The 72,089-nt window shown below is 37.4% G+C and overlaps 2 protein-coding genes and 1 long non-coding RNA gene across 3 annotated transcripts; all 3 read left to right on the top strand.

The window, feature by feature from the left end:
• Positions 1–33,028: 33,028 nt before the first annotated feature.
• Positions 33,029–37,275, top strand: LOC131032350 (uncharacterized). The gene is made up of 2 exons (XR_009103429.2): positions 33,029–33,225; positions 37,033–37,275. It is a non-coding gene; the product is annotated as an uncharacterized LOC131032350 (long non-coding RNA).
• A 14,490-nt stretch (positions 37,276–51,765) lies between these two features.
• On the top strand, positions 51,766–52,374 carry LOC131032342 (cullin-1-like). Its single transcript, XM_057963287.2, has one exon. It carries the CDS (start codon positions 51,766–51,768, stop codon positions 52,372–52,374), a length of 609 nt encoding a protein of 202 aa, XP_057819270.2.
• Positions 52,375–52,709: 335 nt separating this feature from the next.
• LOC131032343 (cullin-1-like) lies at positions 52,710–53,822 on the top strand. Its single transcript, XM_057963288.1, has one exon. The coding sequence runs from the start codon at positions 52,710–52,712 to the stop codon at positions 53,820–53,822; it is 1,113 nt and encodes a 370-aa protein (XP_057819271.1).
• Positions 53,823–72,089: the final 18,267 nt, after the last annotated feature.

Here is a 72,089-nt window from a genome sequence, read left to right as displayed (position 1 = left end):
ATTCCTGAGGGTCAGAGAGAACCTAGTTTTAGTACTTTCATGGGAAGAAGATCGAGTCGGTCTACTTCTCGATAAGCTAGTAGTGGGGGAGTGATGTGTTCACCTAGAGCGTCGTCGAGACAGGCTGGAGCTAGTCGAGATGCACCTACTGATAGAGGCAGTATAGGTTGAGAGATTGGATATTGATTTTGATGTTTTAGATACGATGTATTTTGACACATTTTTATATGATATATATGATATGTGCTCTCGATGAGCTTTTGATGGTGAACTTCATGGTCCAATGTATTTTTTTTTATTGTGATAATGAATGCAATATGAATGTGATATCATGCAGTGATTTGATGTTGTGATGCATAATGGTTGATGAAAACTTTATTATGATTATAAACATGTGATGTGATGATGCTTATTATTATTTTTGTGTGTCAAAATACATGTTGAAGATCTTAGAAGAATTGTTAGTTGTTAGACGTAGAAAATGATAGAAGATAATCAATCAACTGAATCAATCTTTGTAAGCCACATTTTGATGTGATAATTGATGATATGGTAGAAATTTTGATGAGAAAGTCTTCATTGCTTTATTTGTAGTGCAATACATTATCATCATTGAGCCTTATTATATAACAATGGAGCTTATTACACTAGGGTATGAGGAACCAAGATGTATAGATATCTCATTGCAAAGAAACAAACATGTAACAGACAAAGAATGAACCCTCCATTCTAGGAATTACACTAGGGGTCAAGGTATGTGTGGCATTCACAAGCTAAATGCTCCTATCATAGACACCCACTAGAGAAATTGCCCGAGAACTTCATCGGTTCAAACCACAAACAACAAACAAAGAAAAGGATTATGCCCGTCATGGCTTCTCTAGTCACTTTTTGGACATCCTTGAGTAGCTAAAAGCAATGATCTTCGCCAATTTGATAAAAAGAGTTAACCAAAATAGACAAAACTTAGCAGTTAGACTGACTATGCCTTTTCTTTGATATGTTTGGTGTGATTTTGTTAATGTCTGGTTTCAGATATTTTGGACCTCATATAAGACCGATCTGTCTAGTTTCGAGTGTACTGATTCTGTTTAAGACAAGATGTTGATCACGTTGATAGTTTGATAAATCGATAGATTAGACAATTGATCAATGTGATTGTAGACGTTTTGACAAGCTAGTTGTATCCTTTGTTTAACTTTGTGCAAAGTGTTTGTTGGACATCTGTTGGGGTGTTTGATTCTTGCGAGACAAATTATTGCAAGTTTTAAATTGGTATTTGAATGTTTTTGGTATTTTTCAGGATTGTTTTTTCAATTGTTTTTTATTTATTTTTCTGAATCATTTTTCGAGTGTTTTTGAGTTTTCTAGGATCATTTTTCGAATGTTTAGGATTTTTTTTAGGACTGTTTTTCGATTTGTTTAGGATCATTTTTCGAATATTTTGGATTTTTTTAGGATCATTTTCGAATGTTTTGGGATTTTTGTCAGGATCATTTTTTGAATGTTTACGTATTTTTTAAGGATCGTTTTTTGATTGTTTTTTGATTTTTTCAGGATCGTTTTTCAAATGTTTAGGATTGATTTTTTCATGATCGTTTTTCGAATGTTTAGGATTGATTTTTTCATGATCGTTTTTCGAATGTTTAGGATTGATTTTTTAATGACTTTTTATGATTTTTAGAATTTTTTTAGTTATGCCCCCAAGTATGCAAACCTAACATGATGATGCATAATGTGATGGGGACAATGAATTTTTTATAAGAGTTGTGCTAATGCAGGATGCATGACAAAAATGCAATTCCTTTTCGAACAAGAATGAGTGTGTGTGTCTTTCATTCTGAAATGCACTAATTAGATTAAATGTGTGAAACGTTTCAGAGTTAGGAGTTCAATCCATTCTCAAAAGACTTTGACCATCCAACCTAACACACTATGTAACCAAGATTTATGAATGGAGGTGCGGAAAAATTCTCCATCAATTCTTGAAATTTTGATCTTCTTTTGCCTATGTGTGTGGAATTGAGTTTATTCTGACTCTTATAACCATCAAAGACCCTTGGAATCCTATGTGGCTAGCTATGTGAGTTATTCTGACTTCAAAAACAACCTAGATAGAGCCTCGCTGCCAGCAAGATTTTAGAGCTCCGATGAGGTTATGAACTGTAATCTCTCAAACATTGCTTCATTGCCAGCAGACGTCCATAGCCCTGATGGAGTTACTTGCATGTTCCCATAGTCAAGCTTTCTCTTTTTTGTCTCACTTGCATGCGTGATATTTCAATATAATTTTTTTGTTTTGCCTTGAGATTGACATAACACGTTTTTCTTTTATTTTCTTGCCTTGACTTGTAAGTAATGAAACCTACTTGGGTATGACAATTACAACAGTGTTGAAGCAGAATATTGGATTTTTCACTAGTCACATGATCAACTAGGTATCTGTAATGACTTAGAGATTTTGATTAATGTGTAAGATATAGCAATTGATAGATTTTTGGTAACAAGACTTGATAAGGAAATTTCTACCCAACCAAGGATAAAGCATAATCACAATGTGACATTGAAGATGAATGACTAAAGACCTCTGAAAGAATTCATGAACAAGTATCTAGGAAATGAGACAATTTTTGTTCCTTTTAGTGCATACAGGTGAATGACTCGAATAATCACCTTGTTTTATTGATGCAACTATATGAGAGAAAGGGTAATGCAATGCGGTAAATAAATATGTAAATACAGTACTAAAAATAAACCCACCCTTAGATGTAATATCTTTTTAGGTGCATGTTGTTGATGGGATCAGGGAGTGAACCTCCCTCCATTGTTTGCAAATGATAAGTGACATTTTCAATTACTTTCGTTATGACAAACTGACCTAACCAGTTAGGTTCAAACTTTCCTTGTTTTTCACGTTCAACAAGGTTTCTCTTATTTTCTTTAAGAATGGTATCTCCTATTTAGAAGAAACATGGGTTGACTCGTTTGTTGTAGTTTCTTCTCATTCTATTTTGGTAGCCTTGTAAATGGTTTAGAGCGCTTTTGTGAGACTCTATGGTTTTCTTCTAAGATATTTTTTTTAGAGAGACTCTTAGGGATGGCAATTCTACTTCAATAGGTAAAATGGATTCTACACCATAAACCAAAGAGAATGGTGTTGTACCACTTGTCGTACGTATACTAGTTCGATAAGCCCATAGAGCTGGATTTAGTTGGATATTCCAATCTCATCTACTGTCATTGACGACTTTTTTTAAGATTTTCAAAATAGTTTTGTTTGTTGCCTCAACTTGACCATTGCTTTGGAGATAGTAAGGTGTTGCAAGACGTTGCTGGATTTTAAATTATTCACAAAGCTCACTCACTTCTTGATTTTTAAAGGGTCATCCATTATAACCGTAAAAACCATCCTTGAGTGATAGAATTTCATTTTCAGTTGTTAAGTCTACTATGATGTCTATATTAGGGAGCGAAAAGTCATCTTTGGGACAAGCCTTGTTACAATCTCTAAAGTCGGTGCAGATCCTGATACCTCTAGTAAGCTTTGATATTGGGACTAGATTTGAAATCCATTCAGCATAATCTATAGGCCTAATGAAACCCACATCTAATAATTTTTGTAATTCATTTTTGACTAACAAGGCTATGTGAGGGTGCATTTTCCTGAGCTTTTGTTTGTATGGCTTTACCTCTGGAAGTAAAGGCAAGTGATGTAAGACTAACTCTGGGTCTAATCCAAGCATATCTGCATAAGACCATGCAAAATTGATGGGTCTTTGCTTAAAGAATTTGATAAATTTCTCTTTTTCCACTGGATCGAGGGATTTTGCCAAGTGAATGTTACAAATCTTCTCAACATCAATGATGTTGATTTCCTCAGTTTCTTCTTCCAGTAACGTTGACCGTTCTTTACCAACAGGTAGGGAAGCTATTATGTGTCTGGCTTTATCATCACTATCGTGATTAAGAGAAGAGCTTGATTCTCCAAAATATGCAGTTTTATCTAGGTCTACTGCATAGCCAACTTTGTGATCATTGTAAGGTAATCCATCCCTTGCACCTAAGAATTATGCTATAGCTTCATCATTTTGGAAACAATCTAATTGTGTCTCTCCTTCTTGCCCCCAGTCAATCAGACACAGATGCATGAGGAGCAAGTATTTGTCTCTTGTTATTTTAGATGATCCAGATATAATGCATACTTGATTATGATATGTTGTTTCTTCATCATATATTGGTGACGAGTTGTCTTCATTGTTAGATGAAAATTCATACTCATGAGAATCTGTGATGCTTTCTATGTACATTTCACTTTTTGTTTTTGTATCACTTATCTGCTCTTGTTCTGGTAACTGAGTTTGTTGTAAATGAGTAGGCCTCCTTTGTATTGTGGATACCCTTCTTAAGCTTGGTATTAGTCTTTGCAGTCTTTCTTCATCTGATTCAAATGGAGGTGTTGAAGTTGTTTCTCTTAGCAAGAGTATTGACAATAACAAAGGATTTGGTTCATCTACTGGTGTTAAGCTTGTGTAGATGATTCAGGTACTGTACTGTTGGTTTTCTCTATGTTCGGTTCTTGCAGAAGTTGCCTCTGTGTTTTTGTAACATCTTGAAGTTGTTTCCATATTGATGTAAAGGTATCCTAGGTACTACCATGTCATCGTCCTCTCTATATATCCAATGATTAATATCTTAATTTAGAGATTCTTCTTGTAGATCTCCCCATCTAATGAAGGAACAAGAATCAGAATATTTTACTATTTCTTTGCCTTTATCTTGCTTCATTGTTGTGTTATGAGGCTTCCCAAAGGACCTGGGAGAAAATGATGATTGTTTGTCCTCTGATGTGCTTGAAATGGAATATTATCCACAACCAACTTCTTTAATATGCAAAAAAGATGTAGTTGATGTATTTTTCTCTATTTCTTTAATTGATACTGATCCCATTTGTAGGTGAATAGTAGCTTCTTGATTGTTTGGTACCTCATTGTTTGAGCTTTCCCTTAAATGATTACAATGTTGGAAAGGGTTCGGGTCACCATGGACAATGATCTCTATACCATTGTATGGGAACTTTAAACATTGGTGAAAAGTTGATGGTACTGCTTGCATTGTATGTATCCATGGGTGACCTAATAACATATTGTACCCCAATTCTCTGTCTAGTACTTGGAAGGCGATATTTGTTGTAGCCAGTCCCACTTGTACTAGTAAAGTTACCATACCTTTGGAAGGGCGTTCATCATCATCATAGGCTTTTATATTGATTCTCTTAGTAGAGTAAATGTTATGCTCAGAATATCCCAAAACTTTGATCAAATGTAGAATGCATATGTTGAGGCTCACACCACCATCTATTAGTACTCTTCGAACCTTTTTTCGGTCAATGAAAGCTTGTAAGTACAATGGGTAATTATGCATGAGTCAGTTTGCAAGAACATCATGTTCTGTGAATGTGACCTTTGAGGCTGACAAGTTTCCCACCATTGATTGAAATGTGTTCTCATCAATGTCCCTAGCAACAATTGAATCTTGTAAGGCTTTATCCAGGACTGCTTTATGGGTTGGTGATATGCGCAACAACTCAAATAATGAAATTTGGGCTGGAGTTTTCTTCAATTGATCCACCATATTATAGTTGATATTTATTGAAGGCTGGTTCAGAGGTACTCCTTGTAATGTGACTTTCGATCTTCTTGTAATGACAACACAATCTCTGCTTCTAGGATTCATTGTGATTGTAGCTACCATTTCATGTCCTTCACTTAGTGTGTTAATGACATAGTCAAATGCTTCATTGGTATAATTGGTAGTATTGTCTTGTGTATTAGAACTGGAAGCCTTTCCCTTGTCATGTTTGACAAAAGGATCTTTGAAAATGGTATGATTTATATTTGGTTCTTTATTATCCATTGTAATCTCACCTTGATCTATGAGATCTTGGATGAGGTTCTTCAATTTGTAGCAGGTTGTTGTCTTGTGACCCTTATTACGGTGATACTCGCAGAAGTCATTGTCATTCCACTAAGTAGGCTTAAATGGTCCTGGTTCATATGGCCTAGCTTCCGGTAAGGTTATAGCATTGCTCTGTATCAACTTCTTCAGTGTCGATTCAATAGGTTCTCCAAGGGGTGTGAAGTTCCTTCTAGGTGTGCCTATCCTTGGAGGCCTTGGATTATTTGACTATAGTAGATTGGTGTCATTTGTCTAAGACTGGTTCTTATCAGTTGGTCCTTGTAAAGATATTGTTGGTTGAGCTCTATTCACAATACGTGCGTCAATGACTCCGTCGTTTGTGACATTTTTGTTTCTAGACCAAAATTTTGGTATTTCATTGCTTATGCTAGTGGTTGGTCCACTGTCCTTGTGGTGTCTCAATATCCCTCGTTCTAATAGGCCTTTCTCACATTTGATGCCTTTTTCTGTTATGTCTTTGAAATTATTCAAGCTTTGCATTTTTAATGGATATTTAATGGGAGGCACCAAGATTTTCATTAAAGATGTCTACTTGTTCCGCTTCAAGGATGTGACTGAGGCATCTACGATATAGGCCTCTCCATCTTTGTAAGAATGTAGCAAAAGTCTCACCTTCTTTTTGTTTCGTTGCACATAAATCCATTAATGTGATTGGATTATCTATGTTGAAGGCAAAGTTGGAGATAAATAACTCAGGTAATTCTCCCTATGAAGTAATTTTTGGCGGAAGGTGTGAAAACCATTCTAGTGTTGTCCCTCCCAGGCTCTTTGAAAATAATCTCATCAAGTATGTATCATTGTGAGCTACTTCAATGCATGTTGTGAAGAATTCTCTTATATGATCTCAAGGATCTCCTTTCCCTCTATATTTGTCAAATTTTGGCATTTCAAAATGTGGGGAAAAGGTGCCATGTATATTTTTTTGTCAAAAGGATATAGACAAAGATCTTCCATGGTATAGCTCTTTTTATCATTCCCCGCTTGTATATTGGCCATTTGCTTTTGAAGGTTCTCCATTTGTTGAGTCAAAAGTTTTGTTTGGGTTATTGGTGTGTTGACTTGATGAATGGTCCCTACAAAAGGAATCGTATTTGGGTACCTTTAAGCTTGTTGAAATGTAGATAGACCAGGTAACTGTGTCCCATAAGTCCCAGCAGGCGGTGTGAAGTATGTAAATTACAGAGTAGCATTTGGTTGAGCCAAGCTTGTTGTCCTTGTCTTCATATTTTGACTATTGTAGGTGGAACTAACCGAGACCGTTGGTTGAGTTATATTTGCCAAGGTAGCACGGTGTGAGATATTGGAGCTTGTAGTGTCATATTTAGCATTGCCCATGTTGTAAGATTTGCACTTGGTGGTGTCATTGTTGACTGTATTGAGGTTGTAGCCATATTTACATTTTGAGATATACCTTGTGTTGTTGTAGAAATTGTTGCTCGTGTCTACATTGTAACGAGTATTTGAGGTATATTCTGGTTTAATGCCATACCTTGTGGCAGTATTGTTAAAATATCTACCCCGGTGATAGTTTGGCCCCATTTTGTACTAAGAGAGCGAGATACCTATCTCTGTCACTATTAATGAGAGCATTGAGGATCATTAATGTTGCGTGATCTTGTTGGGCTACTTCGAGCTCTTCCTTTGTTAAATTATGTCGTATTTTATCAAGGGAAGGTATCTTGTTTATGTTTGTTGACATTATTGCGGGTACGTAACCGTGTGTTTGTTGTTGGGTGGATAGATCCATATTCCATGTTGGGTTGACCAAGGGGTCGTTATTAGGATCCATTTGATTTTTTGCCTTTTGAGCATGCGTTAATGGCATGAATATTACTTCAAAGTGATCTTGACTCTCTAAGATGTGTATGCAAGAATTGCTTAAATGCAACTAAATATGCTTCTCTAACACCCTAAAAATGCAGACAACGTGGTCTATGAAGATGACTTGCTATCTAGGATTTCAAAATTTGAACACAATATTTTTAGCGTATTGCCAGAAAGCTTCAAACTCTGTGTCTTCTTTAATTCGGTTTTCTACGTCTATGTCTATCTGTACTGATTTTTGAACTTCTTCATCTATGACAGCCTAGACTATGTCATATTGGTTTTGATCAATTATTAATTCGTCAGCAAGGGTATTTCAACCATCAATTATTTCTAATTGAATGTTGTTTGCCCCAAGATTTGGTTGTTCAAATAGGAATTGATCATTTCCTTTTAGACCCATGCATTGAAGATTACTATGCAGACAATGCAGACTCTAAGAATGAATGAATGATACCTAAAATGATGGACACTTTTTCTTTTTTCTAACACAGTTTGAGGAATGTTGCTATGGTCTTCTCTACCAATTGTCTAATGGCTTCTTTTTGAGCTGCTCTTTGTATCTTTCTCCTTAGTTTCTCATCAAGGCGAACAAACTTTCGGATTTCATCATCTATGATGACCTCATCTGTGTCATATTGGGCATGATTGACTCTTAATTCCCAAGCGAGGTTATCTAAACCATCAATTATTTGTAATTGGTCAGTGTTTGGTCCAAGATTTGGTTGTTCAAATGGGAATTCTCCATCTCCTCTAATACCCATGGACTTAGGTATGATTCCTATAATCTGACGCGGCACTAGTTTTAAGGTATTTTGGTGAAATGACTTGTGTGAAGACTTTATGTGATGATTCTAATGGAACTTCTACATGAATTGAGTACCTAGGACCTATGATCACTTGAAAGTAACATTTTCATCAATTTTAAATTTGTCCAAAAGGTTTGGTTCTGACGTTGGTTTTGTTGTCGGCACTTGTTTTTCTTGTTGAAGTTTTGATCTTGTTTTTGATTAGGAGAAAAGCAACTTTTGAGGGGACCCGAAACCCCATACAACAGGTTTTGGAGGGACCCAAAACCCAATAGATTTTACTGGGATCTAGAACCCAACAAAGCAGGCTGCTAAAAGAAATAAATAATGAAAAAGCACAGCCAAAATCCAGCAAAGATGACTAAAACTAGCAACAACCAGCATAGTCACACCACACCCAACAAAGCTACAACTCCAAACTATAGCATGAAAGAGTAATAATTGAGGGTATAACAAGCACCCTCAGCCAACTTTCATGGTTTTGAAAGGTACCCCTAACCTTCAATAACGACACCAGATTAAACAACAAATATTCATACAATTTAAATCTGGCCAGTAGGGGTTTTGAAAGGCTCCCTCAACCTTCAAACTGGGTTTTAAAATGGAACTCAAAACCAGCAACCAGGGGTTTTTCCAAGCATCCTCAGCCTTAAATAATGAGCTCAGAACACCAGACACAAGATTTTCCCCAAACCAAAGACAACAGAAACACCGACTGGGCCCTTTAAAACTAGTAGCAACCAGCTTGCCTGTGGGATAAACCAGGAACCCACCACTAGAAAAAGGGGGAATAAAGACCCCAAAAACCAGAAGGAAGGAGGCCAACCAAGAAACAACAACAAGGAACCAGTCCAGGAGACAAGTTGGGAGTCTTGGAAAAAGAGCTTCCAGGCCCACCCAAGGAGACACCTTTGAGAGAAGAAACATGCATCCATAGCCAATAGCAAGAGGAGCACCAAAAGTTGAAAATCCTCAACATTCCATCTCTCCAACTCAATAGGAAAGATCTCCACCTCTACAGGATGAAGAATGAAACAGAAAGACAACAACCAACACTCTCCAACAACAAGCATAAACCAACCCTTTCCCCTCCACCAAATATCCACCTCCATAGGAAATATAGTCACCTCTAATAGACAAGGAGGGGAAAAGAACAAGAGCCAAGAAACCCCTCTCAAAGGTTCACACCAAAGACAACTATCCACCTCAATAGGAGAGTATCCCAACAAAGAAGAACCAAAAAAAGAATCTCTTTCGAAGAAACAGAGCACCAAAGGCCAGAACAACCAAAAATCCTCAGCACATAGGAAAGGAGAGAACACAAAGAGCATCTCCGCAAGAGATCCACTAGGGTCCCAGATCTTCCCAAAAACCATCCCAGACACAGGTAGGAGAACACCACCCACCAAAGAAAGAGCAAAAAAAAGGCCATTGACAAGAACCATCGCACACCCCTGAAGACAAAAAACAGAGGCCACAAAAAACCCATGCCAAAACGCTTCCATCGTTGCCACAACCTCCACTCCTTCCTCTACACCAAACTCTTCCACCCACCAATCCAACAAAGAAGAGCCACGAAGAGCCCCATCAAACAGTCGCGACATGGAAGGTGAAAGGAGGAGAGGGAGGAAATCATCCTCATCTGCAACACCATTTTCCCCATCTTCTGCAACTCCTTCGCATGAAACCCCTCCCGCTCCCACTCCCGCTCTCCATTTAAAATGTTATCTTATTTTCTTTAGTTATTTTTTAAAGTTTTGATCTTTGTTGAACACTAAAACTTTTGACTTTGTTTTGATTTGAATCTTGCAATGTTTTGAATTTGTTTAAGTATAGCAAAGGGCACAATAATCACATCAAAAAGAATAAAGCCATGAATATAGCAATTGTTTAGGAAAGTTTTTCAGATTTCCATGAATGTTGGAATCTTTTTCAAGACCCCATTTTGTTTTTGTTGTATTTGGGCAATTCAATATCAGACAAACTCTCCTAATGTCAAAAGGTCACAAGTATTATCACAACCCACATCTTGATACTTCATCAGCTCAAACAGTTGTGTCACACCCTAGGGTGTGCCTGTTTTTTTGCCTTTTTTCTGAAAATTAGACCAAAGAAGATTGCTCCTCAATTGGCCCGTTATTCCGGGAGATTTATGGTGAGTGTCTTGGGGGCAGATTCTTCCCCACCCTTGCATTGTGATAAAGAAAGTGTCTGGTTACTGACTCAGCTTGGCTTCTAATTTCTATGGTGTTCAGATAGGGTTTTGTTTGAGTGGTCACAATCAACAACATTTTACACTCCGTTGAGGAAGGTCTCCTAGTTTGTAGAGGTTATACTCTACATATTTTAACACACCATATAGGCACTGAGGGAGGTATTACGCTATTGTGACAACATGTAATACTCGTCGTACATGATTTTCATCACATGCATTTGATTATAGTGGCTTGGATTACTTGGATTTAGTCATTGGCCACTTAGGTTGTTCCCCTCTCACCGACCTTAATGGTGTCCTAAGGGAAACTTAGGAGGGCATGCCTTCTAAAGGATTTAATTGCAAAAAATAAAGGAAATCATGAAGGAAGAGAGTCTAGTTTTTTGATCACCCATTGAAGGGGAGAGCATAATACCTATCTCCTCAAAGACACAAAAAACAAAGTTCTTTTTTAACCTTCCATTGCAATGATTTTCTATTCTAAGTGGAGATGTTTCTCCACACAGACATGGTGTTCATTTTAACCAGCATAGCAATGATGAAATTTGTTTTGTTCTTTTATTAAAGCACCAAAAAGAAGTGTTTCTAAGCTCCCCTACAAAAAAATAATGTTAGTCAACACACGGTGGGCTATCCAGCCTAATCTTCAGGTTACAGAGTTTTGTCTTTTTATAGACAGAAAGGTATTCTGGTAAAAACCAGAACTGTAATAAAACTGAAACTGAAAAACTAAATCTATCAAATGTGACTAAACTACTAATCAAATGTGAATTGGTATAATGTCAAATGCGAAATGATAAACCATCAATTGTGAATTACTGTGTAAGAAATTGCGACACGATGATTGATCAATTGCAATATGATGTGATAGCAATTGAGACTTCTTTTCTCTCTTTTTTGAATTTTTTTTTTATTTTAGATTTTTTGAATTTTTAACAGAAAAACAGAAGAAAAAGGCAAAAGATAGAAGAGTTATTCTGCAATGATATTATTCCACACTACGCGAGCCAACACATCGATTTTGTCAAAGAATTTGTATTTGATTAAAAAGCGATGGATGGTTCAGTGATACTGAGCGATCTCCTCTCTTTCTTCGATCTCACGGAGCTCCCTTTCATCCTTTGATAAGCTTTTTGTTGTATCCTATGCTATTTTGCCTTTCTTGCACTTGAAATTCGGAATGTCACCATTCCTGCCATTGAAATAGATACATTTTATATGCAAAAATGAATTTTTCCAAAATTTAATAAAATTTTAGGGTTACATGTGCAAGACAAAATAATGCAAAAATGACAATTTTTTTTGAATTTGCAATCCTTAAGAACAATTGCGATCTGTTTAAGCAATTGCGATATCCTATCTAATCAATTGTGATATGATATAAGGGCAATTGCGATATGATATTAGCAATTGCGAATTTCTGCGTATGTAATTGCGATATCCAATTTCTTGTGCACGTACGGATCTGCAAATTTTGTCAAAACAAAAATGAAGGTTAGAGTGATTTCACGTTGGGTTCACCAAATGTATTCAGACAATAAATAAGCATAAATTGCATCAATCAGATTATCAAAGAGTGAATCACAACTCTAAATCTAATTATTACTCCTAAATAACAATGAAATAAAGCTAATTATCAATTGAATTGAAATGATCTATCTAAGACTCCCTCAATTGACATAGCAAGGCTTTCATTGCTCTTCTCCATTGTTGTTGATGTAGGTGGCTCTCAGGTAGTGCACTTGATTTCCTGCATAAGATAAGCAATAATATTGAAGACTGTGATTCTATGATTTTAAAAAAGCTAGCTTGAATTGATGAAAAGAAGTTGAATTTATAGATTTTCAACACAAAGGGGGTGAGAAATAGAACTCAAGTGTTGATTGAGAGATAACTTAAATTGATTGATCAGTGAACTCAATTGATTGATTTGTTAACTGAATTGATTGATTTGTTAACTGAATTGATTGAGTAGTCAACTGGATTGATTGAAGAGTGAATTGAATAGATGGATTAGTCAACTCACTTGATTGATTAGTGAACTGAATATATGGATTAGATGTCTAAATTGATTGAGAGTTAAAAAGGATGATTGATGAGTTAACTAATTAAACAACTGATTTGGTCAATCAATTCTGATTTTAGCATGTGTTGTAGGAATTTGAAATTGAATTTGATTTTCACTTTCAATTTGGATTTGAATTTGGTCATTCGAATGCTGAAATGCACATGAAATTAATTGAAATTCAAATTTGGGGAAAATGTGAATTTGGAAATATGAAATTAGATGAAATGAAGTGAAATTCGAATTTGGGGAAATATGAAATGAAATTAGTTGGAATTATAATTTGGGGAAATGGAGGAATTTAATTAATTAATTTAAATGAAATTATTTAAACTTAGGAGATTTAATTAATCAAATAATAAAGATTATTTAACTAAGGAATAAAACGCAATTAATTAAATAATTGATATTTAATTAATAATTGAGATACGGTTAACTGATTAAAATGATTAATAGAAATAGAATAATTAGAAATGTTGAAAGGCGGTGTTTTAGAAGAAATAGTTAATTTAATCAAATAATTAAAGAACTACTTAATTAAATAGACGAATAATTAGTGTTGAATTAATGAGACATTTTTAGGTGCCTGCAATGTTAATATATAATTATACTATTGTATTATTAAGCTTGGGGTTAGAGTTAGGGTTTACGGTTACGATTATTGTTAGGGTTAAGGTCTACATGATGATTAGGGCTACAGTTAGGGATTATGATTATGATTATGGTTTACATCATGGTTGGGGATATGATTAGGCTTAGGGTTTTAGGGTCCTAATTGGGATTATGGCTAGGGTTAGGGTTTACATGATGGTTAGGGTTAGGGTTAGGGTTATGATAATGGTTGTGGTTTATATCATGGTTAGGGTTAGGGTTTAGGGTTAAGATTAAAATTATGATTAGGTTTAGGGTTAGGATTATGGTTACAATTACAACATAGGGTATGTGTTAGGATTAAGGTTAGGGTTAGAGTTTAGGGTTATGATTATGGTTAGGTTTTATAGTTAGGGTTAGGATTTACATCACGAGTATTGTTAATATTCAATTAGTGTTAGGGTTAGTGTTTAATTAAGTTGTATAACAAATAAATTAGGATTCATTTAGGGCTATAAATAGTGCTACGATTGGGTTAGGTTTTAAGGATAAAGCATGTTTTTAGGGTTAGGGTTATAGTTAAAATTATTATTATGGTTATGGTTTACATCATTGTTGGGGCTATGATTAGACATAGGGTTTAGGGTTCTAGTTAGGATTATGGCTAGAGTTGGGGTTTACATGATGGTTAGGGATAGGGTTAGGTCTAATGTTAGGGTTAGGGGTTAGTGTTATGATTATGGTTAGGTATATGTTGAGGGTTAGGAATCACATTATGGTTATAAATAATATTTAATTAGGATTAGGATTAGTCTTTACTTATGTTGTGCTACAATTCAATTAGGATCCAATTAGGGTTATAAATAGTGTTAGAATTTGAATAGGGTTAGGGTTAGGGTTCTTCAATAAATGTTGATTTTATGATTAGGTTAATATTTAATTAGGCTTAACTTATGGGTTACATTAGCGTAAAGGTTAATTAGGGTTGGGGTCAATGTCAGGTTGACTTAAGGTTTAAGACCATGTTAGGGTTCATGTTGTTGTTTATGATAGGTTTTAATAAAGGTTAGGGATCAATTAGGATTAGTGTTATGATTAGGGCTAATGTTTAATTAGGGTTATAATTAGTGTTAGGATTCAAATAGGATTAGAGTTTAGGATTAAGTCATGGTCTTAGGGTTAGGGTTCTATAATAAAGCTTACCTTTAAAGTTAGAGTTAATATTTAATTAAGATTAGGGTTAATTTATGGGTTAGCTTGGCATTGGGGTTCAATTAAAATTAGGGTTTGATTAGAAGTAATGCGAGGGTTAGGGTTACTGTTCAATTAAGCTAGATTAAAATTCAATCAAGGTTCAATTGAGGTTATAAATAGTGTTAGGATTCAAATAGGCTTAGGGTTTGAGGATAAAATATGTTGTTGGCATTAGGGATTTATAATAAAGCTCGAGTTTAAGGTTAGGGTTCATATTTAATTAGTGTTAGGGATACCATTTAATTAGGGTTAGGGTCAAGTTATGGGTTACATTAGCATAAAGGTTAAATTAGGATTAGGGTCAATGTTAAGACGAGTTTAGGGTTAAGACTACCTTAGGGTTTTGGTTGTTGTTAGGGTTAGGGTTTAGGTTTAAGGTTAGGATTATGGTTAGGCTTAGGATTATGGTTTAGGGTTATGGTTAAGTTTAGTATTTACATCATGAATATGGTTAGGGTTAGAGTTATGATTATGGTTAGTGTTAAGGTTACAATTTAGGGTTAAATTTAGGGTTATGATTATGATTAGGGCAAGGGTTTACGACATGGTTTGGATTAGGGTTTTGATGCATAATGTATAGTTGTATGTAGTTGTATTCTTTCCCTATGTGGTAAGAAAATTTGAGAAAGTGGGTGAGGTAAAATTTAAGGCCCAAACCAAAGACACATACTTAAATATAAAATATTAAAATTAGGGGCTTAGGATTATGGTTAGGGTTAGGGCTTAGTATTATGGTTAGTGATATGATTAGGTTTATGTTTATATCATGCTTAAGTTAGGGATTAAGTTTAGAGTTAGATGTAGGGTTATGGTTTAGGTTTTAGGATTAAGACTAAGGATTATTGCTAGGGTTAGGGTTAGGATTATGATTAGGTTTAGGCTTTAGGGTTATGGTTAGGATTATGGTTATAGTTGTAGTTTATATCATGGTTGAAGTTACATTTAGGTTTAGTATTATGGTTAGTAGGCTAAGGGTTTAGGGTTATGGTTTAGATTGTAGATAGGGTTAGGGTTTCAACATGGTTAGGCATAGGGTTAGGGTTAAAGATTAGGGTTAAGATTATGGCTAGGGTTTAAGGATAAGATTAGGGTTAGGGTTAAAGCTTAGGGTTAGCATTATGGTTGGGGTTTGGGTATAGGGTTAGGGTTATGATTAAGGTTGGGATTTATATCATGTTTAGGTTTATGGCTGAGGATTATGGTTTGGGATATGGTTATGGTTAATGTTAAAATTTACATCTTATTTTGAGTTAGGGTTAAGATTATGGTTAGGCTTAGGCTTTAAAGTTATGGTTTAAGATTATGGCTAGGATTAGGGTTTATATCATGATTAGTTTTAGGGTTATGGTTGGAATTATGTTTAGGATTAGATTAGGGTTTAGGATTATGATTAATGTTAGGTTTAGTTTAATTGAGGGTTAGGTTTATGGTTGTGCTTCAATTTGGTGGTTATAGTTTTCAATTAAAAAATAGGTTATTATTGATAAATTCATTTGCTACAGGTTGACTTTTGACTGTATTTTTTCATTGTGATTGTCCTCTTTAGTAGTGAGTTTCCATTTGAATGTTGCACCTATAGACACTACTGATACTGGTTCCTCATTCTTACTTTTGTATCATTATTTGTATGATGCTTCATTGATTGTGATTGTGCAATGATTGTTGACTGATGAATAAGGTTGGTACTCCATCCATGTTGTCATTAAATTATCTTTAACAGTGTTGCTTCTATGATTTCTAAATCACGGTTTCTTATTGTATACTATAGTGAACAAATTTTGTATAAAAGGCTTTGGTACAAACTATATTTTATATTTGAAATTAATCACTATCTACATTTTAGACAAGAAGATTATTCATATTGTTAATGTTAGGTCACTGTGATGCTTCTTGACAGTGATTGCTTCTTGTGTGATCTTTTGAGCTAATGTAGGCACTGTTTTGAAATTACACTCCACTTCTAAAATATAGATGATCTGAATGCTAATGATTTTCTGTCACTATCATACTGTCTCAGACTTGTGCTCTTTGCAACTCATAGTGCACCACTTTCTTGAGACTTTGACCTATACATGTGTACTGTACTATGACACCTCATGACTGATTTTTGTTCATAGAGGACTGTATACTTGCCTTTTTCTTTGTTAGATGCATTAATACATGATGACCTTAGTAGTGAAGTCACAGTCTTCTCATTTTGATAGTTCATCCTACTGTATATTGATTGTCATACAACCTTTCCTTTTTTATTGTCTATTGACATGTGGGTAGCCAATCTTTGTCTGATGTTTTGATACTATTTCCATTGTGCTATGGACATCTATTTGAGCCTTCTAATTTCTTTTATTGGTCTCTAGGAATCAATAGCCATTTATGCGAGTTCTTACTAAGTCGATATTTTTCTTTTATATTTTATGAAAAATAAGGAAATCCCAGCCCTATTGTGACCTCACATACTGCCCTTATTCACATGATGACGCTATTCAATTTTTGATTCGTGAGTGTTATCAAGTTCATGTTGTATATACTATCATTGGATGACAATTTGTATAGTCATTGAATGACAATATGTGGGATCATGGCTTGATGTACTCATTATTTGATAACTGGTTAGTGTCACCTTGTGGGTAATGACATGTTTGTTGAACTCAACTGCTTTGGGAACCCATTTTAACCCACATACATGATATTTCTGAAATGGAAGTTGTATCTGCACGTGAAACAAACACGTTAGATAAGAACATGGTTCTTGTCGATATCTCATGGCATCTTTTCTGCATTGATCTTCTCTGTTCTGAAAATGATATTGTAGTGTAGGCACTCTAGGAGTAGCATAGTGTATGTGTTAGGATTCCCAAAGATACTGAGAGGGGGGGTGAATCAGTATCTGACCGGTTGAAGAATTTACTTGATTTAAAACATGTAAATCATATCAATACTGTATACTGGTAAACCAAAAATAATGCAGTAAACAAAGCTAACAACAACCACATGAAAAGCACACCATAACACAGTAGTTTAAAGAGGAAACCCAGTGTGGGAAAAACCTCTGTGGGATTTGTGACCCACAATATTCACTTACTGGCCAATAAGTGAATATTACTCTTACAATAGGGGCCTGCACATGCAGGAAGGCCAAGTGCCTAGAGCTCACTGCTCAAATACAAAATAAGAAGTCACACTGACTTACAAAATGGATTATACAAATCCAATGTCTTGTACTGCTTCAAAATAGCATCTGCTATGCCAGATCCAGTACTGGTTTTAGCTTTGCTGCATACATAAACCCTTAACCTAAAATTCGCATATTAGGTCTGCATAATTTTGCCTATCTTCTTCTTCTTCTTACAAAATGTTCTACAATGATCTCATACATATATGAGTCATATTACAACTTGCCATGTCAGCTTACAATGATTTTACAATTAATTACAAAATATATTATAAACAAAATTCTTGTCGGCCAGGGTGTCGGTATCCTTCCTTTGTCAGTCGGTGTCCTGTGTGCCGGTGTAGAGTCTGTTGTTGTCAGTGCTTGTATATTGTCTTGTCGGTATCATATGATTGCAAGATTGCCATCAATGACAAAACCTACAATCACCTACAATTTCTCATTGGAGTGTGCATTTGCCAACAATCTCCCCCTTTGGCATTGATGGCAACACTCATGAGAAAAATCCAAAAAGTGAGTCTGCCAGAATTGTCTTACCAAAAAAATATGAGCTCCCCCTGAGCTGATGAGCCATTTGCTGATCATTTTTCTCATAGCCTCTACTCCCCCTTTGACATCAATGACAAAGGTTGTCATTCGTTGTCAGTGGAGTTCTGCCTGGTTTCTTGTAATTGGTGGGTTACACTTTGAAAAATATCTGTCAAAATTGAATTTATGTCGTTGTTGAATATTTTACTGTCTTTTATAGCCTCATGGGTTCTCTGCACTGTACTGGTGAGTATGTGCTTTTTCTCTTCTAGTGTCTTTAGTCCGAGAACTGGAGCCTCAGATATTTCTTTTTTGAAAGAAATAAGATACTCTAATCTTGGACCAAGTCGGCATGTCCTTTGCTTTGTCCTTTATTCTTTGTTTTTCATTTTCCAGTTTCCTGATTTTCTCTTCTTGCTTTGCAATTTTCTTTTCTAATTCCAAAAATGAATCTGATGTCCCAATCAGATTGTCAGCAATATTGTTAATCTTATCCTATATCTTTCTGATTTCTTTGTCAAGATCTTCTGTTAATACATATGTTTTGCATGTATCCCTGTATAGTTTTTTGAAGTCAAAAATGATTTCATTGAGTTCCGGTAAAAGAGTGTCCATCTCTCCCTTGTTCTTCTTAACTATATCCTCAAAGAATTTTTCTTTTTCCTTTATCAATCTCTCCTTAAATGTATCCTCATTTATTTTGTCTAGTATTATTAGGTTACCGGTTATATACTTAGACAATGTGTCTAATTGGTTCAAAGAATCTTTGTTGTCCATGTTACACTTTGGAGCTATCATCTTCAAAATTGGTATGGTGTCATCAATAGCTTTATATGCTAGTGCATTACAATCTGTTATTTTCTTAATTGAATCTAGCAGTACATTTGTCACATTTGTTGGTCTGAATTCAAACATGGAGGTTCTGGATGTCTGTCCAACTGACTTCACAATTTGTAATCCGTTGGTGGTGATAATAGCATTGCTTTCCTCTTTTACTGGAGGATCAGTTTGTGTCTCCATTTCAGCTACCAAAGGTTAAGGTTTTTCAGTTGTAGCTGGTGGCACTGTCTCTGAATGTACTTGTGAATGAACCTATTGTTCTTCCTGTTTCTTTGTGCTCTCTACTAATGGTTTCCCTGATGGTGCCTCTGATGATTTTTCAGTGGTATCCACTGCCGGTTTTTCTGCTTGTGATTGTATTTTCTACCAGTTTCTCTGTGCTTGCCCCTGAAATGTTTTCAGTCGGTTGCTCAATACCAGTGCTATCTATTTTTCTTGTATCCGTTGTCTGTTCAGTTTGTTGCTCACTCCCAATTTCAATGTCTCCAACTGTATCTTCAACATTTGTCTCAATTGTTGTGTCTTCTACCGGTGGCTCAGTTGCCACAACTCTTTTCTCATTTGTTTCCTTATCAACCACAATGTTGACTTCCTGTGTGTCGATATTCATTGTGTACAACACCTCAGAATAAGGATTTGTGTCCTCATGTGTTGTCTTCATACTCTTTGTTGCCGGTTGATTTTCAGTAGTGTCTACCGGTGGAGTATCTAAAGGCTGTGGGGGTAAGTTGTCTGTTATCTTTATACTGGGATGTCCACCAACCTTGCCTTTTCCTTTGTCCCTATCCTTTTGATATACCTTGAAGGTTTTAGATTTTTGAGACTCTTCCTGTTTTTCTTTTTCTACCAGGAATATATCCCATGCATCTATTGTTTCCTTCGTTATCTGATTCACTCTCCCTACCATTAGTGCTGCATGCCAGTGAGCAATTGAAAATACTAACCAGTTAGCCTCAGAGATCAATTGATCTATCTTATTAGGTGAGTTAACAGGATGTACAACAAGTAATTTTTCAATCTTTATTTTCTTATCAAGCTCAATAATAGCTACTCTTCTAGCTTCTAGTCTGTTGTATAGATCTATCGGTATTTCATCAACAACTTGCATCAAAAATTTCTTGAAAATATCTAAGTGTAATATTACACTGTTCTCTACTTTCTCTTTATCATCAACAAATAGTGTGTTATACAATTTGCTGATATTCTTCAACTTGCCATCCTCAGTAATTTCATCCAGTAATTTATCAATAGAAGCTATAGTTTGTTTTGACTTCTTCTTAGGAGTCAACTTCTTTTTCTTTGGAGTTAATTTCTTTGCTGGGGGCATTACTGCTTGTTGCTTCTGTCTTTTTGGTGTAGGAGAAGGTGTCGGTGAAGGTTTTCTCTTCCTCTCAACTCTCTTGAATACTGCAGGTATGTCACTTTCTAAGGAAGTTCCCATTAGTGAAAGGTGCGTTTCCGGTTGGATTGCTTCTAACTCACCTTCTGTTATACCGGTTTGCTTTAGCACATCTTCTTTAATAGCTTTTGCCTACCGGGTTCCTTTTCTAATAGTTTGCTCAACCTTTTTAACTCTTTTCTTTGATTGAAATTGACTTTCTATAGTTTCAGCATTGCCAAATACTTCTTCTTTAGGTTCCTTAGGAGCTTCTAGGAGGGTTTTTGCATAGGTTTCTATTATGTTGTCATCAGTCTCATACCCCATTTTAGTGACCCAGATGGTTCTAGGAACAACTGCCTCCATCCAAATTTCATCTTTCTTTATTACAAAACAAATTTCCTTTTGGTACTTATCCATAATAGCTTGTGATAACCTTACTCTTGTTTTCATTCGAGCTTTCAATGCCTGAAATACTCATTTAAGTTATTTTCCCTGTTCTCTCCCATGTTGTTTAGCAATACTGATAGTTGTTGTCCTACCAGTATATCATATCCAAAATCTTTGGTGCCAATACCAGGTACTTGTTTGGTTATATATAGCATCAGACAAACAAGTAGGTTTCCAAATCTGAATGTTCTTTTCTTGCCTTTCTTTATCTTTCCCAAATTATCAATCAGTTCATCTTTAAGCCATTCACATATGTCTATCCTTGCATTATTATTTACCATATCATAGGCACTTTTAATGCATAGGCTAGAAACTGAGTTTAACCTATTTGCATGTGTAGTCTTGTAACCTAAAATCATATTGATAGATTTGACATTGATATCCGTTACATCATTTACCCTTAGTGATATCTTGTCAGATGTTGCACCGGTTAGTTTTGTCACTAAATCATTTGAGACCTTCTTAGTTTTGTCAAGTCTGTTGCCAGTGGAGGGTAACCCTATCGCAACCTTTACTGCTTCTTTAGCAATCTTGTGAATAGAGTCCAACCAAAAGAATTCACCATGAACCTTGCTTAGCACAATTCTTACGATATCCTTGGGGAAATCCGAGATACTAAGAATTTTTGTAAAACGTAGGGTTTCTATTATCTTGTGTTCAATTTTGACATTTTCGGATTCATCACAAATTATAGATTTATACATATTCTTAATTTCCTCATCACCTAGTTCATCAGTATGATAGTGTATATACATTCTAGGGTCTTCAACATATACTACCCCTTTAGGTATTTGAGAAAATGCACCTAAACTATCATCTTTCTTTGCAATTTCGGGAACTAGCTAGAATACGGGTCTAGGGTGTTTAATAACTTCAACAACAGTAGGGTTTGCAATAAATTTAGGAGTATATGAGGATGCCATAGCTATAAATACCTTAATCTGCCTTAGGGATGAAAGATTTGATAGTTTGCTTTGCTTCTTTGCTTGGAATGCCTTTGCTCGGGATTTTTGCACTCTCGAAGATTTGAATGCTCGGTGAAATGAAAATGGAGCCAAAATACTTGTTTTATAATGTTATTTTCTTCACCTGCCAGATTTAATGCTTGTCGATTAAGTCACAACTTAACTTATCTGCCGGTAAAGAAGTAATCTCAACTTCTCACCATCAACCGAGGGAATAATAGCATGTTTTTCATTCAGTTGCTAAACCCTCAAAAGGATTTTCCTTCAATTAGATGAAGAGTCTCCTGTCGGGTGGAGTGTTACTCTGTTCTGTCGGTGGAGGAGTATTCCCATCAACATTTTGTTCTGATTTTTTGATCCATTGTTTTGAGAATTCTTGCTTTACCTCTTCAACATTTTCTTTACCTTTCAAACTAGGACCTTTGTTATTTGTCGGTGAGGACTTCCTTCTACAAATTTTAGCAATGTGTCCAATCTTGTTACAGGCATAACAGGTCACATTATTTTTCTGAATTGCTTTCCCATATCCTATGTCAGTTTGTGTTCTGCGTTGATTAGATAAGTGTCCAAATCTTCCACCAACATATCTTACATTCATTCTGCAATTCTCTGAATTATGACCAACTTTGTTGCATTTGGAACATTGACCGGTGGCTATATTGGTGTTCTGATAATTTCTAGATCTACATTGATTTGCTCTATGACCATACTTGTTCCAGTTAAAGCATTTGCCATTAAATTTATAAGCAATTGGTTGTCTTACCGATTTGCTATGATCATGTGTGTTTGCAGTACTAGAGCTTTTACTAGCTTCAAAGCCAAGGCCATTAGTGTCACCATTAGGTTTCTGATTCTTCAGCATGTCACCAAGTTCTTCTGAGCTTTTCTTGAATTTTTCTTTGTGCTGATTTGTAGTAGCTAGTTCTGTTTCCAAGATTTCTTTCTGTCTCATAAGTTCATTTGAGTCATTTTGTGTGTGCATCAGATTTGTCTTCAGCATATTATTTTCATAACTAAGTCTTGTGTTTTCATTTGCAGCATCATTTAGTCTTCTAGTCAGATCTTCTTCATTTTTTTTCCTATCTTCAATTTCTTTGCAAAATCTCATAGTCATATCATGCATCTCATTTTGTGTTGTACTTATCTCTTGTCTTAGTTAGTTTACTAGATCATTAAGAGTTTCCTTTTCATCTCCCTCTTTCTGCATCTTCTCACAAAGTTCTCTTCTTTTATTCCTTGCTATAGTGTAATTCTCTTGAAGTGCTTGAATGATATCTTGAGCAACTTTTAGATCATCTTCAAGTTTGATATTCTTCAATTTTTCTGTATCATAGTCTGAAAGAGTTGTTTCCAATTGTTTCTTCAAGTTATCCATCTCTATTGGTTGCAAGATCTTCCTTAAGTTGTTATGTTTCTGAAAATAGAGGACCAGGCTCTGATACCAATTGTTAGGATTCCCAAAGATACTGCGAGGGGGGGTGAATCAATATCTGACCAGTTGAAGAATTTACTTGATTGAAAACATGTAAAGTATATCAATACTGTATACCGGTAAACAAAAAATAATGCAGTAAACAAAGATGACAACAACCACATGAAAAGCATACCATAACACAGTAGTTTAAAAAGGAAACCCGGTGTGGGAAAAACCTCGGTGGGATTTGTGACCCACAATATTCGCTTACTGGCCAATAAGTGAATATTACTCTTACAATAGGGGCCCGCACATGCAGGAAGACCAAGTGCCTAGAGCTCACTGATCAAATACAAAATAAGAAGTCACACTGACTTACAAAATGGATTATACAAATCCAATGTCTTGTACTGCTTCAAAATAGCATCTGCTATGCCAGATCCAATACTGGTTTTAGCTCTGCTACATACATAAACCCTTAACCTAAAATTCGCATATTAGGTCTGCATAATTTTGCCTATCTTCTTCTTCTTACAAAATGTTCTACAATGATCTCATACATATATGAGTCATATTACAACTCACCATGTCGGCTTACAATGATTTTACAATTAATTACAAAATATATTTTAAACAAAATTCTTGTCGGCCAGAGTGCCAGTATCCTTCCTTTGTCTGTCAGTGTCCTGTGTGCCGGTGTAGAGTATGTCGTTGCTGGTGCCGATATATTGTCTTGCCGGTATCATGTGATTGAAAGATTGCCATCAATGACAAAACCTACAATCACCTACAATTTCTCATTAGAGTGTGCATTTGCCAACAATATGTAGAAGTGAAAGGAATAACCCGGAGCTCTAATTGAATCATTTTTCTCTCTGTTTCAGGTTATCCCATGGAGCAGACAGTGGGATGCTTGAATCAATGAAGCTGACAAGAAAATATTTCTACATAACTCATCAACCTATCCAACCAATGATAGGTTCTTTCTTTTGTTTCTCCACACATTCTTCTTCTTCTTTTGTATTTATATTTCTATGATCAGTGTGATCTCTTCTCAGCTATTTCCTTGGCTTGTGTGGGATCTTGTAAACAGTTTGCTCTTTATAAATAAAAATGTATTACATGCAGAGGTTTTACTCATGTATGTCTTTCTTGATTTCAATATTGTATATTTGGAAATAAGATACTTGTATGGCATACATGTTTATTTAATAAAGACAACAAAATTTTGGAAAAAAAATTGTGTACCTTTTTTCTGTAATACATAAAACCTGTAATAGTTAACCAAAAAATTTAGGTGTGGTAAAATTTTGGTAACAGTTTTGGCAACCTCTCAAGGGTGTTTGCTTGCTAAACAGTAGTATCCAGTAAACTAGCATTTCCTTTGGGCATTGAGTCAATTCTGCCCTCTTCAAAACCTAGAATTGCATCTCAGCATACTAAACAAAACTAAAAATGAAACTACAAAGGCTCTACATACAGCTAAGCCTGTACACTGTGCGATCTGCACTTATGGAAAACTGAAACAAAATTGAACTGAACTGATACTGAAAACAACAATGTGCTGGAAGCACTTATTGAGCTAAAAACTTGTTGAAAACTGAAAATAAAAACTCAAATTAGGAAAATTGAAAAATTTGGAGTGTTGAAAAACACTTATTCAAATCAAACTACTACAACTCGGCTTATAGCTAGGCCTGACAAACTGCTAAAAACAAAACTGCAACTATTTTACTATGTACATATGCAAACTATTAGTACTCAATAGCATAGTTTGAGGTGAATCCCATTTATAGGGATTGGCAACACCTCTCCATCCAACTTTGCAAGCTAGAATGCATTATTTTGTTTGCATTATGTGATAACATATGGGCCATCCCACATGGCATCAAACTTGGTATGTCTACCGGGTCAATTTTTTAGCTCATCTCACTTGAAAACAGGATCACCTTGATTAAATATGTGTGGTACAACTTTCTTATCAAAGGTTCTCTTTATCTAAGCATGATGAACTTTTAATTTTCTGTATTCTTCCTTACAAGTTTCTTCTAACTTCATAAGCTGAGAAAGCCTAATCTGCATTAGCTTCTCCTCAAGTAGCTCTAGCTCTATTACATAATTTAAAGTTGGCAATTCAACTCAAATAGGTAATTTGGCTTCTTTGGTATAAGTTAAAACATAAGGAGAGTTACCTATTGATCTCTTTGGTGTAATTCTATCAACCCAAATGGCTAACTTGAGCTTTTCGTGCCAAGTTCTCTAATTCTCAACAATGGTCTTTTTAATGATGTTGATCAAGTTTTTGTTAGTTGATTCGACTTGTCCATTACCCTGAGGGTAATAATTGGATGAGGTATTAAAATATATATTGTGATTAACTGACCAATCTGAAGCTCTAAGACCAATGAAAGCTAAAGTGTTATCAAAAATGATTGATTCTGGGGTACCAAACCTGGACAATAAGTCTTGGTAGAAGTTTAGGACATAAGTTTCATTAGCTTCTTTCAATGGAACTGCTTATGTCCACTCTGTGAAATAATCAGTTATTGTAGGAATTCATTTGTGACTTGCACTAGAAGGTGTATTAATAGGTCTTATAAAATCAAGCCCCCACTTTGCAAAGGGCTTCTCAACTTCAATTGTTTGCAAAGGCAAGGCTGCAAGCTTTTGTTTGCCTGCAAATAATGAATATTTTTCACACTTCCTCACCCATGAGTGAGCATCTTTAAACAAATCAGGCCAATAATAACTAGCTCTCATAATTTTCAGAGCTGTTATACTTGCTGCAAAGTGACCTCCAGCAGGTCCATCATGAAATTCTTTTAAAACTCTTTCAATCTAATCTGGCTCAATGCATCTTAATAGAATATTATTTTAGTCTTTTTTAAACAAAATACCATCTATTAAAGCATAAGAAATGACTTATAGCCTGAAATACCTTCGTTTTGACCTTTCTAAACCTTTTAAATAGTCACCAACTTGTAAATAAGAGGCAATTTGTTGATTCCAAGTGGTTGGTACAGGTGGGACAACAGGTTGTTCTTCATTTCTGAGTGTTGTTTCAATTTGTTGCTCGTCTTCAATGTTGTTTTATGTACTTCCAGCAAGCTATTCACACAAACCCTTGCCTCTAACTAGCTTGGTTATCTTGATTGAGATGTCATATTCCATTACCTTGGTAATCCAACCCACCCTTTTGTCATTTATGTCCTTGCTAAGCAAATACTCTTTCACTGTATGATGAGCAACCATGAGCTGAATCGTATTGTTAGAAAGCATGTGCCTGAATTTCTTAAGGCTTCTTATAACAACTAACACATGTTTTTCTACAAATGATTATCTAGTTTCATAATCATATAGAATCCAACTAAAGTAAGCAATTGGTTGTTCTAAGCCTTCATCATTTTGTTGACACAACATTGCAAAAATAGTATCCTCACTCCCAAAAGCATATAGAATAATTTTTTTCTTAAAATCAGGATTAATGAGAGCAGGGGTTGCTGCAATTGCCTCTTTAATTTCTTCAAAACTATTATTACATTCCTTAGTCCACTAAAAAGGAATATTTTTCTTAAGGACAACTCTAAGTGGTTGCATCAATGCTGCAATATTAGGAATAAACCTTCTGATAAAGTTAATCCTACCTATGAAACTTTGGAGTCTCTTCTTAATGGCAATGCAAGTATGGTTGTGATCCTCTCGGAGTCTATTGAAATGCCATGTTTAGAAACAATATATTCCAACAATTTGCCTTCATGGACAACAAATATGCTTTTCTTGGGATTCAATGAAATGCCATACTCCCTGCATCTTTCAAAAATCTATCGAAGATGGCCAAAATGTTGATCACCATTCTTTGAAAAAATTGTTACATCATCTAAATAAACCAAAACAAACCTGTTAATTAGGCCATGAAATGCTATGTCCATTGCACGCTGAAATGTTGCCCCTGCATTGGATAATCCAAATGACATTTTGTTATAAGCTATTGTACCCCACTTGGTGGTAAATGTTGTTTTGTACTAGTCTTCTTCTTTGACCACAATTTGGTTATATCCTGAATAACCATCAAGTAATCAGAACCTCTCTGAACCTAAAACAACCTGCAAAATTTGTTCCATTGAGGGCTGTGGATAATGATCTTTCAAGGAGGGCATGTTTAAGTCCCTAAAGTCAACACATAACTTGATTTCACCATTATTCTTCCTAACAAGAACTAGATTAGAGACCCAAGATGTGTGCTTTATGGGAAAAATGATGTTTCCTAGAACAAGTTTATCTAATTCAGTCTTCATTAGATGTTCTAATTTTGGATTCAAAGGCCTTTGTTTTTGCCTTGCTGGTTTTGAATTCTCAACCAGCTCAATGGTATGCTGAGCTAAGTGAGGATCAAAACCTTTAAGATCTTCATATCTCCAAGCAAAAATATCATTAAACTCTTGACAAAGAAGAACAAAAGCATGTCTTTCTTCAAGAGTACATACCTTGCAAATTTTCAGCAGCTTATCTTTGAAAATCTGAATTGATTAATAGTGTTCCTCCTTTATGAACAATCTGCCTTTATCTTTTCTGACCCGATGATCCGTGTTCAAAATATTCTCAAGGATTACCAAACCTTTGGGCAACTTATTAGTCTTCAATTGTAGGAACTGATTTTCATATTGTTGATTGAATTTATGTTGATTTCCAACAAAAAATTTAGCCTCTTCAATCAGAAAATTTGAAATTTGCTCATCTGATTCAAAAACCTGCCAAGTAACATTGTTATCTGGGACTGAAGGTCTTATAGAAATCTTTACATAATTCTGTCTTTTCACATTTTGAAGCTCTTTTGGGATATCAAATTATGCATCAATGGCTACAAGCCTATCTGCTTCTTTATTTTGACTTCTAGGTATGGACAACAGATTAAATGCATCAAAATCTTCATTTAAATCCCAAATTCTATGCTTGTACATCTTCAAAACATCATTTTTGGTGACATGGATATTTCTAACTTGGTTCACAACTAGTTCATTATCACCAAAACTTGTAAACAGCTAACTTTTTTCTGCCTAGCCCATTCTGAGCCACGTGCTAATGATTCATACTCAGCTATATTATCTGTACAACTAAAAGAAAATCTGAAAGCAGTATAATATTTCATACCTTCGGGTGAAACAAACATAATACCACCTCCAGAACCATTTTTACCTCTTGAACCATCAAAATAGAGCTGCCAAACCTGATTTTTCTGTTGTCCTGACTGCTGGTCCAGTGAAATATCATCCTTTTCAAGCTTAGAAATAAAAACATCCTCCTCATGAATCATATAAACACCAAGACCTATTTCATCCATGCTGATGAAAGGATCTTCTGTAGTATTTTGGGCTGCCCACTCATCCAAATTGACATCAGGTATGCCTTGAACAAGTGTATCTGGATCTTGGATAGGTGGTAGCTCATCATGGTCTCTGACAACAAGATTTGCATTTATAGAACTTGGGGTGTATGGTTCTAAGTGGCAAGTGGCTTGAGGTTCTGACTTAATGGTCACATTTGTGCCATAACGGGTTCTGAAAAACAAGAGAGACCAATCAACAGAAAGGTATCCTCCTAATTTTGCTTTGAAATCTCTAGATAGGCAGATAGAAAAGTTTGGAGGTAAGTCAGCTTTGTACATGTCCCAAGGTATTACAAAATTGGGACAAGCACGCAAGGTCGAACCAAGATCTTTGACCAATCCAACTGACTTAACTGTTGTTCCATCTAATTGTACAACTCCTCTAGAAACAGGCTCATAAATTAGACCAAGTTTATCTGCAAGGTCTTTGGGTATAATTGAAATACTGGCTCCTGAGTCTATCAAGCAATTGTGGACTAGATGGTTGTCAATTATCAATGTTATGAAAAATGGAGGAGCCTTTGGTGTTTGGATTGGCCAAGTATTCTTGACTGGGATATCGTTAGCTAATGCAACCCTAGACTGATCTTTCTGAGGCTCATTGGTAAAGGAAAGATTATCTAATTGTTACCGCAACATTTCCTTTTGCCCAGGAATTTGCAAAGAATCATTCATTGCCATGAAAACGGTGGTTTTTTTCATAGATTCAACAATATTAAACACCACCAACCTTTTGTTGTACTTTTGGAACAACATGGTCTAGTTGAGCTGGTTTTAACTGAAATTGAACTTTCTGTTGTTCTTTAGGTGTTGCAGGTTGCACATTTTGGACATGTTGAGCTATTGTAGTAGCTTGGTGACTTGAAGAAGCTTGTTGTTTTCCTTTATTTGGCTGTTGTCTCGACTTATCTTGTTACTGTCCATTATTTACAGCTTGTTGTTGATGATTTGTAGCTTGTTGTCCAATGTCAATAGCATGCTTTTTTGACCTTGTATTAGCTGCGATAGGTGAATAAGGTCTATTTTGTGCTTGTGGATGATTAACTCCACAAAATTGCTCACCATGTCAATTCATCATAGCCACCTTAGGACCTTCTGGTTCCTCGTTTATACCTCCATCTTGATAAGACATGTTATTTTGAACCATCAAGGCTTGTGATTGAGTATTCATTGCATTTTGGCATGATGCCTGACTATGAGGTTGTTGGCATGGAAAACACCAATCTTGTGCCATGTTGATCTGAATAGGAACAATTTCTTTCGAATTGTTGGTAGTATTATGATTATATTGTTGATTCTACCTGTTGTTGTACTTCCTCATTTGATTCTAAGCATCAACTTGCTAGTTGGGCCTATTGGGCTGATAAGGAGCTTGATATGGGGCTTGATACTTTTGATTTTGGGTTTGGTTTTTCTTGAGACTCACCAATTCATTGCCAAAATTCTATATAGTTTGCTGAATTTGGTGATTTTCCTCAACATTCTTTATAAACATCTCCTTTAACTCTTGTATTTGCTTTGAGGAGTCTGAAACAACATTATTTTGAGCATAATTCTGATAACCTAGTACTAGAATATTGTGTATTGTAGCTATAGGAGGTATTTGTAAAGGCATCAATGGCTGGATATCAGGAAAAATAGGCATAGGAGGCCTAGGGACAATTTTACCAGCTTGTATAAGGTTGTTTTCTGCTCTAATAGATACATCATAAGCTGCTGGTAATGTAACCCAACCCATAGACTGAATCATAACAATAATATCGTTGTTTAAAGCTTTCAAATAGTATAAAAATGCATGTTCAGGAGAGGCTTTTACCACCGTAGGAATTCTATTACAGGTTCACTCAAAACGGTAATTGAAATCCGTCATTTGCTTTTGCATTGCTCTCTTGATAGTGGTCATCTTCTCAACTAATGACAGGTGATCTGATTTATCTACAAACTACTTTGTCGTCTTATCACCCAAACCATCCCAATCGTTAACTGAATTAATTAGCAAACCCCTGAACCATTGAAGTGTTTTTCCTTTGAATGATGCTACCAGTAGCCCGAATGCTACGTTCTCTTGGGTTATATGTTGAACTGCACACAGAGATGCAACATCCCTTATGTGCTCAATGGGTGTGATGTGGTCTTCACCAGTGAAAATAGCCAGACTTTTCAGAGCTGCTCCTGGTATAGGATCGTGTTGGGTCAAATTCAAAGGGCTACCTCCATTGAAGGGTACAAAAGCATGTGCTCTTGGTACGACCATTGGAAATACTGGAGGGTTTACTGGTGGATTCTGGGCAATGGATGGTTGAATTGGGGTTGATGCAAAAAGAGGATTTATGTGGGTGGCAAAATTAGGATGAGAATTAGGTAGAGGAGAAGAATTAGACAGAAAATCAAAATTTGGAATTTCAAGAAAAACTTCAACTAATGAATCTGCTCTAAATTCAATTGTTGAATTTGTTGTTTTTTCTGTCTTTTTCGCTTTCCTTAACTTTCTTTGTGATGATGGTAGCTTAATATGCTCAACCGGATCCTTGCTCTGTCTGGTTTACTACTTTCTCATATGTTGTTAAGACTTGTTCTATACATAAAACTAAAAAATAGAGTCGCCACGTACTTAGAAAAATAACCTCAATAGGCTGTAATACTGTTGTCAATACCAAAACAACAACAAAAATGAAGCTCTTTTGAGTTGTAACGGCTCAAACGAGTCCCACCAGACTTGCCAAAAACTGTTGTCACAGAGGATTGCACCCGTGATGCTAAGTGTGAAACCAAGAAATCCTGTAAAACATGGAAACACCTTCAAGCTTGTGGGTTGCTCAAAGTGAAGGTGAATCTCCAGGTTATGGGTCGGCTTCCCTTGAATCCCTCCTAAAACTAAACTATTGATGTGGAAAAGAGTGAGAAATACTCTGAAAATATTGAAATTTGCAATTAAACTAGAAATACTCTCCAACCACATAAACATTGCCTAGGAAGGCTAAGGAAATCATAAACTTGGTAGGAAAACCAGTTTCACAACCAAATTGACAATCATCTCTTCTACACAACCTGAAACTTGTGATTCTATGAAAAGCAAGGATACATGCAACATGAAAGAAACTGAAATTCAAAGGCTTTTATATCAAAACACGGTAAATTTCTATCAAATTTGCATAATGAACATGCATAATTACCAAGGCCAACTAATGAAAACTCTGTAATATCAAAGGAATCCTGCTATATAAAACTGAAAATAAACTATAGTGCTGAGATACATTGTTTTTTTTTTTAAAATGTGTATGCAAAAAAGAAAGAACCAGAGGGAAAAAGGAGGAGAGAGATAATATATAGAACCCATCATGTACATCTCCTCCAAAACCCTAAAAATAAAAAACTGCATGAGAAAAAGCCTTGGGCAAATTTTTCCAAAATAGCCTAAAAAACTCATGTGAAACTCTGCCAAAAATAGCCTCCAATGCTCAAAATGGGACCCCAACTGATGATGCATGAAAAAGACCCACTATGCTAAATTAGAATTGTCAATCTGCTACCAAAAATAGGTCCACTGAAAAAGCAAACTCCCAGTCCAAAAATCTGCATGTCAAGACACCAAGAATAGCTCCTTTGAAAAGCAAATTACCTCTCTGAAAAATATGCATGTCTCTGAGCCAAAAATAGCTATAAAAACCCCTCCCTTTTCTGAAAACTACATGAGCAACACCTTACTAAATATAACTCGAAAAAACCTCCTTCCCTTAAAAAGCATGCACTTCACTGAAATTCTGCATGTAATTCGTATGCTTTCTTCTCTCTTTCAATAATAGCTTTATTCGAATAGTTAAATAAAACAATTTATTTTATATAATTGTTGAAAAAAAAACTATTTTATTAATTTCCCTTAAATAATTCATAATTTAATATAAATTTATTAAGATTTTATAAAAATAAACCTTTCAATAAATTTATATTAAATTATGAAATTACAATTTACATCATAAGGAAATATATGATATTTATTATAATTTAATATATATTAATTAAAGCTTTTTATATTTTAAGCTTTAATTAGTATACATTAAATTATAATTTAAATAATAAAAGAACTTTAGGTTCTTTTGGCCCTATAAACATGGGCTTACAAAGGTGAAGCCTAGGTTAAATGACATAAGTTCATTTCCACGACAGTCATTTGGCACATGCAATTTGTTTTCTTTAAAAAACAAATAAAAGATAAAAAGAAAACCACTCATAAAAAAATTCAAACCCTAAAACATTATTTCATTCTTTGATTTTCACTGAAGGAGACTCAACGGCCTTGCACTCTGTGGGTGATTTCAAACTAGGGTTTTTAACTGGAGCTTCTTTGACTTTTTGCATGATCAGTATGTGCCTTATTTCTTTATTCTCTATTGTTATGCCGTGAGTTTTGGCTAAAAGAAAAGCTATAGGAATGTATGAAATCTTTATCACGTCTCTTTTTATATATTTAAGAATGTTTTGTGTTGTGGCCGGTCACTGTAACCCTTGACTGAGACTGATCCTTAATGGCTCTTGGTGTAAGCTGCTTCTCTTTCTCTGATGGTGTTTGACTATGAATCTGCTTTAAACTGCTGCAAAACTAAACATTCTTAGCTCTTGAACTGAAAAAAAAACAAAAAAACAATGCCTCCAAAGGTCATCAACTCCGTTCAAAGAGATTTTACAAGGTTGTCCATTATTGGAAACACTGTCTCTTAGGAAAGTCGTTGTATACATCTTTGAAATGCTGATGTGAGTGCTTTTGACTCAAATCTGCCCCTTAAAGTCTTGTGGCCTTGGATTGCCATGACTGGGCTTTCAACAGTGAATACGAAGCTCCTTCACTATTTGGACTGTTATTGATGCTTTGATTTCTTATTATTTTGACTGTGGCTGCTATGAAGGTGATCATTGTGAATAAAGATTTGTTGCTTTGTATCTTCTAGAAATGGCTTTTTGATGGCTCTGAGTCCTTCATACCACTGTGATGAGTTCTTTGTATTTGAGTGATATTATCTCTTGAAACTTTATCTCCTGTTGTGTTTGAGATGTCATTGGTAGGCTGCTCTTGATCTTTATTGTAGACAAAACCAAGGGAGTGTCTTTTCATTCTGTGGTTTGCTCAATCTTATTCCTTTTGGCTAATGGCTGCTAGGAAATAATGGGCATATGCTGTTATTGATTGCTTCTGCACATAAAACCCTCAATGTTATATGCACTATTAAATCTGAGACTATCTTTTTAGCTATTTGAGCTATACTTTTGGAACTTTAAACGCTTTTATTATTGCGCATCCTTGTGTGTTGTTGTTAGGTCTAAGATAATCTTATGGGTTACCATTTGATATTATGCACTTTGAACTGGTGAAGATATTTCATGAAATACAAACTGGGTTCGCACTATATTTACTGGGTTTTTTCATCTTATAGTTCGCTAATTTTTGTGAAAACTTCATCCAATTTGAAATCTGGGTTTGTTAGAAATGTTGGAATCAGCATGACTATATCATGGGTGAATATGATATGCTATGTGACTTTTGATGAATGCTTTGTGATTTTCTACTGTTAGTCATACGAATGCTGCTACTTTGACTGTACTTGGATATCTTGGGATCCTTCATCACTTTAGCTTGTGGCTCTAATTGATACTCGTGATTATTATTTATTGGCAAGCATCATTTACCCATTGATATGACTGCAATCCTTATCTTGAAACTTTTGATAATGATCATTAATCTTTGCATGATAATATTTCTTACGGAGACTATGAAAGGTTGTGATTGCTTCTCATGTCATCATTGTGCTCTCTTAGAATAGTTGGTATCACTCTTGCAAAAGGTTATGGTAGAAGTTCCTCTGCAATTATGAATGCACTTGACTCTTATCAAAACTATCATAGTATTTGGAATACCAACGATTACAAAACTTGAAGCTTTATATGATCTTTGAGACTGTTTATATGAGGATTGTTATATGCAATAACAATATTGACCACTTTTTTAGCTCTTACTTCATTTATTCATAAAACCCTTCTCTTATCTTATTCATTGCTTCTCAAAATTATTATACAGCCCTGTGATGGCATGGTTGAAGTCATGTCTTCTGACAGTGAATATATTCTTTGATGACCTTTTAGTTTGCTGCTCTCAAGACCTAGTACTTTAATGGTATTTGTTCTTTGAGACTACTACGTGTCTATGCCACTTATTAGTTTTCAAGGAACTCTTTCTTTGACCCCTATCATTGTATTTGACAGTGATTTTAAACTCGTCTCAGACTTTCTATATCCTTATTTATGCAGTTTGGACTAAACGACAGCCACTATCTCTCCTTTTGTTACTGTATGTTGGTACTTTCTATCATTCTTTTGAAGCCTTGAATTGATCATGGTCTCAGGTATGCACCGTGACTATTTCTACTTTATTGTGGCAGTGTGCTTATTCTCTTTTGTTCATTAACCTGTATTAGCCCCTTGTAATTGCCTTACTATTTTGAATCTTAGATGATTGTATGCTGATAATATGATATATCATTGAGCATTAGATCTTCCTCTTTTGTGTAAAAGATTTTTTTTTTTGCTCAAAAGGAACTGCAAACTGTAATGTTTCTTTTTATTGTGTAATTTCCATGTATCTTCATACCTAGGGTTTTGGAAAAACATCATGCCTACATACAATTTTCTGTTCATTTTGGCAAAACCCATGTTATTTTCATGTCACTACTTTGAATGAGCTCATGGTATGTGGCTAGTATGCTTTATGAAGCTGCTACAGGCTGAGTTTTGACTGTATTTTTGCATAGTGATTGTCCTCTTTAGTAGTGAGTTTCCTTTTGAATGTTGCACCTTTAGACACTATTGATACTACTTCCTCATTCTTACTTTTGTATCATTATTGGTATGATTTTTCATTGATTGTGACTGTACAATGACTGTTGACTGATGAATAAGGTTGTTACTCCATCCATGTTGTCATAAAATTCTCTTTAACAATGTTGCTTCTATGATTTCTAAATCACTGTTTCTTATTGTACTGCTATAGTGAACAAATACTGTATAAAAGGCTTTGGTATGAACTATATTTTCAATTTGAAATTAATCACTATCTACATTTTAGACAAGAAGATTATCCATATTGTTAATGTTAGGTCACTGTGCTGCTTCTTGACAGTGACTGCTTCTTGTGTGATCTTTTGAGCTAATGTAGGCACTGTTTTGAAATGACACTCCATTTCTAAAATATAGATGCTCTGAATGCTAATGATTTTTTGTTGCTATCATACTGTCTCAGACTTGTGCTCTTTGCAACTCACAGTGCACCGCTTTCTTGAGACTCTGACCTATGCATGTGTATTGTACTATGACACCTCATGACTGATTTTTGTTCATAGATGACTGTATACTTGCCTTTTTCTTTGTTAGATGCATTAATACATGATGACCTTAGCAGTGAAATCACGGTCTTCTCATTTTGGTAGTTCATCCTACTGTAAATTCATTGTCATAAAGCCTTTCCTTTTTTATTGTCTATTGACCTGTGGGGAGCCAATCTCTGTCTAATGTTCTGATTCTATTTCCATTGTGCTATGGACATCTATCCAAGTCTTCTGATTTCTTTTGTTGGTCTCTAGGAATCAATAGTCAGTTATGCCAGTTCTTACTAAGTTGAGGTTTTTGTTTTATATTTTATGAAAACTAAGGAAATCCCAGCCCTAATGTGACCTCACATATTGCCCTTATTCACATGATGACACTATTCAATTTTTGATCCGTGAGTGTTACCAAGTTCATGTTGTATATACTGTCATTGGATGACAGTTTGTACTATCATTGAATGAAAGTATGTGGGATCATGGCTTGATGTACTCATTATTTGATAACTAGTTAGTGTCACCTTGTGGGTGACGACATGTATGCTGAGCTCAACCGCTTCAGGAGCCCATTTTAACCCACATACATGATATTTCTGAAATGAAACCTGTATCTACACATGAAACAAACAAGTTAGATAAGAACATGGTTCTTGCTGATATCTCATGGCATCTTTTTTGCATTGATCTGCTCTGTTATGGAAATGATATAGCAGTGTGGGCACACTAGGAGTAGCATAGTGTATGTAGGAGTGATAGGAATAACCCGGAGCTCTAAACGAATCATTTTTCTCTCTGTTTTAGGTCATCTCATGGAGCGGACAGTGGGATGCTTGGTTCAATGAAGTTGACCAAAAAATCTTTCTACAGAACTCATCAACCTATCCAGGGAATGATGGGTTCTTTATTTTCTTTCTCCATACATTCTTTTGCTTATTTTGTGTTTATATTTCTATGATCAATGTGATCTCTTCTCAGCTATTCCCACGACTTGTGTGGGATCTTGTAAACATTTTGTTCTTTATAAATAAAAATGTATTACACGTAGATGTTTTACTCATGTATGTCTTTCCTGATTTCAGCATTGCATATTTGGAAATAAGATACTTATATGGCATACATGTTTATTTAACAAAGACAACAAACTTTAGGAAAAAAATTGGGTACCTTTTTTCTATAATACATAAGACTAGTAATAGGTCACCAAAAATTTTAGGTGTGGTAGAATTTTTGTAAGAAGTACACTTTTGGTTCATCATTTGCCCATGCTTCTAATACCATATTTGTATCCATGGTCCTTTCCATCTTATTTACTTCAATGTCACCTTCTAAATTAGGCTCTTCCCAAACTTCAGTGGTAGATAGGTTTTTTATAGTGTTTATATTTCTATCATTATCCTCATACTCTTCCACTTTGACTTCTTCCACATAGGACTCACAAGGATTCTTCCCCAAAGGAATGTGTACTATCCCCTAGTGTCTACAAATGCTATTTCTTTCATTTTGGCATCTATCACTCATTTCAAATCAACACACTATATCAGTCCTAGAAATGTGTTAAATAAATCAAATACCTCCTTCACTATCACTACCTCAAAGCCTACATATTTCTTTATTGCATGCATATTGACTTCTACGTGCTTCTAGGTTCGTAGTGTCTTTATATCAATTCCACCTGCTAGGATTATGTTGTAGGGAGTTGGTTCAAGTGTCGACTTCCCCAAGTATTCCCATACCCTCTTCGAACATAGGTTCATATCTACCCCTAAGTCCATCATAACTTTATTGATTCACTTGTGATGATTATAGAGGTCAATCATAATTGGTCTAGTCTTCTAGTGTTTTCCTACTATCTTGAATTGCAGTGCTAACTTCATATTCCACTACTTTTTGAATTCCTTCAATTTTGACCTACTATATCAGGTTGTCCTAAGCCAATACTATCTATTATATTTGCTTGAGAACTCCCACTTCTTGCTCAGTGAAATAATTGGTTTTTTCCTCCTCTTTGTTTTGTTCTTCTACTATCCTCTCGGTTTGCTCAATGAATTGATAATGTTTCTATTTGGTAGGGAAGATCACTTCCTCCTCTTCTAATCTCTCATCTTCAATTGTTACTGCCCACAACTTGGCAATATTAGTTCCATTTCTAGTTACCATTTCCACAGCTTGGCAATATTAGTTCCATTTCTAGTTAGCATTTTGGATTACTCTTCTCTAGTTAAGGTTATATGTGGTAGTCATCTTCTTCTATGCTACTCTCTTCTAAAGTCTAGCCTACATCTACCTAAGCTCTAAAACATCTCCTTGTTTCTTCTAGAGGGGTCTTTCATACCTTGTGGAGAAGCCTATCATTTGATCTTTTTAGATCATCGCTTTGGGGGGTTGGTGTCACACTTTTATAATGTTGGCATGCATTATCACAATTAAATAGGTCATGGTCTTCCCAACCATAAAATCCACACAATCATCTTTTCTCCCCTCTGCTCAATTGAGTAATATCATTTCTTACCAAATTTGAAAAATGTAGCATCTAATCACCTTCCTCTTCATCAACCTTGGCCATTTCCTCTGTAATATGATCCATCATTATTGTAAGGCTCTTGATTTTGTATTGTGTTGTCATTTCTTTGGTTCTAACTCCTCAAAGTGGGTGCCAACTTCCTAAATAATAGGAACATGTCACAGTTAACTCAACAATGTCAAGACACATGTCACCAAAGTGCACCTCTGAGAAGTTTTTATGAACTCCTCTCTCCAAATGAGCCCCCAAGTGACAAGTGGTACTCTATTAAGATCTCATCACTTAGTATGTGGGATTCTCCTCCCATATGGGCCCCACAAAGTAATATGACAACCTATAACGTTTACACTTAGGATATAATGAATAAAAGGTGTGTGTCAACCCTATCAGTAGGAGTATTTGGGATCAATGTATTGGATGGGAGTTCTATAGTGGTAGCAAATCTCATCTCCTAGCAAGTTCCAAAAACTTATATCTCTAGTTAAGATTCATTAATTGTTTGAAGCATTTAACTGGATTATCCACTTAGTCAAGTGATAATTTGAGATCCATTTTTCCACCACTAATACATCAAATATAATTAATAAATAATGATAGGAATCTAAAAGGCTAGAACACCTTAATCCCAACACTAACAACATGACTTGGTAAGGTACTCATGTACAAAATCTCACAGATGGAATAAAGGGGAAAACCCAATAGGAAAAAAATTCCTCCAAAAAAGATAACTATATACAAAGGAAAGAGGACTCAAGACCCCACAAGGACAACTTACTTCACCCTAAACATTTGGCACAACACAACATAGTGAGTTGATGCTCAAGGTTTAGAGAAGATTTTTGCAACCTTATTCTTAGTGCATAAGTAATCTAAGGATATAACATCATCCTGGGCAAGTTGTTGAATGAAGTGCATATGAATCTTGATGTGCTTTATCTGTTGATTCTCAACTAGGCTATGTGATGCAGAGAGTCTTGGAGCCTAGCTTGTTTCACCTTCTTGAGTGACTTGTCCTACTCAACCCTACAACTACTCAAGTCCTTCCTATGGCACTTGGTAAGGGTTATGACAATGAGACCTCCAAGGTCTAAATCTTCTTTACTTGCCTCGTAGTTATAGCCAATGGTTTCTAGACAATCAACTCCTACACTTGAGGTTGTCACCTCAGTTACTCACACTCACCTCTCCTGGGCTCCAACCACTCCTACTAGGATCTTAACACACCAACTCTTCTTATGGTTTCCCAATGCATTAATAAGGTGTCTTCATTGTGATTTGAAGTTTAAGACTCACCAACTCCATCACGGTGGTTTCTCAAGCCTTCTAGGTCTCTACCGGCACCTAAATAGGCCTAATTGCATTATCCCTCCTTAAGTGGTTTTTGGGGTTTAATTTGCAAAAGTCCCAAACAGGCCTAGGAATAAATCATGGATTCGGATACCCTTTTGGAAGTTGTAGACAATACTATAAAAGTGCATTTGGGTTGTCCGTAAAGGTGTGGTTTCCAATGCTTCACTAATTTGTGGGGTTTTAGGCTTAACCAGTGGATTGACAAAATTGGTCGAGAACCTTTCACCATTCAAAAATCCTACTCTAAACACCTTGGGAACCTTCAAGGAAACTCTAAGGGATTTCCATACATATGCCACTTGGGCCTGCATCAATCTCCAAGTGCTCACAAATTGCACTTTGCTTACTGTCCTAACTCACCTACTCCCAACGGTGAGCCTAGGTCTTCATTGTTTCTCCTCCTCTTGGACCTGCAACATCACACACCCTATTCAAAAACTATGTACAAACCCTAATCTAGCATTATTAATGATTTCAACAAGTGCCATCAAAGAATGCCTAGGCTAGAGCCATTTCTTGCTCTTAAACCCTACTTGCAAGGGTTTTGCTCCTAGTTGCAAAGAATGAGAGAAATCTTTACAACCTGGAACAATCAAACCTGCAATTCAACCTTCTTGAAAGCAAATACAATGAGCATACAAAGATGGCAATGAGTTTTACACCATCTAGTCTGTATTGGCAATGAAAACAAGACAAAACTATAAAAAACCGATGGAAACAAGATTGCTTCACAAACCAAAAACTTGCTCTTCCATTTTCCAATCCTCCAACCCGTACAATGAAGTGAAATTTGGCTTATATCCACTAGTTTAGTTGGTTCAACCAACTACCTAATGCCCATAACCAAAAATGCAAGTTTTGCAAGAAATTGCAAAAATGTTGCTCAACAACTTTTGACAACTTTTGCTCCAGGATGCAATTTTGCATTCTATTGCATTATAAGAGTCTTGAAGGTCCTCAAACACCTTACAGGACCTAAACACAACTCAATTGACTCCTAATTCATGAATACATTTGTCTGGAGTATTTTGCCTGTGAACTACCTAAGCAATTCACTTCTCAGGCTAGCAACATCCTGAGCACAATTGGCTCAAACCAGAATTTGGACAACTCAAGCATGGATCTACTAAGTCCTCAATGGTTGGTCCATTATTACATCACACATTACACACAAAACTAAAAAAAAATCAAAGCTTACATTCTTGGAGTGCTAGATGCCCTGCACCACTATGTCAAATATGAATTGCATTTTGGTTATCACACCAAAGTATAATAGAATTTCACATGTAGATCACCATGTGGATTTTCTCATGTAGATCACCATGTAGATTTTCTCATGTAGATGTTCTCATGTAGATTTTCTCATGTAGAATTTCACATGTAGATCACCATGTAGACAAAAGCTAAAGGTTGCTCCATATAGATTTTCTCATGTAGATCACCATGTGGAAAGGAATTTTTTGTTGGCATTGTGTTGTCATTGATGTCAACCGATATTGTGTTGTCATTGATGTTACCGATATATCCTGTCACCGGTAAGTATGGAATGTTCATCAGTGAGTAAGTATTGGAGACTAGTATAGTATGTCAACCAGTGAGTGATGTGTTGGCAGTGTATGGTTGCCAACCGACGAGCATGTTACCGATAAGAAAGCAAGGTTGCACAAACGGAGAATGTGCAGACAATCGGTAAGCAGTTGGATGTCAATCAACAAGACTCCCACAGGTTGAGGAGGTTATCACAGGATGAAGATATGATCGACAAATTTTGGGTTGTTGCATGTTAGTAAGGTAGACAAAGGGGATGTCTACCGGGTTATGTGCTTGATTGAAGATATATCTGCTCAATGACAACAAAGTCATATCAGTACAATGTCAAAAGCAGAATGAGTGACAAGGATCCACTCTCACCAGGTGATTGGTAGGTTTAGTGCATTGGTTCATCTACTCCCACTGGTAAGTGACAATGTTCTGTGATAAGACAGAGAAGTTAAAGGCAGGTAATTGGGAGCTCACATCAGATGAACAAGTGAAACACAAAGATGGCTCAGGTGCATGAAACCAGAGATGTGCACCGGATCAACAAGAGTTGGCATGTTGAGCTACCAGGACAAAAGAGGAAGAACAAGAAGTGATGTGGTTGCCACTTTGGCAAACCTGTTGAGATGATGTCTGGGCTAACGAAGATGAAGGTAAGGTTTAGCAGCTGCAGACATGGAGCAACTAGAATGCAGATGTAGGTTGATGCATGACAGTTGAAGTTTGATGGTGTGGTGTCATCAAGGTTATTACCGAAATACAGGCAGATGCATTATCAATTGGTAATTAAGTCAATCGGTGAGGTAGCAAAGAGGCAAAGTGAAAAGTTCCTATCTGATGAAGATGAGCTTGTTGTGGATTGACAAGGTTGGTGACCGAGCTGATGTGTTCCACCGACAGGATAGTAAAGTGCAGATGGTTAGGATATAACCGACAGGGTTAGAGAACCGGTAGATAAGCATCAATAGTGTATGTGGTGGTTGGTGACCATACCTGAACCAACATAGTTTGCTGAGGTGGATGTCGACAAAGAAGACACGTATCTAGGTGGAAAACATACAGAGGTTGGTGAAGAGTGCTTCAACGAGGTTGGTGATGAGTCGATCAACATTAAATGAAGACCCCGGATATCACGGGTTGATTGCAAGGCTTTGCGGCTCAAGACAGATCAAACGACAAAGATCTAATTCATTGGCATCATGATCGATGCAGAGTGTTTAAGTGCAAAGCGGATTTGGTGAAGGGCACCACAAATTCATTCATTGCGATTGACAATTGTAGGCCGACAAACAGGTCATGTTTGCTAAATTTAGCAAACTTGTATTGGACGCAACATAATTGGCGTAGTTGAGTGATCTCTTGCAAGGTGTCAATCCCCGAGTAAGATCTGATTGGATTCAATACGGATTGGGTCGGTAGAAGGAACCCTAGCACGCCAAAGGTTGAAGTTACGTTTTGGCAGGAATGCTCACAGATAAATATGTAGATCAAAGATCATAATGGATTGATATGCCAAATGATGTGGTGTCAAATATTGAAGAGCAGAGTGTAAGAGTGCAACAAAGAGCTAACCTGTCAGAGAGTTCATCGAAGCTCATAGTGACTGAGTGTTGGAAGGTAAATCGATAAGAGGGTTTGACAGAGGGTTAAACCGGTGAGGCCAAAGTAACCAGTAAGTTGCTAGAGATTGTAGCAATCAAGTGAACCGGTAGTGTTTCAACTGGTAAGGAGGCAACAGAGTGTGAAGCAGTGCAAAGTGAGAATTGGGGGAGTTCAGGCGAGGCAGAGACTGAGCAAAAGTGGAATCAAAACAGACAGAGGTCGTGTTTGCTAAATTTAGCAAATGTGTACTGGACGCAACGTGATTAGCGGAGTTGAGTGATTTGTTGTAGGGTGTCAATCCCCGAGCAAGATCTGATTGGATTCGATATAGATTGGGTCGGTAGAAGGAACCCTAGCATGTCAAATTTTGAAGTTACGTTTTGGCGGGAATGCTCATAGATAAATATGCAGATCAAAGATCATAATGGATTGATGCTGCTAGATGATGAGGTATTGGATATTGAAGAGAAGAGTGTAAGAGTGCAGCAGAGAGCTAACCAGTCAGAGAATTCATCAAAGCTCATAGTGACTGAGTGTTGGAAGGTAAACCGATAAGAGGGTTGACAGAGGGTTAAATCGGTGAGGCCAAAGTAACTGGTAAGCTGCTAAAGATTGTAGTAGTCAAGTGAACCGATAGTGTTTCAACCAGTAAGGAGGTAGCAGAGTGTGAAGCAGTGCAAAGTGAGAATTAGGGGAGGTCAGGCGAGGCAGAGACTAAGGAAAAAAGGAATAAAAACTGTCAGAGTGAAGAGAACAGACAGATTGAACAGGACCGAGAGAGTGAAGAGTACCAGTGGTGACAAGCAGTAGTGGATCGGTGTGAGCAAAGAACCGACAAAGAACAAAGCAGAGGAACACCGGTTGAGAAGAGTTGAACCGATTGAGTGATTGGATTGTGAGAGGTTACAAAATTCATTTGTAACCGAGTAAGACCTTTTGTGTTGTTTAGAGATATTGTAATCACTGAGTTGGAGCTCGGTGCAGGGGTTGGTGCTCCTTGGGTTGGTGCCCTAAACTTTGTAATCAGTGTTTATTGTGAGGCTAGATTGGAGCAGTAGACTCTAGCAGCATTTCTCACCGAGGTTTTTCCCATGTTGGGTTTTCCTCATATATACGGTGTTATGTGATGTGTATTTGTGTGTTTTGCATCTTGATGTCTTTCCCTATCTCACCAGTATATTTACTTTGTGTTTAAACTGCTAACTGGTACGCATTTAGGATTAAAAAGGGTTAAGTTTGGAAACCACTGATTCAAACTCCCCCTCTTAGTGGCATCTTGTGTTCTACAATTCGTATCAGTTGTAAATGGGCTCTCTAGCCCTGTCAATCCTCCCACCGGTCCTGAGGCAAAAAGAAGATATGAATGCAATGTTGATGCCATGAAAGCTATTTTCAATGGGCTTTTTGTTGATGTTTCTTCACAAGTGGACAGATGCAAGCTGCTCAAACAGTGATGAAGAGGAAACTCATCTATTCATGGCTCATGAGACACAAAGTGAGATGCACACATTAGAAAGTGATCATGCTGATCAGTCCTACCGACAAGATGTGTTTGGCAGCGATGGTGAAGATGATGAAGAAGGTGAAGAAGAAGCTGAAGCTCAAGTTTATCTTGAAGGAGAACTTGTAAGTGCACTCGAGGAGCTTAATAGAGTAAGAAAAGAATACAAGTTGTTCAAGAATGTTGCCATTGTGGAACAAAACCGGTTGATTGAAACTCTGCAATAGTCAGAGTCAACCATTGCAAATCTGAAAGCACAAGTGGATGGTGCAAAAAGGGTGAGTGGTAGAATCAGAATCAGATTTGCATAACAAAAAGTGCAGGTGCAAACATTTGCAATTATAGAGGCCAAAGACAAAGAATGTCAGAACAAAAAAGATGAAATGGAGAATCTCAGGAAAGACCTTGAGAAATGTCAAGATGAGCTCAAGGTGAGGATCCGGTTTGGTGGCAGCACTGATGCCTTGGACAAAATGTTGAGCAAACAAAAACACTCCAAGGATACTAGAGGAATTGGATGTGATGTTGGTGAGTGCTCCACAAGCAAGGATGTCTCCAATAAAGACATTAAATTTTGTCTCCTCAAGTGGAGTTAACAAAGGACAACCTTCACTGTCAGGAATGCTCCAAGATGGAAGATAGATCTAACCACAACCGGTGAAGACAAGAGGATGAAGGTCGGTGCTGCAAGGAGAAACAATGCTGATCCAAAAGGAAAAGGAAAGTTGAGAAAAGATAGCTTCACCGAAAGTAAGAACTTGATAGGACAACCTAGAAGACCTCCAACCGATAGAAGACAAAGAAATGTTGTTGCCCACAAGACAAAGCAAGTGTGGGAAAAGAAGGGATCAGATGAAAGGACTACAGAGCATGGACAACCCAAGACAAATCCGTAGAGAAGTAGAAATGGAGAAGCCAAACCGGTAAGATTGTCTCATGTTTGGCAAAACAAATTTGTGGGTTATAAGCCCTCCTTCTCCGGTTATTGTTTTTCATGCAAAGACTATGGTCATAGGGCAGACGAATGTAAAATGGGGTCTAAGAATAGACAAAGTGCTTTTCCTAAGAATAACAATTCAGCTTGTAAAAGATGTAATGCATATAAGCATAAGACCTCAAAGTGTAGGAACTTGCATATGCTCTCTCTCGGTTATGCTAACAAGAGTCCATTAGCTATTCCAAGAAATGAGAATGTTATATGTTATAACTATAATGGACTTGGCCAAAAAAGTCATGAATGCAGGAACAAGAAATTTCAGTCATATGGCAATCGGTGTAATAGGCATGCTCCATATGGAAGAGGTTTTAGAACATATGAGCAACAAAGACCTGCATGGAACAAAAGGAGAAATGTTCCTAAAAAATCAAGAAATCCATTGAAATCGGTAGTGGGCTACAATAGCATAACCAAAAGAAGATGCTCAAATCGGTTTGATGGAAGGTCCTCCAATCACGTGTCTGGCATGAATGCAGTCTGCTACTACAACAATATTTTTGGAGCGAGAACCAATCAACAAAAGAAAATTAATGTTGCTCCAAGGACTGCAAATGGGAAGAGGAGTGAGACCAAGCAGGTATGGAGGAAGAAGCAGGAGGATATGACAATGGGCAGACACTGTGCATTCAATGCACAAGTGATATCTCCTAAGGCTTAAAGGAGATGCAGGACTTTAAGGGGAGCTACAAATTGTTCATATTATTCACCCCCAATTTTGAAAAGAACAAAATGTAAGGATAGGCTACCACCAGTATGAGGAAAAGATGAGATGGCAGTGTGTGTAATGCCTTGGCTACACATTCACATAGGTGAAATGTTTTACTACTGCATGTATCAATAGATGGTTTAAACTGCTAAATGATAGCAAAGGTTTTTGACACAGGAAGATGGAGGCTAGTGGATAAAGTGCTCCGGTAGAGATATTGGACTGGTAGAGTAAACCGATATGTGTAGTGTGCTACCGGTATGGATATTGACCGGTATTGCAGATTTTGATCTGTGCAATGACTCATGTGGCTTGAAGTGAAGAAGTTATGTCTCAGGTGAAATTGGCGAAGTCCTGAGCGACAATGTGTTGTTCCAGTAGTTGATCTCATATGCATACATCATTATATTTTAACCGGTTTGATAATTGACATGATAGTGATGTGATTTGGCATTGTGGTCATATAAGATCATGTCATAAGCTGTGATGGATGCCATGGAGTTGGAAGATCATCAATAGATCACTTACTTAGCTCTACCGGTACAAGGTGCAAAATGGAGAACCGGTTTAGAACCTGACAGGCAAAGAATACCTGAGATCTATAGTTCAGGGGGAGTTCACAGCCATATTTTATGATTGGTATCAGACATGTTGGACACCAAGGGAGATCAGGTGTCTATGCTGTAGTACAGGCCACCAGGTGAAACAAACAATAGCCTGCTCTACCAGGAGAACAACCTGCAAAGGAAGAGAAAATTCCTCACTCAATCGGTTATGAGCAAAGAGGGAGAGTTACCTGCACAGGAGGAGATTATACAATTGGTATCAGTGTCAGACTCAACACTTGGTATCAACAAATTGGAGTCAGAATAAATTTCTGCATAACGAAGGGGGAGAAGATGTAGCCTGACCGAAAGGTAAGTGAAATTAACTAACACACTTTTCAACAATTGGTATCATATTAGTATATGCACTTGGTAGTAGAGCAATTGGTGTTAGTTGGTGTCAGATCCCTCTATCCCAAGTATTGTTGGTTGAGAGGATACAAAGTAAAATGGCCAAAGGGTAAGCTACAATCGGCAGAATGTTCTGTCAACACCCTTTGTCATTGTGTCAAAGGGGGGAGAGGAAATCAGTATTATACCGGATCCTACATATGCTGACATCAATGCCAAAGGGGGAGATTGTTGGCAGTCTATTGTCATTGATGTCAACCGGTATTGTGTTGTCATTGATGTTACTCGTATAGCCTGTCACCGGTAAGTATGGAATGTTGACTGGTGAGAAAGCATTGGAGACTGGCTGGTATTGTATGTCAACCAGTGAGTGATCTGTTGGTAGTGTATGGTTGCCGACCGGCAAGCATGTGACCAATAAAAAAGCAAGCTTGAGCAAACAGAGAATGTGCAGACAACCGGTAGGCAGTTGGATGTCAATCAGTAGGACTCCCACCAGATGAGGAGGTTATCACAGGATGAAGATATGACCGACAGAGTTTGGGCCGCTGCAAGTTAGGAAGGTAGACAAAGGGGATGTCTATTGGGTTATGTGCCTGATTGAAGATATATCTGCTCAATGACAGCAAAGTCATATCAGTACAATGTTGAAAGCATAATGAGTGACAAGGATCCGCTCTCTCCGGGTGATTGGCAGGTTTAGTGCATTGGTTCATCTACTCCCACCGGTAAGTGACAGTGTTCTGGAATTAGATAGAGAAGTTAAAGGTAGGTGATTGTGAGCTCACATCAGATGAACAAGTGAAACACAAAGATGCCTCAGGTGTATGAAACCAGAGATGTGCACCAGATCAACAAGAGTTGGCATGTTGAGCTAGCAGGACAAAAGAGGAAGAACAAGAAATGATGTGGTTGCCACTTTGGCAAACCTGTTGACATGATATTCGGGCTAATGAAGATGAAGGTAAGGTTTAGCAGTTGTAGACATGGAGCAACTGAAATGCAGTTGTAGGTTGATGCATAACAGTTGAAGTCTGACAGCACGATGTCATCAAGGTTATTATCGGTATAGAGGTAGATGCTTTATTACCGGTGAGTAGGTCAATCGGTGAGCTAGCAAAGAGGCAAAGTGAAAAGCTCCTATCTGATGAAGATGAGCTTGTTGCGGATTGACAAGGTTGGTGGCCAGGCTCATATGTTCCACTAGCAGGACAGTAAAGTGCAGACGTGAAGGTTAGCCGGTTAGTGTATAACCGGTAGGGCTAGAGAACCGGTAGTGTATGTAGTGGTTGGTGACCATACATGAACCGACATAGTGAGCTGAGGTGGATGCCAACAACGAAGACACGATGTCTCCAAGTGGAAAACGTACAGAGGTTGTTGAAGTGTGCTTCAACGAGGTTGCTGATGAGTCGATTGACATTAAATGAAGACCTCGAGTATCACGGGTCGATTGCAGGCGTTTGCAGCTCAAGACAGATCAGAGGACATTGATGTGATTCATTGGCATCATGATCGATGCAAAGTGTCTAAGTGTAGATCGGATTTGGTGAAGGGGACCACAAATTCATTCATTGTGATTGACAAGTGTAGGCCAACAAACATGCCATGTTTGCTAAATTTAGAAAATGTGTATTGGACGCAACGTGATCGATGGAGTTGAGTGATCTGTTGCAGGTTGTCAATCGCTGAGCAAGATCTGATTGGATTTGATACGGATTGGGTTGGTAGAAAGAACCCTAGCAAGCCAAAGTATGAAGTTATGTTTTGGTAGGAATGGTCATAGATAAGTATGCAGATCAAAGATCATAACGGATTGATGCTGCCAGATGATGAGGTGTCGGATATTGAAGAGCAAAGTGTAAGAGTGCAGCAGAGAGCTAACCAATTAGAGAGTTCATTGAAGATCATAGTGACAAAGTGTTGGAAGGTAAACCAGTAAGAGGGTTTAATAGAGGGTTAAACTAGTGAGGCCAAAGTAATCGGTAAGTTGCTAAAGATTATAGTAGTCAAGTGAACTGGTAGTGTTTCAACTGGTAAGGAGGCAACAGAGTGTGAAGCAATGCAAAGTGAGAATAAGGGGAGGGCAGGTGAGGCAAAGACTGAGCAGAAGAGGAATCAGAACTGACAGAGTGAAGAGAACCAAAAGAGTGAACAAAAACGACAAAGTGAAGAGTATTGGTGGTGACAAGCACCCATGGATCCGTGTGAGTAGAGAACCGACAGAGAACAAAGCAAAGGAAGACCGGTTGAGAAGAGTTGAACTGATAGAGTGATTGGATTGTGAGCGGTTACATAATTCATTTGTAACCAAGTAATAACTTTTGTATTGTTTACAGACATTGTAATCATTGAGTTGGAGCTCAGTGCAGGGGTTGGTGCTCCTTGGGTTGGTACCCTAAACTTTGTAATCAGTGTTTATTATGAGGCTAGATTGGAGCAGTAGACTCCAGTAGCATTTCTCACTGAGCTTTTTCCCATGTTTGTGTTTCCTCGTATATCTGGTGTTATGTGATGTGTATTTGTGTGTGCTTGCATCTTGATGTCTTCCCCTCTCACCGATATATTTACTTTGTGTTTGAACTGCTAACTAGTACACACATTTAGGACTAAAAAGAGTTAAGTTTGGAAACCACTGATTCACCCCCCCTCCCCTCGTCTTAGTGGCATCTTGTGTTCTACACTTTTCATATATATCAAATACATTGGCTATCTCTAAGATGCAACAATAGAAGGAACAAGATAAATCGGATCCATTTTGGCTATAGCAATAATTGTCTCTGAGTAGTCAATACCCTAAACTTGTGAAAACCCCTTAGCTACAAGATGTGCCTTGTATTTGTCAATGAAACCATCAAATAAATACTTGGTCAAGTATACCCACTTGCACAAAGCCATTTTTTCACCTTAGAAAGTGAAACTAAGCCCCATGTATTATTCTTCATCAATAAAGAATACTCCTCTACCATAGCATTGTCCCACTCTAGAATATTGGAAGTGCACATTCTTCACTATGACCCACCTTGGAATCTCTTCATTTAAGACATCCAAGGACCATGAGACACTCCTAAATAGAATTTCCTACTTTTTAGAGCTATTTAGCAAGGGCCCTCTCTTGCATGGAATGATACTTAAAGAAAATAATAAATAAACCTTTTCCACCATTCTAGAAAAATACACATGCAACCCTAGCTTCTTATTTATAGTTACAAATCCAATCATCCAAAACCTTCCTTACTGGAATCTTACTATGAGCAACAAACATAAAAAAGATAACCACTTTAAACCTTGGTTTCTTCCTTGTTCAATGCACAAAATAGATAATCATTGGGCTCACCATCTAGAGTACGAAGGCCAAAAGAGGGTTGCTAGCCTTCCTCTCCTCTGGCATCTCAAACACCATCGAGACCTCCGTGCTATAATTTTTCACCTCAAACCTAGTAAAAATTGGAACCTTCTTGATCTCAAAACCTACAATGATTTACCTAAGACATTAATTCTATTGGAAGTACCATGTTCCTCAAGATCCTTAAGTGATTACCCTAACGCCTCACTACCTCCAAGCATTATAATGAAAAAGCACCCAAGTGATGTGGGAGGACTATTACCAATTCAAGCATTTGTAAATCCAATTCAAATATAATTTTTCACTCTACTTTTCTCTCTGAGTAAGCATTTTCATAACATTCATATGAACAATCATTTAACAACCATTTTAGAGATATAATTTTTAAAACATATTCAAATTCTTCATTAAAATATCTAATGATCATCCAACTAGGAAATTTTATATCTAAACAAAATAAACTATCTCGTATCGATCGCTATCTAGGTCAGACCTCTAGTTTTTGCTGCTTTTAATATCAAAAACTATCTCGTATTGATGTCAAATGTAGTGAAACACGTAGAATCATCATTAGAATGACAATTAAATAGATTGACTTAATAAGTGACCAAGTTTGAAGACCATTTAAATTTTATCCTAAAATGAAAAAACAATAATTAATTATAAAATTTAATCCTATTCTCAAAATTATTAGTAATATTAGATAAAGATAAACATCATTAGAATATAATCTACTGCATCCTAATTATGATTTATATAAGAAATTTTAAAATATTAAAAAGAAGCATCTTACACAGGATTTTATAAGAAAGGTCCTTGAACTACTGATTTGTTATGTTAGGGATAAATTTCAAAATTACTTTTAAGGATGTCATACGTCATGAGGTTCGAGCTTGGGATTCATGCCTTGTGGGTCAATTTATATAGACGTATGTTTGGCTCAAACCTCATAATCTATCGTGATTTTCGTTGGGGATGAGAACTTCGGATTTAATTGTAAATATGGATAAAGAGCGATGGATAGGGAAGAGTTGGATACGTTGCAAAATGCAATTGCAAAGGTTAAGCAAATCGTCGAAGGGAAGATCCCATCTGGTCTTGTGCCTCGCACTTTGATTTATAATGAAATCTACGAAAAGTGCTATAAAGTGCCTCGCACTTTGATGCAGGCTCAATATGAGAAAACTTTAGAAGATCATATCAATTCAACAGTTGCACCCGCACTGAGGGGGAAAGAAGATGAGCTTCTGTTGAAAGAAGTTAGAAAGCAATGGGAATATTACAATCGAATGGTTAGCATTTTATTGAAATGGGTGTTTTTTAAATTGGCCCGTAAGTATTCTATGATCTTCTCAAAACCCGACGAAGCTGCTCAGAGATACTTCAACGAAGTTTTGCGAAGTAATGTGCAGGCTGCTATTATGCTTCAAATTAATAAAGTGCGAGAGGGCGAGAGCATTCTGGATGGGACTGTATTGAATAATGTTTTGCGTATGCTGTTGGATCTTGGGATGGACATATCCTATTCTAGAAAGGCTGCTTCATGGATATGGATATGTGAAGGTTGGAAAAAGAAACAATTGCAATGCATTGTTTGCATCAGAGTAGCCAAACTAGGTATGTAGAAATGGTAGCAAATCAACTTCTTTGCAAACATGAAAGTCAACTTTTGAAGGAAGATTCAGATTGCCATCCATTGTTGAGAAATGACAAGATGGATGATCTTTCAGAGATGTTTAAGTTGTTTTCTGGAATAGATAAAGGCATTCAGCTCATGACCAAAATATTTAGACAGCATGTTACGAGGAATGGTACATCATTGGTTAAACATGGAGGACAAATGGTGGCAGAGGCAACTGAAAAAGATCAGTTTGTGAGGAGTATTATCCAATTGCTTTAGAAATACTTGCAATGCGTGGAGGAGAATTTTATGAACCACTGCCTTTTCAAAAATGCACTCATGGCAGCCTTTCAGAGTTTTTGCAATCAACAAGTTGCAGGAAACAGTATTTGGGAATTGTTTGTCACATTTTGTGACAACATTTTCACAAATAGAAACATGGCATATTCAGATGTTGAAGATGCCCTTGAGAAGGTTGCAAAGATCTTTCCCTACATCTATGACAAAGACATGGTTGCAGATTTTTATAGGAAGAAACTCGCAGATAGGCTTTTGTCCCATAAAAATTCACATGCTGATTATGAAAAAAGCATGTTATTAAAGCTGAGGTTTGAGTGTGGACGGCAATTTACATTTAAAATGGTGGGCATGCTTACTGATAGGGCATTGGCAGTAAAAATCCAATCAAACTTTGAGGAATACCCCAGTCAGAATCCTCTTCATCCATGTTCTGGAATAGAATTCTCTGTTACAGTTTTGACATCTGGATTCTGGCCAAGCTATAGGTCACCTGAATCACTTCTCCTTCCTGTTGAAATGGTGAGACATTTAGAGTCATTCACAGAGTTCTATATCAGAGAAAACATGAACAGAAGACTAACATGGAAATATTCTCTGGGAACGTGCATTATTATTGGAAGATTTGACCAAGGTGAAATTCAAATAGTTGGAACAACTTTTCAAACAAGTGCACTATTGTTGTTCAATGTAGAAGAGAGGTTAAGTTTTTCAGAAGTTAAATCCCAGTTGAATTTGGAAGTTCAAGATACAGTTGCATTGCTGAATTCCCTTGCATGTTCAAAATACAAAATTCAGTGTAAAATTCCAGATACAGAACCAGTGATAGAAACCGATTGTTTTGAATCCAATGCAAACTTCTATAGTAAAAATAGGAAGATCCGACTTCCAGCACCCACAGCTAATGTAAAAGAAAATGTTGGGAAGGCTGTGTTTCAAGATAGACATCACATAATTGATGCTTCGATTGTAAGAATTATGAAGAGCAGAGAAACATTAGCGCATAAGGAATTAGTGATGCAATGCATTGAACAGGTTAAAGACATGTTCAAGCCAGATGTGAAACAAGTTAAAAAGAGAATTGAAAATCTTATAGATAGGAAATATTTACAGAGAGATAAAGAAAATCCTGAAATGTACATTTACTTGCCTTGACATTGGTTCAGAGAAGATGTTTCTGGATTTGATACGTCGCAACTTATTTTAACACTGAACTGTAAGTCTTATGTTGTTCATTAATCTTCTACTTTTCTTTTCTCCAGTCCATCAAATCATCACATAAGAAGAATAGTTCAAATCATTAATATTAATAATATAAGGAAACTGACACACAGACTGATATTAAGTAGCGAATAAATAACTGAAATGATTTTTAAGTCCAATTCTTGTAGAGGCAAGAATCATAACCTAAATAGCAACTTTCTGAAATTACAGTTGAACTCCAATGCACAAATTACAGTCGAAGTCAGTACAGCACCATGCATTCTCTGTCCCTGTCAGATTTGTGTTTGTGTTACTCCAACAATTTTATTCAACAAATCTGAAAGTTAATTATAATAGAAGAAAAAAAATGCAATTGCAACATTTAGCACTCATAGAAACAAGTTAAAACAATCATTTACCTACGTAGGAAGTAAAATCGTATGCTGCAATTTCTAAATGATACTTTGGTGCCAAAGGTTTGTCACTACTTCATAGACTAACCTACAACATTAAAACATCTATTAAATTGATTAAGACATTATCCCACAAATACAAGATCTAGGTATGCAGAACATGATTCCTCAAATTAAGAATTATTATGGCTTGCAATGGATGCTTCTCTAGATGATCATTGAATCGTGAGGTGCATACAAACTACTGCCCTACTTCTAAACTACTAGTGAAAGATGTTTTTCATTTTGAATGTTTGGTAGATCATAAATTTTTAGGACCAGTGTCTTATTCATTAGATTGTAGTTTGGATTTATCATGACAAACATCACATTGAAATGACAACAAAATATAGACTAAACATATTTATACATCAAAGATACGATATCAAATAATCAAACGCAATTAATAAACTCTCTCAAACTTTAAAAATCGATATGGAATGAACAAGAAATCATTATAAATATTAAAGATGGTATATACTTAGAAAGCTACTGAATTCATTAAATCTCTATTCGAAAAACCAATTTTCAATTATAATGATAGAAATGACTTAGAAAGTCATTGAATTTATAGCCAATTATCAATTATAAATCTAGCAATGACTCAGAAAGCTACTGAGTTTATAGGGAGTTAGTGATGCAATGCATTGAGCAGGTTAAATAAATGTTCAAGTTGGATATCAAGGAAATTGAAAAGAGAATTGAAAATCTTATAGCAAGGGAATACTTGCAGAGAGATAAAGAGAGAATCCTAACATTGGTTCAGCGAAAAGGTCAATTAGATATTTTTTATTTGATTTGATACTTCACATTGTCACAGCGATAGAGTTTTTGAATTTGGTGAGACATTGGAGTGGTCTTGGTAAAAAGACCATTTCGGTGTGACAATTGGTTGGTCCATCCGACAACAGTCCCTTGTCGCTGTGACAATAGAGTTTGGCAAGACAAATTGAGTGGATAAACAAAGTGATGGATTTCTTCAAGATTGATAAGACATTTGCGAAGTCTTGGTGACTAAGTGATTAGTTCGGTGTGACTCTGAAGCAGTCTGGGTGACATCGGCCAGAGAAATGCTCTCAGTGAAGTCACATTTCTGTCTCACCGAGCTCGTAGGTCACAGTGATATAGTTTTTGAATTCAATGAGTCATTGGAGATGTCTTGACAAAAAGATCATTTCGGTGTGATGATTGGTTGGTCTTGCCGACAACAGTCCCTTGTCGTTGTGACATTAGAGTTCAGCGAGACAAATTGGGCGGATAATCGAAGTGATGGATTTCTCTGATATCAATAAGACATCTGCGAAGTCTTGGCGACATGATATAATTTCAAGGTGACATCATTGTTCGATGAGACACTTAAAGGGGATTACCGAGGTCATTCTCTTAGGCGGATAAGCCAATTTCAAAGAGACATTGGCTTAGTCTTGGCGACAAAGTTGTTTTTCGGTATGACAATGACATTCGGCGAGACAGTCCAAGGGGATAGCCAAAGTGATATCCTTTGCCGATGAAGACCATATCAATGAGACTATGCATGTGTCTTGGCGACAAGTGATGGATTTCAATGTGCCATAAGGGTTCGGTGAGACTTGTCAAAGAGCCATCCAAAGTGATGTTTAATGCCGATGAAGACCATATCGATTAGATTGATGTGTGGTCTAGGCAAAAAGCCACATGATATCTTGTTTTATATTCTCTTTGTTTTCAACATCAGGGGGTTACCAAGGATCATATTAAGAGTAGAAATTATTTGCATAGTATTAAACTACAAGTTCTCCTACATCATAGAAAAGAGATAACATTGTCCGAGCAGCTTCAATTTTGTTCAAGCTCAAAATTATAATTGTTACCTTCTATTGTGTAATTTCTTTATGGTTATTGGTCCTTCTTATAGACTTTAGATTGGTTGTCATTGAGTTGTTATGTTATGGTTTTGTGGATATTGGTTCCCTTTTGATCTCTTGACTAATTGTTATTGAGTTGGTTTGATTTTTCGGTGTTCAATTATACTGTTTAATATGTTATGTTCTGTCTTCTTGATAATTTTGACTACCTTCTTTTAATATAAATTTAGTATTTAGATTCTCTAATTTATTTATTGAAACAATTGTATGATTATTTATATAACATCTATGGGTGTCTCACTTGCCGCTTGAAATGCCAATTTGTTTGCATTTTGGCTCTGCAGTGATCAATTCGACATGACTCTGATATATTTGGGCCACATCAATGATTAGTTCGGTGTGACTTTGAAGCCCTAAAAATGTTAATTTTGCACGTATGTCCAAGGTGGCGTATTCATCGGGTAAAGCTCGCAATTAACACATTGTTCAACACGGAAATCAAGGACCTCATCTTATTCAGGAAGATTTATCAAAGGTAAAAGCGCATGCAAGGACAATCTCAAGAAAACTTTCTTCACACGAAAGTGTAAATTTTGAAAGCATAGGAGAAAGGCATCAATAGCATAAGTTGCAAGTTCTTCCCTAGAGAATCAGTATGTAGACATTTTCGGAGACATATCTTACGCGTCTCATATCATTTCCCTGAACCCTGTTCACCCAAAGACCAAGTTGAAGGCAAAAACCATGACCAAAAACCCTTCTGTGGTAGGAGACAAATAAGAAGAAGTCTATGATCCGGAGCTCCATGAACAACCAAAGACTCTCTGGGAAGGTGCTTGTCAAAGGAAGTTGAGTGAGAGGGGTAGTTCAAACAAATCTGTTCTCAAGCTTTGGAATTCCAGCCTTCCGCAATACATGGTCCCCATGCCATGGTTCCTCACTACCCTAATTTTATTGATGCATGCATTGCGAACTTCAACCCTAATCCACCAATGATCGAAGGAGAGTCACTAAGAGTAGTGATAGGCGTGGAAGCCATTAGAGACATGTTGTGTATCCCACAGATTGACAATAGCATAGAGATTTCTTGCAAGAAGGTCCTAGAGGGATATTGGCGAGGCAGGCATGGCACTGTCAGTTTTTGCAATGATGCGGTGCAAAGGGACCAGAATGTCGCAGATTTCCCTCAATTCCCATTGTCATACGACGACCTCAAATAGAAAGATTTGAAGGACGCCGCATCCATGCTGGCGTATCTTTTTGGTTTTGATAATGATCGAAATGTTCACCCTTTTCAGATGGGTTTCCTGTTCAAGTTTCGAAAGCAGAGAGAGGATTTCCAGTGTGATTTCGTAGACGTCCTTTGTGATGTCCCCGATATAATTAAATAATAAATCTAATTACTTTGTTGTAAGGCCCCAAATTTAATAACAAATCTTTCAGGCCCTTTTATTTAATTAGATTGGGCAAGTTTTGGTTGGTCGTGTCGGCCTGTTTGTAACCGTTCTGGAAGTTTCCTGGAGTCCATATATATGGCCATGTTAGTCATTGCTGTAGGTATGCGAATTTTTGGTATCCTTTCTTTATTGTGCGAATTCCTATTGGAGTTCTGTTATCCGCCATTTTGGAGGTGAAAGATCCTCCCTATTTGGTATTTGCAGTTTCAGTGAGGTTCACCTCTCACCCTATTCTATCTTGGTACTTGTTCCGGATCTGGCAATCTGGAACCTTATCATTGTTGAATCAAATTTTACTTCTAGCGTCATTTCTGGTATACATGCATGTTATCACTCAGGGTTCAATACTTGGTATGCACGCAAAAGATCAATTTGTGAAACCAAAGGTAACCCATTGAACCACCGTACTACTCGGCAGATCCTCCACTCGTACGATTTCACTGTACGACCACTCCTCCCTTGCACCACCATACGATCTCTCCACTATACATTGTACAGCCCCCTTCATCGTACAGTCATTCTCACCACCGTGCGACCTACTCTCGCCACCATACGGCTTGCGTGGACTCCTCCATAAGGCTTGCCTTGACACGTCGTACGTCCTATTTCACCTCATCGTATGACATCTACACCGTACGACCTCCTCCTTGATACATCGTACATCCTATTTCACCCCAGCGTACGACATCTACATCGTACGACCTCCTCATAGACCATACGGCCACTCCTCTCCCACAATACGGTCTATCCACCGTACAATCCTTCCTTGCCAGTTCAACAATCCCTTCTCCTTTGCCGGTTACATCGTACTGTATGGTGAGGGAACATTACAGTGGTATTAGAGCTTGTGAGCTTGCCAGCCTATCGTGTAGCGGATGCAAGTGTACACCAGAAGGAGGTACCTTTCAACCGATCGAATGGAGGAACCACAGGACCCTATAAGAGAAGTCATGGCACTATTAAGGGAGATAACCAAAAGCCAAGCTCAACTCAACAACACCCTAACTAGAGGAGAGAAACGACAACAAATCATGGAGGAAACCTTACGACAGTTGGATTTGGGAAAAACGAATGGAGAACAGAATGGATAGGGCGATGATTCGGTCATGGGAAGGTCAAACGTCCAACGCTCACATTCACGGCCGCTAGTGCCGACTTTTCCTCAAAAATCAGAAGCACCACGGGGGGAGCAAGAACCCACCTTTCAGGAGATGCAAGCACAATTGAGTCAAGATTGGAGGGATGCAAATCTTGAGGGGGACATATCCTTCAACGATTAGATGGAGCTCCGAATGAAATACTCGGGTGGCAGAAGTCGGGGCCATTATGGACACTATAACAATGACATCAAGCGGAAGGTTGGTAAGATCAACCTGTCATCCTTTGATGGGGCCGGAGCAACCTCAACACGTGTCTAGGTTCAAAAGGCAGATACTTACTTCCAACTCAACCCGATGCCAAAAGATGAAGCTATCAAGTTTGCAACACTCCACCTTGAAGGGGTCGCGCATGAATGGTGGCATCATGGAATAGTCACTCTTGGCCATGACTAGATAACTTCCTATGTCGAATTCACAGAGAAGCTCATAGATCGATTTGACGGGAAGGATCCAGAACTCAATTTCAAGGAGTTGGCGCAACTAAAGTAGTCGAGATCTGTGGACAGTTACATCACAGAATTCTAGAGACTATCTGTGGTTGTGACTGACATCTCAGAGCGGAGATTGGTGGTCTTGTTCATAGACGGATTGATGGAACCACTGAAAGGTTGGGTGAAAGGGTTCAACCCCAGCACGCTCACAGAAGCAATAAAAAAGGCCAATAACATGGCAACATCTTCCTTTTCCAAAAGTTTTGCACATACCAAACCACCTTTCATTCCGAGGGAGAAGGATAATAAACCCTATCCGAAGGGGTCATCGCTCGATGAAGCCACAAGACAGGAACTCAGAAGGAAGAAGCTGTGTTTCACTTGCAAAGAACCATGGGAACCAGGACACCGATGTTTGAGTACACCATCGAGTTGGAGGAGGGAGAAAAACCCGTTATCACCACACCCTATCGCCACTTGAAGAAGTTCAAAGATGAGATAGAGAAAACAATCCAGGAACTCCTCGATAAGGGATGGATCCGACCCAGTTCTAGCCCCTTTGCGTCCTCAGTGGTATTGGTGAAGAAGAAGGACGGGACTCTCAGAATGTGTGTCGATTATCATGCACCAAACAAGAAGACTATCAAGAATAGGTACCCCATTCCCAGGATCGATGAGCTATTGGACGAACTACATGGCGCAATCTATTTCTCCAAGATTGATCTCCGTTTCGGCTACCATCAGATCTGTATGAGGGAGCAAGATGTGGAAAAGATGACCTTTCGTTGCCATTACAGACACTATGAGTTCTTGGTCATGCTGTTTGGATTAACCAATGCTCTGGCCACTTTTCAGTCTTGCATGAACCACATCTTCAACAAGCGACTACGTAAGTTCCTATTGGTATTCTTTGATGACATACTCATCTACAGCAAGACCTGGAAGGAACATATGGGGCATTTGGATAAAGTATTGGGGATTATGGAATCACAATCACTGTATGCCAAAAGGTCCAAGTGTGAATTTGGAATGGCCAAGGTCCTGTACTTGGGTCACGTCATCAGCGCCTCGGGGGTACAAGTTCACCAGGAGAAGATTCAGGCCATTTTGGATTGGCCTCCACCCAAGACTCTCTCGGAGCTGCGCAGAGTTTTTGGTTTGTGCAGTTATTATAGAAGGTTTGTGAAAGGATTTTCATAGCTTGGGGCACCACTAACAGATCTGACAAAGAAAGGATCCTTCCATTGGAATGCGCAGGCGCAACAGACCTTCGACAAATTAAAAGAAGTTATGAGTACGTGTCCAGTTCTGGGCACTACCAGACTTCACTCGCCCTTTCATCCTGGAGTGTGATGCCTTGGGTGAAGCCATTGGAGTGGTGTTAATGCAAGACCGTCACCCCATTGCATTAGAGAGTCGGAAGCTCTCAGGAGTTGAGCGGTTATATTCCATCTACGACAAGGAGATGCTTGCCATCATACATGCACTGACCAAGTTTCAGGAGTACCTCATCCGAGCAAAGTTTGATGTGAGAACGGACCACAACAACTTGCGATACTTCTTGGAGCAGAGGGATCTGAATGAACGACAACAGAAATGGGTGAGCAAAGTCCAGGCATTTGATTTCGACATTGAATATGTGAAGGGAAAGAATAACGTGGTCGTTGATGCCCTGTCAAGAAGGCCTACCATATGTTCTTTATCTCAAATTTCAGTAGACTGGAAGGAATACCTGTTGGTTGAATACTCCAAGAACACTTTTGCCTGCGAACTGATGGATGGTCAAGTGCAAGATGACTGATACAAGGTGGTTGACGACATCATTTATTACAAGGACAAAATTTATCTGGTACCTGAATCCAAGATGAAGGAAAAGGTTCTGAAGGAATTGCATGAGTCTCCCTTGCCTAGACACCCAGGATACTTGAAAACCTACAGACAGATCCGTGAAAGGTTTTCCTAGAAGGGGCTTAAGGACGACATCCTGCAGTATGTGCGGGAATGCTCCACCTGTCAGCAGAACAAATCTGAGCATAACCTATCAGCCGAACTGCTGCAACCATTGCCAATTCCCGACCAGAAATGGGATAGCATCTCGATGGATTTCATTACGGGACTCCCCAGAGTGCAAGGAAAGGATTGCATTTTTGTCATAGTTGACCGATTGACCAAGTATGCACATTTTTTTGCCATCCCCATAGGATATCAAGCAGTTTAAGCAGCCGAGTTGTTCTTCCGTGAGGTGTTCCGCCTACATGGTTTACCGTAAAACATAGTCAGTGACAGGGATAGCCGTTTTCTGAGTACCTTCTGGATGGAGTTATTTCGGTTGGCCGGAACCGAGCTGTCGCCCAACACGAGCTACCATCCACAAACAGACCGAGATTGTGAACAAATGGCTAGAGGGTTATCTTAGGAACTACGTCTCAGCACAACATAAGGCTTGGGTTCGCTGGTTACATTTGGGTGAACACTGTTACAACACCACTTATCACATGTCGATAGGCATGCCACCTTTCAAAGAATTGTACGATTATGAACCTTCCTCATTTGTTGACCTGGCATTGGGAGAGAGTCGTGCACCGATGGCCAAAGATTGGCTTCAGGAGAGTTTAGACATCCTGACATCTCTCAAAGACAACCTGCAGAGGGCTCAAAGCCAACAAAAGATGTATGCTGATCGACACCAGATTGACCGAAATTTTGAGGTTGGTGATCTGGTTTACCTTTGACTTCAACCGCACAGACAATCCTCCTTGAAGACAAGTGGTGAGAAGCTGAAGCCGCGTGTCTATGGACCCTACAGGGTGGTTCAGAGAGTGGGTGAAGTTGCCTACGAGTTGGATCTTCTTGAGGGGAGTCGGATTCACAATGTTTTTCACGTGTCATGTCTAAAGAAGGCCATCGAGCAGCGCGTCACAGTGTCCAGGGACCTGCCACCCATCGACAAAGAAGGGAAACTAATTCTGGAGCCGACAGAGATCGTCGATGTCAGAGAAAAGAGGTTGAGAACACGCACAGTCAAAGAGTTCCTTATACACTGGAAGAATCTACCCGCCACTTGGGAAGGCGAGCAAATTTTGGAGCATCCAAGTCTGCAATTGCTTGAGAGCAAGCAATTTTTGGCCTGGGAGGACTGTGATGTCCCCGATATAATTAAATAATAAATCTAATTACTTTGTTGTAAGGCCCCAAATTTAATAACAAATCTTTCGGGCCCTTTTATTTAATTAGATTACGCAAGTTTTGGTTGGTTGTGTCGGCCCGTTTGTAACCCTTTGGGAAGTTTCCTGGAGTCCATATATATGGCCGTGTTAGTCATTGTTGTAGGTATGCGAATTTTTGGTATCCTTCTTCTATTGTGCGAATTCCTATTGGAGTTCTGTTATCCGTCATTTCGGAGGTGAAATATCCTTCCTATTTGGTATTTGCAGTTTCAATGAAGTTCACCTCTCACCCTATTCTGTCTTGGTAATTGTTTCGGATCTGGCAATATGGAACCTTATCATTGTTGAATCAAATTTTACTTCTAGCGTCATTTCTGGTATACATGCATGTTATCACTCAGAGTTCAATACTTGGTATGCGCACAGAAGATCAATTTGTGAAACCAAAGGTAACCCATTGAACCACCGTACCACTCGGTAGATCCTCCACACGTACGGCTTCACCATACGCCACTCCTCCCTCACACCACCGTACATCATACAACCCCCTTCACTGTACGATCATTCTCACCACTGTACAACCTACACTCACCACCGTACGGCTTGCGTGGACTCCTCCATATGGCTTGCCTTGACACACCGTACGTCCTATTTCACCCCACCGTACGACCTCCTCCTTGACACACCGTGCATCCTATTTCACCCCACCATACAACATCTACACTGTACGACCTCCTCTTCATATACCGTATGGCCACTCCTCTCCCACAGTACGATCTATCCACCGTACGATCCTTCCCTGCCAGTTCAACAATCCCTTCTCCTTTGCCGGTTATACCATACCGTACGGTGAGGGAACATTACATCCTTGTTCAGGAGATTGTGGAACAATTAATGGAATTCCCAAAGCATTATAGATTCAGGTACACTTCCTTTCTAGTCCACATGTTTTTGCATTAGAACATAGACTTCTTTCGAGAGCATATGGAGCTTTCCATGTATTATAGCCAGAATAGGAAGAAACCTGTAACTGTGTGGACCCACATACTATCCGCTACGCATGATGCATATGTGTTTTCAAATGCTTTCTTAGCCCTTACCATGCAAGTTTTGAGTAAGCAAGACACAAATTCCATTACTCGCTTTTCAAAGAGTCAAATTCGCTGGATGGCAACGAAAAGTCCCCCATGTGATTGGTTTTTAGGATAAGATTTTTCTTTTATCAAGGTTCATGGGTTCATAGAGGAGCCTTTCCGTCTCCCACAATCTATTCTTGATCACACCTTATAACTAGAAATGTTTAGGCAGATGGTTTTAATTGAAGAACACATAGGCTCAGAGAGACATGGGGTCGCTATAACCCAGGATAATAAGATCATAGGGCCCATTGTTGTCTCTAAAAGACTTCAAGTAGAAGGTGTGCTTACTTCAAAGCTAGTTCAATTGGACCTAGTAGCTATTAATGATAAATGGAGTTACGATCCAGATGGATGCCTCTCCACAAGGAAACCTATATTGCATATATCACGCGGTCCTACCTGGGATTCCTAGAGAAATCCAAAAGAAGATGACCTGGCACTGTATGTGAATTTAAATCTCATCCCTAAGGAAGAGCAACCGCCTTGGTTAGCATTCTATGAACTAACAGGAAGGGTCAATCCTGCGAAGAAATTGCTAACTATTTTACACAGGAAAATAGAAGACGCTTGGCTTGAGAATAAAAGGCAAGCATTTTGGTTATACAGGAAAGAAGTCGGACAACCTTGAGTGGGATTGGGAAATTTTCCTAGTGATGATGCTTTTGAAGAACAGTGGCAGAAATATAGTGATGACATTGAAGATGATTATGAACCTTCCTCGAGTGGCATTGATGAGGGAGTTGTTGCACAAGTGGTTGAGATGCCTCCACCAGTAAGTCTTGAACCTTTGCTTGCATACCATGCTATAAAGATGTTCGTCGATAGGCCTTGCTCCCAAGTCTCGAGGAAGCGATCTAGTGAAATGCCTCAGCAACAGAGTCCTCCAGAAGTAGGTGTGGGCCCCCAGAAGAACATAGCTAATGTTCCTAGGAGTACTCAAGCACAAGTACCTGTATCGTCACAAACCCCAGTTGTGTCGGCAACATCTTCAGCTTAGGTATTGTTTTCTCCCCCTCTTCTTTCTTCTCAAAGTCTAGTTTCCATTGCTGGGTCATCCTCTCTTGAGCCTGCCATTGCATCTAGCAGCCCAGAGGTAGTTGTATCTTCTGGAGCCATGTTCAATCAGTCTCAGCCTCCGCTAGCCTTGTTGTATCCTCCCCGCCTAGCGTCGCCTCTTTTGGCACTGTAGTAAGCATATCTCACTCTGCTCAAACCCCAACTCAATCAACATAAATATTCTCCGTAGCTCGCGCTCTCAAGTTTGCAAGCTATATACCCACTGCATCATCAAGTGATGGGTCGTTGTTTTCCTCTCCTACCGGTATCTTCCCAGGAATCCCTCCTTTTTCCCCTGTTGCTCTCACCTTGACAACTCAAGCCCAATTGCAAACCACTATAGCCCCAATTCCTTTCATCCCTCCTCCAAGGGCTCCTTTCGCAGGGCAAATGATCCCCTCCCCATCAAAATTCATGCAACAAGTGGATTTCGCCAAGCTTGCCCGAGCTCAAAGAGCACAAAAAAGGAAAGCTAAAGATTCTTAGAAGCCTACAAAATCCTACATACAGACATTGTATAGGGAAGGTCACGAAAACCTGTTGGTTGCAGCTATGACACCAAGTCTTGTCAAGCTAGCCAACCAGATGCAGCTTGAATATTATTCAAAGCACGCCATTGACATTGATCTAAAACAAGCCCGACCACAAGACAGAGTGGAGCTCATGGAGGAGTCTTAAAAAGTGGTGTCTTTTGACTATCTGAAGCGTACCCGACACCTAGATAAAATCACAGTTGAGTTGGAAAGAGTAAAGGCTACAAATGAACAATTGCAGAAAGAAGGAAAGGCCAGGGAAGCGAAGGTTACTCGTCTTCAATCCACAATGCTTCAGGAAAGGAGTGAAAGAGACTGGCTTCAGAGTGCATTGAATAACACAATAAGCCAATTGCAAGCAGATAATCTGCTAAGAATAAGCTGACCAAGGAGTTGTATGACAAGGAACAAGAACTTTTGCGGGTTCAAGTTGTTGCCCTCGATATAACTCAAATCCAGACACAATTGCAGGAAGTTACTGCAAAGAAAGAGAAATATCATCAAGAATTCATCAATACACGGGCTCTTCTTGAAGAGGAAAGAAATGTAAAAGATCAAGCTTTGCGAGATTTCCAGGAAAAGCATGCCCAGTCCGCACGGGAGCTTGAAGAATTAAAAGTGACCTTAGAAAATGAGCAGGTGAATAATAACCGGTTGCAAGAAGAGCTACGGGATAAACACACTAGAATAATGGTGCTACAACATCAGGTAACAGAATCAACAGGAAAGATGCAAGAGCTTGTTGTGACCTTTTCACACATCGCCCCATTGCAAATGGGGACACCCTCTTTCTTGCTTCTCGTGTTGGTTAGTTTAGGGTTTTGGCAACATAATGGGCAATTTTGAGTTCCCGTGCCCGAGTCTCGGATTTTTGATCATGCCTAATTGTCGTTTAGGGTTTCTGAAGTTATAGGATCAAGTGTGAAAAAGTTGAGATTTTAATGATCCTAGTTTTGGCTAAGTGTAGACCTTTTGAGTGTTAACATGTTTTGAACATCCTTGTCGGTGATTTTTAAGTGCTCAGGTATTTTAAGGCCTTTTGGAGTTGTTTTATCACTCCTAGGAAGTTATTCAAATTGATTTTGCTCTTCATCTCGATAGGCTTCCTTTTGTTTCGCTCAAATTTTGGTAAATTTGCCCAAGTCCCGGTGCATTTTATTAAAATTTTGAAGTGTCCAGATGATTTTGAGTGGTTAAACTGTTAAATTCCTGATGAAAATCCATATTTTAAGGGTCAAAATTCTAGACTGGAGGTGCTTTTCCCTCCACAGTTCTGATGACCCATGATTTTCCCCCACTCAAAATCCCGACTGGGGTGGATTTCCACTGGATTCCTGATGGGCCTAATTTTTCCCCCACTCATTATCCAGACATGGGGTGATTTTCCGCCAGGATGCTCAAAATTTGACTGTGTGGGAAATTTTGCTGACAACCCACAATTTTCCACTAGGACTGCGGATGACTTTAATAAGGACTAAAATGATGATTCCTAATGCCTATCGATTTTCCATGAGGACTTTTATGACAAGATTTTGAATATTTTAATGCGGATAGTGATTCCAGACCTTAAGCGAATTTCCACTAGGGATGATTTTGAGGATTTTGGGTCTGGATAACTGTCCAGATAGGGGTTGATTTTCCCCTAGAGACAATTTTGTGCAAATTTGATAAAATTTTGTTGGGATTTTTATCCTAATAAGGGTCGAATTTCCACTAATTGACATTTTTAATGAATTTAATAATTTTTCATTGGAATTTTTATCCCAAGATGGAAAGATTTTCCCCCTGATGGTAATTTGATTTAATTTTTGAAATCTATTAATGAATTGACCCCACATTTAATTGTTTTTAACAAATGTCAGCAATTATTTAAAAAAATAAAAAAAACAATTAATAAATGATTTGCAATGAGCATTTAATGAATTTCACCGTCTAGAATCAAATCGGTTTTCCCCAGGTAAGTATAAGTAACAATGTTTTATCCCACATTGCTTGTGTGGTGAAAAGTCAAGGGAAAAGCGGGTTTAAAAGAGTGTCCAACAATATTATAATATTATAATTGCTGATGGTGATTGTTGGGTGGTGGATTGGAGACATTTTGGTGGTTGATTGCATAGTTGAAAAACTCGGACTCGCCACGGACTCGGCAAACCAAAAATTTGGACTCGGACTCGGACTCGTGAAAGACTCGGCAAGGACTCCGCAAAAAAAAAAAACCATAGTTTTACAAAAAAACATAAAGAAATTAATGCATTTAGAGAACATAAGAGCCATAATTGAAACATTACACATGTCACATACTCATAGTTTCAAACTTTCAACTCTAAAATGTATAATACCAAGATTTCTTCAATGCTAATTATGCTTTTATATGGAGCCTAATCAGACTCGGAGGTTAAATTTTCCCTACTTCCATCGGCTCAATTTCCCCCTATATTTTTCGACGGGGGTTTGGGGGCAACGCCCCCAAGTTGGGGTCAACGGGCATCGCCGAAGGATCCTGAAATTTGACTAAGTCTGGAAAATTGAAGAATCCTCCAAAAACTAGATTTTGCATTATAACTCCTGGAGGTCCGAAACCACTCTCAAACATCCTGACAGTATATATGGAATATAACTCAAAGTCTGGAATGTCATCTTGATCTTCAAATGCCCTGAAATTTGGCTAAGTCTGGAATGTCTTCCTGATCCTGAAATCTGACTAAGTCTGGAAAATTGAAGAATCCTCCAAAAACTAGATTTTGCATTATAACTCCTGGAGGTCCGAAACCACTCTCAAACATCTTGACAGTATATATGGAATATAACTTAAAGTATAAGTGACATTCTTCTTTCTTATACTTAAATGTTATATTCCATATATGAATCCTGACGGAGAGAACAAATTTTTTCACATGTTAAACTCAATTTTAAAGCTTGCATGACATTTTTTCTGGGTCGAGGCGAGTCCATCTGAAAGACTCGCGAGTCCATGCAAAAGACTCGCGCGTGTCCTTGCAAAAGACTAGCGAGTCTTTCAGATGGACTCACCTCGTGAGTCCTTGGCGAGTCGACTCGTGGCTCCCATGGACTCGCGAGTCCGTGGCGAGTCCACGAGTTTTAAAACTATGGTTGATTGTGACTTTTCCAGCTAGGCAATTTTTTGCTAAGTGTCATTTTGACACCATTGTTCAAGTTGGAGTTGAAGTTTAAAGTTTTTTTCTACCCAATCAAACCTGGGCGACATTTTTTGACAGCCATTGGAGCAAGTTTTAACTCCATTTTTAGACTTGTGTGATTTATAGAAGGTGACGCCATAGCTGGAAGAGGGCGATTTTTATTTGGAAATTATTTGACACCATTTTTGGCGGATTTCCTTTATTCTTGGTGGCTGCCATTGTGATTCCTTGCTGTGATAACTTCCAGATCTAGGTTTGATGCCATTATTGCAGCTTGTGTGACCTCTATTGTTGGCTGGTAATTAATTTTCAGACAGTTTTCATTGCCTAGCCAATCCCAACCTAGACGATTTTGTTTGGATGTGTTTTCTAAGATGTTTTAGAGCATTTTCAGACCTTAGTGTTGTTGCAGGTTTGAAACTTCATTGTCAAGGGGTTGTCCTTAGAAAACATTCATTTCCAACCACCTACCTATTTGGGCGATTTCACTTGGAGTGCGTTTTTGCACCATTTCTTGGCAATTTTTTGAGTTTACTATCATTCCAAGAGGTGCTGGTAAGTCTGAAAACTTCATTTTCAGACTTGTCTTCAGACGAAAAATTCATTTCCATTCCTACATACGTGCTCAAATTTATTGCCTTGGGAAATTTATTTTCATCACAAATTTTGCATAACACACGATTGCAACATGTTTTTAATAACTGATTTATAGAGTTGCAGGTTGTCTTCAAACTTGCTGGTAGCCATTGTTGGACTTTGTGAAGGTGTCCTCAGACAACTTTTGTGTGAAAACACTACTTTTCACACCTTTCCTAGTTCATTTCCCGATCCGGTATACTCATTTGCACTCTAATTTGGATAAAATTTGTATGTATAAGGAGGTGTCTTCAGACTTTGCTAAGTCTGAAATTTGATGATTTTAATGAACTTCATAAGGGTTTCATACCCTAATCTTGTCATTTCATTTTAAATATGGATAAAGTACCTGATTTGCGTACCTAAATTTGTCTAAATCATTAGGAAATCAGAAATAGTTATCAGGATATATGTTCCGAAGTGTCTAACTTCCAACATCATACATGTGCAATGTCGAAATCCGGAATTAGCATGCGGAGGGAACAACAAAAGATAGTTGAGAAGGGATTCTATCCAGAATCCAAGATGTCGTCCAAATGGAAGGAGATTACAGACACGAGCAAGCATTTCCTGAACATGGGCCAGAGTCGACAGCGAATGTTCGGAATTGGAAGCCAGATTCCTTCCATAGCTTATGTGAACATTATGAAAAGTGGTATTTATCAGGCCGTTGGATTTCCACAGTCCATTAAGTGTAGAAAGCTAATCCTGGAATTTGCATGATGTTATGATCCTCTCTCCCAAATGATCAAGACTCCTAAGAGTGCCATCATTGCCTACCTTGCTGAGGATGCGATTGCTAAGGTGTTTGGAATTCCATGTGGAGAAGACATGAAAGATAAAACCAAGGATGAATATGAAGAAAGATATAAGAAGAAAATGGATGCTCTGGTCACCGTAGTGAACTTGGAATGGATGATTGAATCTAGGACTCGTCATTACAAGGCTCCCAAGACACTCATGTGCACAAATTTCAAAGAGGAATATAGTGATTTAGTATTCCTTCTTAACCATGTGATGGGGATGCTGCACGATGCAATATATGATGCATGGATTTCTATTTCATCCAAGATTGTCTGAAAGGAACGTTGGATTTTCAGTTGAGGAATGTGGAGAGATCCAGGTCATTCGCCATGACTTCCTATTTGGTGTACCTGCTTGCATGATTTGTTACCTACAAAGGATTGATATGGAGAGGTGAAGTCAGGAATGGACAAGGACAGTTCAGGAATTATGAATGTTATCCATAGCTGAACATGTATCAAATTGAAGATTATAAGAGAGTGAATGATGCATTCACTATGTACATAACACGAATGTTGCAAGGCGAGATCCACAGGAGGTTGTCCAAAGAGGCAACAAAGCTGATAGAGAAATATGGATCCTGGTACATACAGTTCCTCACTTTCACATACCTCAGGATTCATGGATTTCAATCTGAACCTTACATGCTTCCTAGGTATCCTATAGACAGAATGATATTACTTGAGGTGGTGAAATAACTTCTGGAGTTTGATTCTATCCAGAAGGACAAAAATAGAACAGGCATGTCATTTCCTATTTCCGTAGGGAACACATTGGAAATTTGTCAATCCACTGCAACAACTAGCACAACAATTGAAGAACTTGCAGTCTATCAATTTGCAACATATAAAAAAAGAGAAATATTTGATCCGGATAAGAAAGTTGGAAGGATAAGGGGAAATAAGTTCATCCATTGGGTAGACATAGAAGATTATTGAGCCAACCTGATGGACAAGCAGACAGTGAAAAGAAGAATGTGGTCCAGAATGTCAATGGATTTCATGAGGAAGTGTGGACTTTTCCTCATTCCTGATTAGATATTAGATGACAAGGATCATACGCATCCACAATAAGAAAATGAAATGAAGAAAACCATTTTATTGCCTAATTGGTCAAAACAAGAAGTGACAGATTTGAATCTATTGATGAGAGAGGTCTTGAGTTTCTCCCGAGGATGGGTGGACCATCAAATGAATAAGTTGGTTGACATGGGTGTTACCTTCACTTATGAAAGGATGAAACCAGAGGAATCCGCTTCCAAATATGATCAAAGGACTATTAGTGATATCAGGATTCATGCGGATGAGGAGAGTCAAGCTCCCAAACCAAGGAAGAACACACCAAGAGAAGTCAAAGCTAGAGGGAAGAAGGTTGAAGAGGTTAAAAAGAATATATTTAGAACTTTGACTTTGATTTTGAATTTGATTTTTGAAATTATGCACATGTATTTGAAATTAGAAGAATATTAATTTAAATTTAGAATTTGGAGAATTAATGAAATTAAATGAAATTAGAAGAAATGTGAAATTCGAATTTAGGGATTTGGAATAAGAATTTGAAGAATAAATTAGTTAATTAAATAATTTAAAGAAACTATTTGATTATTTAGAAACTGAATTTAATTAAATAATAAAGATTATTTAATTTAAAAGATTAAAATCACAATTAACTAATTAATAAATATTTAATTAATATTTAGAAGAGGGTTGAATGATTTATTGAATAGAGATAGAAATTGAGAATTAATTAATTTAAATAATAAAGATTATTAAAATTGAGGGTTAAAAATCACAATTAATTAAATAATAAATATTTAATTAACATTAGAAAATGGTTTAAATGATTAAACGATGATAGAATTAAAAATAGAATAATTAGTAAGATGATGAGGAAATATGAAATTAGAAGAATAAGATTAGCTTACTTTAATTGAATAATTAAAGAATTATTTAACTAATTGGATAAATAATTAGTACCTGATCAATGAAACATTTTTAGGTGTCTACATTTGCCCCTCTTTGAGACAACGTCGGAACAATGTTGTTTCAAAGAAAATGACAAATTTATCCCCCAGTATGCCTCAATGATGCTTAGGGTTTAATGCCCCCTTGAGAGATTGTTTATGCATTAAAGGTATGAATGATCTCTCAAATGAAAAAGAATGTGAGATAAAAGAATAGTTAGTTTCGATTAAAGATAGAGATAGGTGATATGAAGATGATATTGAGATAGAATATGAGAGAATAGATTGATGAAAGAATAATGTTAGATAGGAATTAGAAGCAATCGAGGATGATTGATTTAGAAAGAGATGATGAAAAAAGAATAAGCAAACTAGCAAAAAGCAAATGAGATGAAATGAGAATGATTGATTCACGAACC

The sequence above is a fragment of the Cryptomeria japonica genome, chromosome 1 (genome assembly GCF_030272615.1).
Source record: "Cryptomeria japonica chromosome 1, Sugi_1.0, whole genome shotgun sequence".
Lineage (NCBI taxonomy): Eukaryota > Viridiplantae > Streptophyta > Pinopsida > Cupressales > Cupressaceae > Cryptomeria > Cryptomeria japonica.
This window is presented reverse-complemented; position numbering and strand designations above follow the sequence as displayed.

Bases quoted from the DNA above. Each gene is read 5' to 3' on its own strand.
- LOC131032342 (XM_057963287.2), top strand. From the start codon at position 51,766: ATGGATAGGGAAGAGTTGGATACGTTGCAAAATGCAATTGCAAAGGTT.
- LOC131032343 (XM_057963288.1), top strand. From the start codon at position 52,710: ATGGCAGCCTTTCAGAGTTTTTGCAATCAACAAGTTGCAGGAAACAGT.